Source organism: Microplitis mediator, chromosome 9 (assembly GCF_029852145.1).
Source record: "Microplitis mediator isolate UGA2020A chromosome 9, iyMicMedi2.1, whole genome shotgun sequence".
Lineage (NCBI taxonomy): Eukaryota > Metazoa > Arthropoda > Insecta > Hymenoptera > Braconidae > Microplitis > Microplitis mediator.
Genome location: NC_079977.1, coordinates 12,283,315 through 12,355,403, shown reverse-complemented (window position 1 = coordinate 12,355,403; position 72,089 = coordinate 12,283,315). Strand labels below are relative to the sequence as shown.

Below are 72,089 nucleotides of genomic sequence, written 5' to 3'. Positions count from 1 at the left end.
TTTTTTCATAATTCTGAAGAATTTTACCATCTTAAGCTTTTATAAAATTAACTAAATTAGATAATTACAGATAAAATTTCGCTCGGAAATTCCTAAAATAGCTAAATTTATAATAAATAAAATACATTTGTGCCCAAATATTTGTTAAGCTTACAAATAATTATAGGAGCATTTATGAAATAATTGATATTATTTTTTTTTTAATTCCATTTCTATCGATTAATGACATTAAAAATTCAAATTTTGCTTTTGAAATTGGATTAATGATAGATATACCGTATCAGATCACTATCAAAGTAGAGTGAAATCATGGAGAAAACACTAATAATTTGCTGTGAAAGTATCATAGAGTCACAGTGCTAATACTACTAGGTTGTCATGGGATCACGGTAAATTCATGGTTAAACCACTATGAACTGACTGTGAAACTATTGTAAAGTCACAGAGTTAACACTATCAAATTACTATGGAATCACAGTGAATTCGTAGTGAAATCACGATAAACTGACTGTGAACCCATGATAAAGTCTCAGTGTTACCATTGTTGGGTTACCATAAATCGATAGCTGATCGACAGTAAAATTATCATGAAAGTATGGTAATTTAATTCTAAACCTACAAAAGAATCACAAGTGAAATTACTATGGAACTACCATAAAATTACTGTAAAATTACTATATAACCAGAGTGACGAAATGGCACAAAACGACTGTGAATTCACTATGAAATTACCATCAATACACAGTAAACTTACGGTAAAATTGATTTCACTGTGATTTCACAGTAACCCCGAATCCGCGAGGGTAAACACATTAAACATATCGATATCGAAGAAATTAATTTTTTTATCTTAGTATAACTTCAGTATAATTTGTTCAAAAAAATACCTAAAATATTATTATGGATAAGTATAATTTGAGTATACTTTTAGAATTCTACGGAAAACATACCAAAATAGTACTCAAATACCAGGTATGTTTTAGATATTTTTTCAGTGTAACCAAACTCGCTAGGGATTAAAAAGAATTAGTTAGAATTAAACTTTTTCGAATCCTCTTTTATCCTATTGGATCCTCGGCAATAACGGAAATTGAATATTATTTTAGAATTAAGAAGAATTAGTTAGAATTAAACTTTTTTGAATCCTCTTTTATTCTCTTGAATCCTCCACGGGAACAGAAATTAAATATTATTTTAGAATTAAAAAGAATTAGTTAGAATTAAACGTTTTCGAATCCTCTTTTATTTTCTTGAATCCTCCACGCGATCAGAAATTGCAATATTATTTTAGAATTAAAAAGGATAAGTTAGGATTAAAAATATTTAATCCTATTTTATTCTTTTTAATCCTAAAACGATAATAATTTTTTCGCTGGATGAAGGAGAATTAAAAAGGATTCATTTTATGTTCGATCTGAATTCTCCGGAGAATTAAGAGTATTGAAGAGTATTAAGTTGTATTAAATATGTGTGCTTTTTTAATCCTTTTTAATTTACTTTTTTAACCAGGGCGACATCTAATAATTTTTGAACTTTGTTTGAAACGATAAATATTAAAAAAAAAATATTTGAAAAATTGACTTATAGTTTTCTAAATTTTCTACGTGCGCATATTTTTAGATTTTTTTTTTTGTAATTTACTTGTTGCAAAAAAAATACGAATATTTTAAATTGTCGGCTAACTTCAGGATCATATATTATGTATTTTTAATAAATTTTTTTCTATTAAAAATATATTTTTTTTATATTTTAACTTAATTTTTTTTCGTGGGGAAATACTCAACATTATGAATAAATAATTGATGAAAAGACGACAATAAAGATTTTATAAGCATGAAAGTTTGCTCACAAAAACTCAAATAGCTCACATTACACTGCCTCTGTCTTATTTTCACACGTTTAATCGTCACTCACTCATTTGCTTTCCCTCTCTCTTACTCCCTTGTTCTCTTCATACACTTACAATCAGCGGCGGGTATTCATACCGTACCCAGTTACAAGCGTGCCTTTTACTTCTCTACTTTTAGTACTCTACCAACATACAACTCTCTTAAATAGATTTCTATGCAAAAATATCAATACTAAATATATTTATGTTGCAAATTAATTCAATGTAAAATTATCTCTATGTAAACTTATTCTATTAAGTATAAATATATGCGAAAATAATTAATGTCCAAAATATCTATATATTGTATATCTCTATGAAAATTAACTCTCTACAAAATTTACTATAATATGACAGAATTAGATGTTTACATATTTATATTATGGAATTTCTCCATAACTATACAACTCTCCTTAATATTTCTCTATTCTGCATATCTCCATGACACAACAATTCTATGAAAAAATTTTTCTATTTAAAAATTGTTCTATGTTGACCAAAGTCAGTTTCAACATTTCTCTCATAAAAAGAAATCTAAGTTTTACGAATGATTTTGTGTCTTACCACCAGCAATCGCATGGCGCTACCATAAAATTCCAACACCAATACAATAATAATGATAATGATTTAAGCAATTATAATTTTTTCTTTTTAAATGACACTAAATTTGAATCCTGACTTTGTCAGTATTTTATATTAATTCTAAATTTAATGATATTTAAAAATAAAGAATTACAATTACTTGAATAAATGCAAAGAAAACCTTTGGTGTTTGGCCGGCCCTGTGCAACCACTGTAGTGCTCGTTGACGCCATTTTCTAGTCATTGTTGTCTTTAATATCATTATCATTATTATTGTATTGTTGTTGGAATTTGATGGTAGCGCCACGCGATTGCTGGTGGTAAGACACGAAATCATTCGTAAAACTTAGTTTTTTATTTTATGGGAGAAATGTTGAAACTGACTTTGGTCAACATAGAAAAATTTTTAAATAGAAAAATTTTTTCATAGAATTGTTGTGTCATAGAGATATGCAGAATAGAGAAATATTTAGGAGAGATGTTTAGTTATGGAGAAATTCCATAATATAAATATGTTAACACCTAATTCTGTCATATTATAGTAAATTTTGTAGAGAGTTGATTTTCACAGAGATATATAATATAGAGATATTTTGGACATGAATTATTTTCGCATATATTTATACTTAATAGAATAAGTTTACATAGAGATAATTTTATATTGAATTAATTTGCAACATAAATATATCTAGTGTTGATATTTTCGCATAGAAATCTATTTAAGAGAGTTGTATGCTGGTAGAGTACTAAAAGTAGAGAAGTAAAAGGCACGCTTGTAACCGGGTACGGTATGAATACCCGCCGCTGATTGTAAGATGCTTAGAGAGATACAGGAAAATACTCACAACGTAGGACAGACACCGCTGTTCTTTCCGCTCTTTTAGCGTTAGAGGTCAGCCGTGCCATATTAAACATTTCATTCCAGTTTTGACTGTCGTGCAGAATGCTTGTCCATCGATATAATTTATTTGCGAACTACAAGTGATTTATTTTTGTGCATATTCCATTACTATTAAAAGTTTTTATGTTTGCCCACATTAAGCTTGTGAAGAGTGGAAAGTATAAAACAGTTGATTTAAGTGAACTTATTAATTACAAACCTAATTCTCTAACCATAATTTTCAAAATTGACGAAGACGGGGTAATTCATGAAGCAGTTGTTGTTGTGCATGGTGAGTTAATTTTAAAAATATTACATTGCCCATGCTTTTCGTATAATACCAATACGGTAATAAACCGTACATATTATATATCATTCAGATTTCTCCTACTAATCTATCGATTAATTAGATTATAACATCATTTTCAATATTTGTTCATAATCCATAAAAATACCGTTAGTAGTCATAAAAAATAATACTGATTGCAGCCATCAAATGCTTTGAAATTTATTTCATTATAATATGTGATAAAAATAATTATAAGTTTTAATTTAATGTTGATCTTTGTTCGTTTTTTTTAACAATTAATTTTTAATAATTAATTTTAAACAATTAATTTCTGAATGCGTTTATTTCTATGAGATTTTACGGGTTAATCGAATTTCGAAAATGTTAAGTTATAGATGGTTTTATAAATATTTATGAGATCTTATCAATTTGTTTGAGTATCTATAAGACTTGAGTTTCTATAAGATATTTGTTGACTTGAATTTTTTAAAATATGTCTAGATTTTATAAGACTTAATAACTATTTATAACATTTTTATTGTCTGTCCGAGTATTTACAATATTATTAACTTCCCGCTAAGAAAATTGAAAATTTTCAAAAATTCGGGAAATTATTGGTTTCGGCCCGATTTGCAAAAACTGAATTTCTATCAGATTTTGACGTTTTGAGGTTCTAGGAAGCTATCCTGACTAATTTCACGATGATGATCGATTGTATGTATGTGTGTATGGACGTACGTACGTACGTATGTATGTGTGTAAATATTCATAACTCTTGAACGGATGAACCGATATTGATATTTGAGGTGTTATTCGACGCGGCTTGTTAATATCTTAAAGCTGTAACTATTTGAGCTTAATCGGTAAAATGCGTTCGGAGATATTTCAAAAATAAAATTTTTTCAAAAATGTTTTATTTGGATAACTTTTATTTTGCTCGATGGATTGATTCCAAAATCTAATCAGCTCTGAAACTTTATAAGCGGCGTCGAATGCCACCTCAACCATCAAAATCGGTTCATTCGTTCAAGAGAAACCGTTGACGAAAGAATTCAAAATAAATTTTTTTTTGTTTTTTTTTTAAATTTCCCAAAAACGACTCAATAAATTAATGACAAAATTCGATCAGCTTTAGAACTTGATAAAACACGTCGATTGCCGCCTCGACCGTCAAAATCGGTTCATTCGTTCGCGAGATATCGTAGGAGAAAGAAATTCTAAAAAATGTTTTTTTTATAAGACAATGGCATACAAAAGTATTATCGAGCTCGATGAGCTCGAAAATGTATTTACAATGATGTTTTCGAGCTCAACGAGCTTCACAGCACCGGAAAGTTTTGGGGCTGGCCCGCAGGGTTAACCGATAGACCGATTTTTTTTTCTTGATTTCGTTGAAATTTTACTACTGTATTTTAATTTTCACAATATCCATGTGACGGGTGAGCTGACGCCCATCCGTCTGATACTAATCAACAAAGAATAGATAGATATATTTTAGTTCAGAAAGCAATTCATTTTATTGTACTTTCATTAGGCGCTATACAGCTGCACATAAATATCGCATTACATTAGTTGTATTAAGTCTTACTTTTATAAAGACTATGCGACAAGCAGACGTTTCGCGTGGTCAGCAGTTTTGACTGTGGGAAGAAAAGAGTTTCGTTGGAAACTGCGAAGGGATATTCTCTTATGCAGCATGAAAAGAGTTCTCATGGAAACGGCGGAGTGATATTTTCGAAGCAGAGGATGCAATTGCAGAAGAAGAGTTAGTTACCGTAGTTAAGCTGATTCGAATAGTCGTCTGCTCGCGCATAAATATTACATCTCCTTTAATTTACCGCTTTTATTACAGATCACTATAAGAATACGTTTAATGTCGCAATTGTTGAATGACGACATTGTATTAGTATCCGATTCATTTATGCTATCTTAGATTTGTAAAAAAGACTCTCAGAGTCTTTTCTGGGTACTTTGGCGCCCAACGTGGTTTTCGCCCAGCAAAGTGAGGTGAGTGAAGTGAATTTTCGGGAATTTTAGTGGTGAGTGCCCAGTCAACGCGACAGGAAACTGTGAGACTGAGATTCTAAATCTTTTCCCGATAAATAAATTAGTGAACGGTATCGTGAGATAGCAAGGAAAGTGCACACATTGAAGAAAAGTGAATCGAATTGAAAAATATTGAAGAATGATTGAATTAATCCGTGAAATATTGAAGATTTATAGATAAATATTGAATTGAAATGAAAATATGGAAAAATAAGTGAATTAAATTGTGAGATACTGAAGAAAAGAGAATTGAATTGAGAACTATTGACGAATTATTGAATTATACTGTGGAATATTGAAGAGTCATGGATAAATATTTAATTGAAATGAAAATATGGAAAAATAAGTGATTTGAATTGTGAAATATTGAAGAAAAGTGAATTGAATTGAGAAATATTGAAGAATTATGAATGAATATTGAATTGAAATGGAAATATAGAAAAATAAGTTAATTGAATTGTGAATTATTGAAGAATACTGAAGATTATGGAATTGTGAATTACTGAAGAATATTGAATTGAATTGTGAATTATCGAAGAAATCCTGAAGATTATTGAATTGAATTGTAAATTATTGAAGAATATTGAATAGAATTGTGAAGTACTGAAGAATATTGAATTGAATTGTGAATCATTGAAGAATATTGAATTGAATTGTGATTTACTGAAGAATATTGAATTGAATTGTGGATTATTGAATAATATTGAATTGAATTGTGAATTATTGAAGAATATTGAATGTTATGGAATTGAATTGTGAATTATTGAAGAATACTGAAGAATATTGAATTGAATTGTGAATTATTGAAGAATATTGAATTGATTTATTAGTTGGTTATTTTAATATATATGAATGCTATTGCATTCATATATCCTTTGATTGGCGTATCTAATTTAGTTTATGAATGATCCAATGGCAAACCAATCCAATTCAATTATTTTATTGTTATATTTCGCTAGCCCCTCGGTGCTAGCATCTTCAGACTCACTGTTAATTTTACATATTTTATTACAATTTATACTTAAAAATTAACTAATATATTTTATTTGAAACTTACAATATTGTGTTATGTCAGATTGACATAAATTTAATGATTTAGTGGGTATTTGGTCCAAGCCGAAGCCTATAGACCGGGAACCCCAGAGATCTTTTATTGAGGAGGATAGGTTTATTTTTTTATTAATGAAACAATATTTAATTTTAATTTTTAACTATATTAACAATTCGATTACAAAAATGTCGAGGTTTAGAGATGATGCTTCTAATTACAATGTTGGAATTACCTCCTGATTCAAATAAATTTCAATTATAATCCAAAGCCAGGTGGCTAGTCAGCCGACTCTGATTTACAAGATTCAAAATTATATTAACTATTATAATTTTTAATTACATATGCTCGAATTTTAATTTTGTCATTCTGATATAACTAACTGAACATTTCAAACTTTCAAATAACATTTTAATTTCAAACTACACGTGTTCAAATTTTTATTTTGTAATTCTGATATAATTAATTGAACATTTTAAACTTTTATTTAATATTTCAATTTTAAACTACACGTGTTCGAATTTTTATTCTATAATTCTGATATAATTAATAGAACATTTTAAACTTTTATTTGATATTTCAATTTTAAATTACACGTATTCGAATTTTTATTCTATAATTCTGATATAATTAATAGAACATTTTAAACTTTTATTTAATATTTCAATTTTAAATTACACGTGTTCGAATTTTTATTCTATAATTCTGATATAATTAATAGAACATTTTAAACTTTTATTTGATGTTTCAATTTTAAATTACACGTGTTCGAATTTTTATTCTATAATTCTGATATAATTAATTGAACATTTCAAACTTCCATTTAATATTTTAATTTTAAAACTGAATATTTTCAATTTATTTAATATTTTAATTGTACCTGCTTTCTCTGTGCGAATCCATGATGTAGTACTTATACACGTTTAACAAACTCTTTTCCTTTTCTTTTTCTTCATTGTAAAAAAAAACTTGTGCACACTCCGATGATCGCAGCCAGAAGAGAGAGAGTCTCTTTTTTGTTTCTGGGCCCTAAATTTCTTATCGGCCCCTCCATATTTTCCATTTTGGTCGGCGCACGCATTATTCTCCCCACTGAGGTCTCCCTTAGCAGGTATTTTGCTGTTCGCGTGGCTCATTGTATGTTAAAAAATTTTATGAATAAAAGTAAATTATTGTGAAAATTATAAAAATCAATCGGACGTAACAATTGAATGTGGAAAATTATTTTTTATGAAATTATAATTTTAATTTATAACAATTTTATTAATTTCAAATCTGGAACCAATATATATTATTTCCCTCGCAGATTTGAATCACGGTGGAAACACCGTGGGAGTGTAAACACCGTGGATCCACCGTGGTTACACGGTGGGTTTGTTCCATTTCACCACCAGGTATACACAGTGTATCCACTGTGATTACGCGGTGTATCCACCGTGATTCCACGGTGGCTTTGTGCTATTTCACCACCGTGGTTCATCGGTGTATTCACCGCGTAGCCACAGTGGAAACACCGTGTATACACAGTGGTCGAGCCACCGTGGAATCACGGTGGATACACCGCGTAATCACAGTGGTAAAATGGAACAAACCTACCGTGTTTCCACCGTGATTCAAATCTGCGAGGGTTAGAAAAAGCACGTGGCATATAGAGGTTATTTTATTATTTTATTTTATATTAATTTATTTTATTTTAATATCACATACAATAAGGTATAAAATGAAATAATAAAATAACCTCTACATGTCACGTGCTTTTTCTAAATAATATATATTGGTTCCAGATTTGAAATTAATAAAATTGTTATAAATTAAAATTATAATTTCATAAAAAAAATTTTCCACATTCAATATTGTAAGTTTCAAATAGAATATATTATTTAATTTTCAAGTATAAATTGTAATAAAATATGTAAAATTAACAGTGAGTCTGAAGATGCTAGCACCGAGGGGCTAGCGAAATATCACAATAAAATAATTGAATTGGATTGGTTTGCCATCGAATCATTGATAAACTAAATATTGAATTGAATTGTGAATTATCGAAGAAATACTGAAGAATATTGAATTGAATTGTAAAATGCTAAGAAATATTAAAGATTTGCAAAGAGTTATTTAATTAAGTGCCAAATATTAGAGATTACTGAGGAATTGCCGAATGAACTGTAAAATCCTCTGAATTAGTGAAGCCGGTTTGAGTGTGAAATTATATATCAAGGTTGCCCCGCTCGTGATAAGTGAGAAAATAGACAAGTGAGTGAAAAGAAAAAAAGAGAAATAAAAAGTGAAATAAGTAATAATATTAAAGTGAACGAAAAATGAAAAAAAGAGAAGAGGAAAATAGTGATCTGTAGTGCCGCTAAGAGAAGAAGCCGTTGCAAGGTATCGGATACGGCAGCAGTCTGAGAGGAAATCAAAGTCAACAGACAGGGATGCTGATGGCAGTAGCATTATTCATCGTGGTGTCTGTGTAAGTAGTAAAAATTGAGTCCCTTAACGATAGTAGTAATTCGGATCGACGGCAGTATTAGACTAACTGAAGGTTAGACAATCCAATTGACTCCCCGTCGGGCTCTATAAGTTCGAAAGAATCGGTCGAAGATTGTTCGTACGAGACCGACATAAAAAATATCGGGGAATTAGTAGGCATTTTTGAAAAAATCGGGAGAAAACTAACGGTAATTCGAATTGCCCTGGTGCGTCTTCAAGCGCAAAAACGGTAAAAACTATGGCGGAGACTGAAGAGGTTCAATTGAAAAGAATAATATCGTTAATGCGGCATATACCGGTTTTTACGAGAGAGGGTGACGTGGAATCATTCATTGATGCTATCGAGTACAGTGCGACAAGGTCAAAGGCTGGTGATGATCCAGTATTCATTTTTGAATTATCGACGCGATTCGGGGGACTGGCTTTAAGCATTATGCGTACATTTTTGAGAACGGCAGAGTCTGTCAACCAAGTAATAGAGAAACTCCGTCAAAATTTTGGTCGAACGGAAACATTCCATGCGGTAATACATCGGCTGGTGGGAATGATTCAAGAGGATAATGAAAGTGTAACAAAATTTGGTGCGCGTCTGGAGGGTATAAAAAGGGAAGCGGAGAATAAAATAAGCAGAAGTGGATTAACAGCAGAACAGAAGGATTATCGAACTAAGGATTTGGAGGCGACAGTGCTGGAAACCTTTATTAATGGACTATACGAGAAATTATCGTTCGCGGTCTCAATTAAAGAACCCAGAAATTTAGCAGACGCGATAAAGATCGCAATGGAGGCGGAAATACAATATGAGAGGACGAAAGCAGCGGAAAGAGCGAGAGATGGAAAACTTAGATTCTAGGAGCGGGAGCATGCAAGGATAAGACAGCTAACGCTTGAAGAAGAGGTGAAGGAAGAAGGTAAACAAAAAGGCACAGAATATATTCATAAACCGAAACCCAGTGCGGAATTTACGTATACAATTACTTATGAGAAGATTGCGGACAATGGAGACAAGCGAAGTTGTTTCACATGCGGGCAAGTTGGGCATTTGGCACGGAATTTCCCAATTCCAATACAAAGCAAACGAAATTCTTGGGCACCAATGAATCAACAGGAATTCCGGGGAAGAGTTCCACAGCAACAGGAGCGGTACTATGTGCAAAACGATAGATACAGAGGAAATGGGAGATATAATTATGGAGGAAGCGGTAATAATTGGCAGAATAATGGTTATTATGTATATGGACAAAATGGCAACAATTATAATGGGTATCGAAATGGAAATAATTATGGAAATCAATGGGGAAATTATGGAAATAATGGTAACTACGGCAGAGGCAGAGGTCAAGAATTACAAGGCAATCTTAATAGGCGGTACAATAATTATGGTCACTCAGGTGCAATGGTGACGAACGCGCTCAAAACGCAGCAGCTTATGAACAGCTTGCCTGGTAATTACGACAATAGATGGGACGGATCACGTGGAGCAAATCAGCAGACGCGGGGAAATCAGATGTCCAACAGAGGTCCAAACACACGGCCTTTAAACTAGATAGGGCCGGTGCAATTACACGCTCCGTCGAAACGGCCAACTCACAAGAAACGAATAAGGAGCGGATAAATGAAGAAAAAGAAGTATAATTTGTTAAATTAGTGGGTGCTACACATATATATGTAAAATTGAGAGCTGATAAAGTACTTGGAGGTACGGGTATCTTCCTCATTGACACGGGCGCAGAAATAAATTTAATTTGACGAGACTCACTGGAATTAAGAACAAAAATTGACAGTACAAAAAGAACGCTGGTAAAAGATATAACATCCGATACTATAATTACGATAGGTCAAGTTGAACTAGAGATAGGAGGTAAATGGGTACTGTTTGATATCATGGGAGAGGAATTTAACATAAAAGAAGATGGTATATTGAGCCAGCCGTTCTTTTTAGCACAAAATTCTCCAAATTGATTTTGGTAATAAAACTGTTTCAATTAATAATAAGAAATATTACTTTTTGGAGGATATTATAAAAATTCCGAGAAGGTGTGTAAAAATGATAGAGGTAAGAGTTATAAATAGCGTTTCGGAAGGATATATTCCACGGTGTGATATTGCACCAGGAATATATTTGGGAGAAGCCATAGTATCAGTCCACCAGGGCGCAGCGAAAATGTACGCATTTGACACTACAGAAAAAGAACATGATTTTGCGATACCGTACATTGAAGTTGAATATTTTGAAGAAATACCAGCAGAGGCAAAGGTGCGGTTCACTGAAAAAACGGAGCAAGTGAATACAGCACAACGAACAGAGCAAGTACTAAATTTAATATCAGTAACACATCTGCACGAAGAAGAACTAAATACGGTGTGGCAGAACATCGAAATCGAGCCAAGAGTTTACATATTACCAGGTGAACGACTCAATGTAGCGAATGTTCCACCTCATCGGATAAGAACAAAAGATGATAACCCAATTAATATCAAACAGTATCGCATGCCACATCATTTGAAAGACGTATTAAAAGAACGAATACAAGGAATGATTGATGCTGATATAATTGAACCATCGGATTCTGCGTACAGTTCACCCGTATAGATCGTTCCCAAGAAACCAAAAGCTGATGGAACTAAAGATTAGAGATGGGTAATTGATTTTCGAAGGTTAAACGATAAAACAATATTAAACTCGTATCCGTTACCAGATATCCGGGATATTTTAGATCAAATTGGTGATGCTATATATTTTTCTGTGTTTGATCTTGATTCGGGATTTTATCAGATACCATTGGCAGAACAAGATCGACATAAACCGGCATTTTCAGTCCCGATGGGACATTATCAGTTCAAGAGGATGGCCATGGGTTCAAAAGGTGGTCCACCGACGTTTCAAAGTACGATGGAAAACGTATCGTCCGGATTGCAAGGTGTAATATTATTTATTTATGTCGATGACGCAGTAATATATGCAATAACATTAGAAGAACATTGTCAAAAATATTTGCAATTCGTTGATAGACTTCAAAAAGTGGGATTAAAATTAAAACCGGCAAAGTGCGAATTGTTACGGCGGGAAGTTGCGTATTTGGGACACATAATCAGTGCGGAGGGAGTAAAACTGAATCCGGCGAAAGTGAAAGCGGTCGAAATGTTTAAGAGACCAACGGACAAAAAGAAAGGGCGAGAATTTCTTGGGCTTGCAGGATATTATAGAAGATTCATCCGGAATTTTGCAGGTAAAGCGAAGCCTTTGACTGATTTATTGAAAAAAGACGCTATTTTTACATGGGGTGAATCTCAAGAAAAGTCATTTAAAATATTGAAAGAAGAATTATGTGGAGATGTAATGTTGCAGTATCCGAACTTTGAATTACCGTTCGCTACAGATGCGTCAGACTTTGCATTGGGTGCAGTATTAAGCCAAGGAAAACTTGGAGAAGATAGAGCGATAAATTATGCTTCTCGAGCTTTGTCAAAGACAGAAAGAAATTACACAGTGACCAAGAAAGAATTATTGGCTATTATGTATGCTGTTGACACGTTCAGACCATATATTTTTGGTAAGAAATTTACATTAGTTACCGGCCATCAACCGTTGCAGTGGCTCAAGTCTACAAAAAACCCCGGAGAGCACATTCGGCGATGGGTAAATCAATTAGAAGAATATGAATATGAAGTTATCCATCGACCAGGCAAGAATAACATAAATGCGGATGCTTTATCACGAAACCCGGTGAGAAACGAAAACGGTGAATTATTGGCAATGGTGGAAGTAAATGTTGGTAAAAGAGCAAGAGAAGAAACATCAGCAGCACACTCTTCAGCTGATGGAAGAGGGCAGAGAGAAAAGGTTAAAAATTTAAAGAAGAACGGACGACCATCAATAAAATACATCATCGAGAGAATCTGATATCGAAATGAGGACTGATAATGATACGAGAGGAAATGATAAGCCGAATCCAGCTGTGATTACTCCAAATCCGGGCCCGTCGGGTATACAACAACAAAAAAAAAGTGCGACGAAGGGGACGTCCAAGGGGAAGTAAGTCGCGACCCAAGAAGGTGGTACGGATTCCCCTCAGTGACAGCGAGTCAGCACGAGGAATTGCAAGTGATGGAAGTGGGGAGTATTACGTGCCGTCCGGATCAGCGTCAGATCCTGGAGCGGAACCACAAATTGCCAGTAGTCGTCCGCAACGGAGTAAAAATAAAGCAAAAATGGAAGGGAAGATGCAACAAGCGGAAAAAGATGGAAAAGCGGGGCAGGAAGCGGAGAGACAACAACCGTCAGAAGAAGGCAGGGTAACGGCAAAAGGAAAAATCAAGGAATCATCAGCTGCTTAAGGAAAAGGGAGAAAGAAAAAGAGAGATGAAATAATTGAAGTGCAGAAGCCTGAGTTGACACAAAGTGAGTTGGAGCGATATGCGGAAGTGCCAATGGAGCACGAAGATTTGGGACATGAGTATCAACAAAACTTCGATGGAAAAGATGGCAAGAATGGTAACGAACCATGGCGATTCCTGTTATCGGAAGATTTTAAAGGAAGAAGCACTTGTGTTAACGACTCCACGGATTTAGAGTCAGATTTGGGTGACTCATTAATGGAATGGGATATGCCGGATGATTATTGTACGAACCCGGAAGAAAAATCAAGGCTAAATATGGCAAATTTTCAAGGAACTCAGCTGGAAAAAGGTGATATTTTGATAATAAAAAAACGGAAAAGACACGGATTGGGGTTGGTCTACACAGTGGATGCTAGTGGTCGTACATCAGAAAAAATAATAGACATGATTATGGAGTCATTGGGTACTTATAAAACGACAAGAGTATAAAACCTTAGGAGTTCCAACGGGAAGTGACCATTTAAATAAGGCGTTGCAAGACTATTACATTGAGAAGTTACGAGTGATTGTAAGGGAACAGGATATAGAAATCACAGTGTGTGGTGGAAAATTGGAAGTACCTAAAGCTATTAACCGAAGATCACTGATGAGAGAGTACCATACGTCCGCGGTTGGAGGACACAAAGGAATGACAAAGACATATCGCCAGATAAGAACTCGATTTTACTGGAGAACGATGCAACAAGATGCGAGAAATTTCGTAAATAATTGTTTCATTTGTCAGCAACGGAAGTTGGTACGCGTAAAGCCTAAGAAGCGAATGATGATTACTGATACACCGGAGACGGCATTTGAAAAAATTTCCATGGATATTTATGGGCCACGAGAGGAAACACGGCGGGGTTACAAGTATATCCTGACTGTACAGGATTTGTTAACAAAATTCGGGATAGCAATTCCACTCAGGCAACAGGAAGCTAAAGATGTAGCAAAGGCATTGGCAGGAAAAGTAATTTGCTTGTTCGGGGCACCAAGAGCAATTTCGACTGATCAAGGAACAAATTTTATGAGTGATACGATACGGCGTCTATGTAATCTGTTCCAAATAAGGCATTTAAATACAACAGCGTATCATCCGCAGTCTAATGGGTCAATTGAGAGGAGTCACCACTCTCTTACGAAGTATTTAAAAACTTTCATAGACAAATATCGAGAATGGGATGAATGGCTTGACTTTGTGATGTTTTCATATAACACGGGGGTGCATGAAGCGACAAATTATACTCCGCATGAGCTCGTTTTCGGGAGACCCGCGCTGGTACCATCCGAATTTTCACGAGAAGGAGCGGCGGGCGGAAGATCGTACCATGATTACTTGGATGAGTTGGTTGACACGCCGGAGACAACTCGTAGACTAGCGAAAGAAAACTTGGAAAAAGCGAAAGAAAGATCAAAAAAATATTATGACAGAAATGCAAAAGAAAGAGTTTTTGAGGTCGGTAACTGGGTGTGGCTACTAAAAGAACCAAGGACGGATAAGATGAAGGATCATTGTGACGGCCCGTATAAGGTAGTCAGAGTATTTGACAACAAGAATGTCGAATTAACTGTAAAAGGAAAAAAATCGTGTGGTTCATCATGACAAGATAAGATTAGCGCATATTGCTTCAGGGTCTGATTCAGCAAATCCACAATTGGAGATATAATAAGACGATAGACAATATTATTATAAAAAAAAAAGTGCAAAAATCACGATAGCAATGATAGATTAAAATTACTTTGTTGGCAGATAAATAAAGAAGAGAGAAGATGAAGCAAGAGAAGGCGAAACGACTGATGAATGAAGCAATAGATATGAATGGAAGCGACGAGGTGACGACAATAATAAGACGATACGGGTTGTCAGACGTATCAGAAAGGAGGGAAGGATATGCGCTAATTATAAGGGCACTGCTACGAGAAAAGGAAGAGGCGGTGGAGGCTCTCATTATGCAAAATGCAACTATAAATGGACCAGATCACGCAAACTCTATAGTTTCATTATGCAGAATTTTGAAATATTCAAACACGGAATTAGCATGGTTACTCATAGCTCGAGGTGCAAATATCAATGCAGATAACGATGACAGTGGAAATCGACCGATACATCAACTCATGATCGCTGTTGGACAGGAGGCAGGAGCGAATAGGACAAGGCTGGCAGAGATAATGGAATATATGCTACAGAATGGAGTCGAAATAGAGGCAAGAAATCGTGAAGGAGTAGCAGCTGCGCATCTAGACGTACAACAAAAGTACATGGGAATATTTGAAATGTTTATTGAACACGATGTGAATATGGACATTGAGGACGAAAAAAGAAGAACACCATTATTCTACGCGGTGGAATATGAACAATCGGAAAAAGTAAATGCATTATTAAAGCAAGGGGCTAGAGTGAATCAGAGATTGCCGTCGAATGACACCGCTGTTCATGATATTTAAGAAAATTTTGACTCACCGGTATGAAGGAAACAATTTGTATAGTCCAGATCACATAAGAGAGATGGAAATAACGGGAATGTTAATAAAATTTGGAGCCAATGTCAATCAGCAGACGACTAATGGGGGTGTCACACCATTGCACCTAGCAGGGGCAAGAGGATATGATGAGATTGTAACGGTGCTGCTAGAAAATGGGGCGAATGTTAATTTAAAAGATAAAAAGGGAAGACACGTGGTACAGTATTGTAAATATGCGCGGAAAGATGATGATTTGCCTGCAGGATACGAAAAAGAGCTGGATGAAATGTGGTCAGTCACTGAGGGACATGTCAGTTGGACGCATTTGATAATCAGACAGTTCCTCATAAAGAAAAGAGTTATGGGAGATATGATAAACCAGGATTTGGAGCTGGAATCGTTGTACTTGAAGCAAAATGAAGAGAAGTATGAAGTAAAATGTAGAGGATAGTGGAGGAAATGGAAAAAATTGTGATAATACGTCAAGGGGGAAGAGAAGTGACACCTATCGACGTATGGAAAGCATCAACGGAATGTATGAGGCGATTTATAAGGCATAAGGATTTTGTCCGAAATTTTCAACGAGGAAAGATCGGCCACTATGGGAATGAAATGTTGGAAAAAATTTTAGCGGCAAGATACGGGGAGAATCTTATCAAACGGGCATTCGGGTGTTACATAACGTGACAAGAAACAGCAAGATACCATTAGAAGATTCGCCAAAGTATGTATTGGATGAAATCGTTAGTAATATTAATAATGAAGAGCTCATCAAGATGACACGCATGGACCAGTAATTCTAAGTGTGGAAATGAAGTAAAACTAAAAGTAATAGTCGTAAATACGTGAATTAAAAAAAAAATGACAAATTAAAATATATAATAATGGAATATGATTATTGGATGTATCAATCATTGCGTACGAAATTAATAAAGAATATAATTAACTCGAATTTCACCCTCTGATTTTTTTTTGTTGTAGTAATAACAGAGTAAAGTTAGAATAAGAGAGTGGGAGGAAGAATTTATATATTTATATATTTCTTTGCATGAAAACCCAAACCCGGTACCGGCTTCAGATCATACACTTGAAACTTCGATAAATTCTTTCTCCGGCTCGAGAAATTAATCAATAAGTGATAATAATAAATCTATAATTAAAATTTGTAGTATTTTTTAAGTTAAGAATATAAATTACGAATGACTGTGCATAATTCAACGGGATATTTAATAAAATTAAGTGGGGAATAAATAAGAGAAGGAGTGTAAGTATAAAGAAAAGATTCATTTTATGCTAAGAAACGCTGGGGTAAGGGAAGTAAAGAATTATATTATTATAAAGATAAAATTATTATGAAGATAGATGTAAATGGTAATGGTAAGAAGTGATGATAATTAATTAACTAGTATACGACTATTTGTGGATAGAGTAACGTTGCAGTCTGGTTATCTTCGGCACACACGGTTCCAGAGTTGACGAGTGACGACAGTTTAATTCATCTGAATAAAATATTTTTTTATTAGTATGATTAAGTTAGTCTGGAAAAGAGAAGAGGAAAATTAAATAACTTACCGATCTTGCGAAATTTTACCTCCCTAACGTTTTCCTTCGCCGCACAGGCTTAAATTTCATCTCCTTTCTCCCCTGTGATTTTCTTTTCATTAGGTTGGTTGTTCTTTGATGTCTCTCTTATTTTTCTCGATCATGAACCTATATTTTTCTCCCTTTTATTTGGACTCAATGCTTGCCAGAAATAAAATATGGTGTTCTTCGCATCTATAACGTGGGCATATTAATAAATTAAGGTAGTGATTATATAGTTGAGTAAAAAGAAAAAATGATATTGTAGTATAGGTTGTATATTACTCACATTATATTGAAAAAAAAAAATCAACCTTACAAATGAATGAGAAATCTTCTGATTAGAGTAAATTTAGGGAAGGCTGAAATTCTCAAAGAATTTTTTTATGTACACAGTAGAGTTGAATTATTTAAACTACAATTTTAGTTGCTGTTGCCTATTAAACGCCTACCGCAATTATCTGATAATCGTCAATAACGAATTCAATAAATCGAGTCAGAGAAAACTATGTTTTTGAGATTGGCGAGTAAAACCAAATCTTATTGTTTATCTATCCAGGGAATTAGGAAATACTACACATCATTATATTTATTCTGAATTCTTGAAAAAAGTTTCAGGCTCTAATTGCATCATAGGAAAAAGGAAACGGGCGTTTGAAAAAAATGGTTGATGCGGTATTTCTCTGGATAGAATTTTTCTTCCCTTGTTAAACTCGCTATCTTTTTTTCTTGCAGCATGCGAATGGGTGTGATTGGCACGGTTATAGTAAGTAAAATGTTAATTAAGCAAAACGAGAAAAGTATAAACTATAAATCTTTCGAAAAAAAAAGGGAACAAGAAAAAATATTATTCTAAAAAAATTAAATTTTATTAATAATAGTAGGTAACGAGCTATGGATAATTTGTATCGTTATAAATAGACTTATTACAAAGATCACTTTAAAAGCACATCAACATTTTTTTTTTGTTTTGATTGTTATGTGTTTAATATAAGGAAATATTGGTTACATATAAGGAAATTCATCTGCTTTACAAAAATATTAAAAATCCTTTTCTTTCAATACCCAAATTAGTCAAAAAAAAATTTTATTTTTCATGATTTAACGTCTACACTCACTAATATTCTAATAATGGGAAAAGTAAAAAGAAGTTACAGAAAAAGGGGGTGCGAAAAAAAGAAAGAGGGAGAGAGAAAGGAAAAACTAGGTGGTTCTATCCAGTAGGTCCTGGATGCTGTTTAGAAGATTTCAAAGTGGGCTCAGGTCACCTAAGTAGTGGTAGGGGTGGTGGCATTCCTCCAGGGCAATCTCGGCCCGAATCCACCGCCTTCTCCGCACCGCAACTACGCGATTGAGGGTGGTGAATAGGTCCTTGGGAATGACTGGAAGCTGTAACCCGGTGAGGCAGGATACGTCATCCAGGAAGGTTAAACCCACAATCGTCGGGTAGCGGGCACGGTACAGGTACCACAGGGTATCCCTAAGCTGTTCAAGGATCTGAAAAAGAAAGGAAATATTTAAGGACATGTTCCAGAACTATATAGGAGGTAAACACAAATACACACATTCCGTGGAAGATGAAGCACACGATGGTTAAAGCTCGCATCGAAACAAAATCCGACATATTTCGGTAGTTGATAATCTGGGAAAAAATAGATAGAGAATGGATAAAATTTTTTTTTAAGAGGAATAAATGGGCGATGAAAGATTCAAGTTTATGAAGTAGATGTAAGCGTAAATTATATCTAAGCAGTTACAGTTTTCCTGCTCGAATGGAAGTGATAGCAATTAAAATTTTGAAGGAAATTCTTAGATTATTAGAGAAATTCTACATTCTAGAAGTGGCTAATTAACAGCCTGTAAAATTTTGTATAGAAAATTATTAGAGTAAAGTAAAGATATAAAATTTTTTTTTATCGTGATAAAAAAATAATGTTTTGGTAAATGAGGAATGAAAAGTCGAAATTTTTGCAGGAAACTGAAAGTATATTTTTTTTTCTCTCTCTTTCTCCAGCACGTTGAGAAAAAGGTATGACTTTTTCTGGTTCGAAATACAATTAAAAGAATTGGAAATTATTGAAATTGTGGGGAAAGGGTTGACAGGAAGTATTTAAAAAAAAAAAACGAAAAAAAAGAGAAAATTTTTGTTTTTGTGGGGAAGAACGAATAGTTAAAGACATTTTAATCTCGCATTTCTCAGAGACTTTTAAGTTATTATAGAATTTAAAACAGAGGATGATAATTATTGCCTTATAAGATGCACAGATTTCAAAATATCGTGCTTGTAGAAACACAAGTTGTAAAGCAAATCGCTGAAATGATCTTAACAGTTAAATACGACACTAGCACTGAACACAAATTTTTTTTTAAAACAATAGAAAAAAAATCTGGTCGCACCAATTGGTATCACTGTAGCACTGAACAAAAAACGTTGAGTTTTTTTTATTATTTCACTCGGCAGGAAAGATTAATATTCTTTAAATATACATGCGTTTCAAATTATGATTGCGATTGATGCAGCAGTCAAGACTTGTTGCGAACAGCGTTGCGAGTTGGATCTGAATAAAGTCAAAGGAATTTGGAAATAGGATATGGATACAATAGATAAGGGGATCTCTCATCGAGAGACGTTATTAAAATGCCTACTCTCCAACGGAAAAATATTGAGTAATTGGTAGTTGCTATTATTATAATGTTTTGTGGGCTCCGAGGAGAAAATTTTTTTTTCCTGAAAGTATGATACGTAAAAAAATTTTTTTTTTCCTTTCTCTTTCCTTTCATCTTTTTATGTAAAACCGTTGTACACTCGAAAAATCTGGCAAAATTTGATTAAGAGCATAATAAATGGCAAAGAGAAAAGAAGAAAACAGGAATCAAATTTATGGTTCTGGCAAATGTATTTTTTTTGTTTGACATAGGTTGAAATATTAATTCGCGAAAAAAAAAGAGGAAAAGATGACTTGCTTTCTTCTCGTAGTGCACATACTTTTTATCATGCCAGGACTGGAAGTTCGTTGATTTCAAGAAACAAAAAAAAAATGTATGGTTATAATAAAGACAAAAATTATGAAATCAATTTTTGCCCCAATAAAAGAAAAAACATGAATAATAATTTCATTAAGCGGCGCATATGTCAAAATTTTTTTCTCCTCTTTATAATAAAATAATAAATACATGTGGGATGTTGCATAGTAACGATCTATCGCAATCTGGACATTTATTATTCAGCTAGAGAATTTTTTGCAATTTCAAAAAATAATTTCTTTAATCTGATAAAAAATAATCGGTCTGTCAGTTGACCCCGCGGGCCAGCCCCAGAACTTACCGCTGTTTTCGAGCTCAAGAACCTTGAAAACATTATTGTGAATACATTTTCGAGCTCGAAAGTACGTTTGTATGCTGTTCTTTTCGAAAAAAAACGTTTTTCACCATTTTTTCTCCAACGATATCTCTCAAACGAATAAACCAATTGAGACGGTTGAGGTGGCAATCGACGCGCTTTATCAAGTTCTAAAGCTGATCAAATTTTGAATTCGATTCATCGAGTCGTTTTTGAGATATTTCAGAAAAAATAAAAATTTTTTTTTTTTTAATTCTTTCGACAATGGTTTCTCTTGAACGAATGAACCGATTTTGATGGTTGAGGTGGCATTCGACGCGACTTATAAAGCTCTAGAGCCCAGTTTATTTAAGAATCGATCCATCGAGCACATTAAAAGTTATCCAAAAAACATTTTTGAAAAAATTTTATTTTTGGAATATCTCTGAACAAGGCCTACCGATCAAGCTCAATTTCCTCACGGCTTTAAGATATTGACAATCCGCTTTGAATGACACGTTAAAGTTCGAAATCGGTTCATCCGTTCAAAAGATACAGGTATTTACATAGGTACGTACGTACATACATACATACATACACTCGGACATCATCTTGAAATTAGTCAGAATAGCTTCCTAGGACCTCAAAACGTCGACATCTGATGGAAATTCGATTTTCGTAAATCGGACCGAAACCAATAACTTTCCGATTTTTTGAAAATTTACAATTTTCTTAGCGGGAAGTTAAAAAAATATATAATAAATTAAATAAAAATAAATAGTAATACAGCTCGATAATGAAGATGTAATACCGGATGCAATAAAATCAATGATTTCGAGTGACCTTGCAAAATTCGAAAAATGTAAAATCATCAATTTTACAGCTAATAACTATTATTATGTAGAAAAAGAGGATGAGGAGGAATAGGATTATCATGAACTTGGTATGGTTGCCATTTTTTTTTTAAATTAGTGTATCTTTCTCCGAATTACTCCAAAAATTTACATGCAATAAATAGATAAATCTAATAGATCCGCATTGACAGACAAAAAAAATTCAATTAATTGAAATATAACTTAAAATAAAAATAATGATTGACAAACAAAATTACTATAAAATTTATTTATTTAATCTTTCATTGATTTTAATAATCGAACGTTAGTTTATGAATATTGGACTATAAAGACGGTAACATCATTATATTTCAAGTATAAATGCAATTAATAAATCATATTTAAAAATTAATAATATTTAGATATATAGCATATTGTTTGCGGGAAAATGTATCCTTTATTTTCTTTATTTTATTTTGTATTTAAAAATCTGAATTTACCTGTAAATTAAATTAAGTAAATGATTTAATTTAAATTTAGTGATTATAAGGATGGGTGGGAGAAATAGGTATTATTCAATGAAAGTCGTGGTTTGGGTACATCAAAAATGAAGAGTACATTTTGACCCAAAAAAGTTAGGGAAAGCACTACGGCATAAAACCCTTTGAAGAAGTTACAATGAGAACGATTAAGAAGATTGAGAATTGTTAATGCTAGTAACTCGTTGAACAATTGACACAAGAATGAGATGTAGAGATGTGTGTGTGTGTGTGTGTGTGTGTGTGTGTGTGTGTGTGTGTGTGTATACACAGTATGTATATACAGTTGAAGTTTACGCGATGCTGGATCGTCGTAATTCGATTATAAGATTGTACTAGAATATACACGTCTGTATATGAAGTGAAAGAGAGTCTAATTGTCCGCTGCGGGACAATTAGATAGTACGTGGTACTAGAAAGCGAATGATTGGATGAAAGCTTTCGGTGCGCTGAGGCGATAGTACCGATTAATCGGATCGGTTATATGACTTAAATTTTTCAAAGTAATGAGATCGCAAATTGCGCTCGAGATGTTGAAATTTCAATAAATTGTCTAGAGACAATATGACGTGACTAGTCGTTGATTTGAATGAGATTTATTTTAATCTGATCGATTGTTGATGCTAGATTGTTACTTGCGACAGAAGATATTGTTTGACTGCAGTTAAATATGAATCTAATCAATTTGAATTGATAGATGATGTTAGTGACGAGGCTATTGCATGAGTGAAGTTAGATTTGATGTATACGATCACGGCAAGGCGCGTTGATAGTAATAAAGCGCGGACAAGTATCAAACCTTTAGTTTTATTTAGATTATGATTATTATATATGAATGATAATTATTAATATTTAATCACTGAACAAGTAAACTAATATTCAAGACGAAAACGAATAAACCCGGTAACTTGACTCGAATCAGTACAAAGGAATAATTATTAAATATTCAATATTACTGAAGTTATTATTATTCAATATTAATACGGATATTAATTTATTATTATTAATAACGATTATTAATATTAAATCTCAAACACGATTCAATTGAATAATTAACGCTACGAGTTCCGACTTGTTCGTATTGCGACGCAATAAACTCGCGGTCTTATTATTGCGAAAGAAAGTTTAAATTTGATAAAATAAATCCAAATAATAAATGAATATTATTGCGAAATACTTTTCCTTCACTGATGGGTTGAAATTGAATCCGATGATCAATTAATGAAGCAGTTATTAATGATTTAATTATTGGATTGGTAATTATAGACAGAATGTTCACAGCGAGTGCGTACGATATGAAGACTTGTGGTCAACTGACGAAAAGACGCGGTGACTCCGGGTTGTGGTTTCGACGGAACGGAAACGTTAGACACCCGAGTGACAGAGATACGCTGAAGGCGTGAGTGCAACGAAGATGCACAGAGAAACCGACGCCATGTTTAACGCGCGCGTTCGTGCTGCGACCCGAGTTGGCGACGAAATGAATTTGAGCGCCGCTAGATGGGGACTCATTTAATTATTTAAATTCTTTACATTACAATGATGACAATTATTTTAGGACTTCCGTTTTCAACGGAACACATATTATAAATAACATAAATGATTGAAAGATAAGGCCCTAGGGGTATAAGCATGGTGAATTTGCCCCCGAAAGGTATCGGCTTGATACTGCGGGGATTTTTAGGTACTAATGAGATATTAAGATCCTGAGAGTTTCAGCTTTTGAAACCAATCGGTCTTCGAGAAAAAGCCAAATATGTAAAAATCAGATAAAATGAATATTCTCAGAGACTATTTTATCGATTGATTTATACTCGGGATATGTTTTGGGGGTCGATAGTAGCTCCTCGGAAAAAAATTGGGAGCTTGATCGGTCAACAACAACCTCGAAAAAAATGACTTTTTAGTTTTAATTTCGACTTTTCACGATGTTACGGTTCTGGTACAGTTATGAAATAATTTTTTTTGGATTCCTTATTCAATTTCCCATAGACTTAAGTGCTTTTAAAATTTTTAAAAAAGGTACGCCATATAGAAAAAAAAATAAAAACCACTTTTTAAGCAAATATTTACTTTATTTACATGTGTAAAGTGTGAATCATTATTTTTCTAGTTTGTATATGTTCTTGTATGTTATTTGCAAAAATAATATCTGCATCAGCAGTTAAATTTTGTCATATCATATAATATCAACTAAAATATTATAAACATTATACACATATAAAACAGGAAATAGATTTTAGTTTGTAAATTATAAATACATAACAACAAATGAAAGATATACTTGAGGAAAAAAATGTATGATCATATTTTATCAGTCTTCATCACTATCCTCTTCAATCACAGGTGAAATACTGTCTCTATCAAATAATTTGCTAAGTATTTCAGTAGGCCTTAAAATCTTTGTTAAATATCTCCCGTGTGATAAATAGTAAACAACAGCAGCAACATGAGAGCAACATCCAATTGTTCTCAGACCATTTGCACACTCACAACTATGCCTCAATATGCTTTTTGGACCAATAGCATTTTTTTTATACTCAATAAAACATCTATAAACCTTTCTATTAATGTGTCTGGATTGAACTTGAATTTTGAGTATATTTGACTGTTCTTTCACATATTGAATAGTGAGATTACCTGTTTCATCAAGCATTTCTGCTAAATAGGAAACAGCCTGTTTCAATTGATAGGAACCAGTGAAAAAAATACGCAGATCATTTTCTGTCATTTCTGGAAAGTCTTCAAGAGTTTCAGATGAAATTGTTTGAAACGGCAATTTTTAACGCTGCCAGCCATTTTTTTGAACGTCTTCAGCTAACGTGTTTACTACATTATTTTGCCATTTCATTGTTTCGATGACTTCATCCAAAAACTCTGAGTCGGAAGTAAGACGCTTACTATACATATTCATCATCATAGCAAATTTTAATATGGGTTAAACAGGGCAAAACTAACACACACATACGTACTAGTACACAAAAATATATGTTTTCAATTCCTACGCAGCCGCGTCTGGAAGGGCGGGCGGTGTTTCCAACGAAAGTCTGGAAATGAAAAAAAATTTTAAGAATTAAAAATATGTGATGGGAAGAGGAGGAAAGATAGGGGAAATTAAAGCGGATACTTACTGTTCGGCGATAATTCTACCGATGGCGATCTTTTCCAGCTCGGGCCATACAGTCATAACAAGTGATTCATACCGTCCATGGTTACAAGCGTACCAACAGAAAACTCTATGCAAGAAATTTCTATGCTCGGATATCTCTCTGTAATCAATTTCTGAGTCAGCATCATTATAATTAAGAACAATTATACACTGGTCACAGAAATTAAGGGATAGAAAAAAAATTCGAAATTTTTAGGTGATTTTCAACATGCTGTAACTCGGTGAAAAATTGTCGTATAAAAAAAATAAAAAAAGCAAATTGTAGCCTCAAGTTTCTAGTTTTAAGATCTGGACCTTAAAATTTTTTATCATGTACGGTTCCGGAGTAATCATAAGAAAACCAACGGAAAAAAAATTTTCAAAATTTTTGCTGGTCTTTCAATACCTCTATGGGCGACAATAAATTTTTTTGAATAATCCGACTGTCTGACTTTTCTCGGAAATTTTATGCCCTTTAATTTGGTGGCCTTAAAAAGTCTCTACGACGATTTGGCGCCGAGTTATCATTGATCAAAGCAAAAAAGTCCATTTTTGCTTTGATAATCAATAACTCCAGATGTATTGGTCGTACAGGGAATGGAAGCAGGGTTTTGAAAACTGGAAAACATTCTCTATAAGGCAAAATTAGTGGCATTTGATAAAAAAATTTTTTTTAAAGCGATATTGTTTGGTAAAAAACAGGTCAAAATTCACAAATTTAAGGATATTCGGAAATCTTGCTATAACTTTGGATATAACGGATGAACAAAGGATATCTTCGACTTTTTTTCAACCTCAAAGTGTCCTGAAAAAACCCTGAAAATTTCAAATCGCTGCGATTTTTCTTTCTTAGTGCCCCGAAGCTTTAAATTTATCGATTTTGTCAAAAATCACCATAATTGGTAGTTTCTCGGTTTTTGTTCATTTTTTCGATTTGAAAATGGTTATTTTACCGATAATCTTCATTTCTTTAATCAAAAAGATCGATTATCGAAAAAAATTGGAAAAAAAAAAATTTTGATTGAAAATTTTTTTTTTTCAAAATTTTTTTTTTCTTCAAAATTTTTTTTTTTGTTGTATCTGCAATGATTTATCATTGTCAAAAAAAATTACTAAAATTTTTTTTATCGCCGGCATTAGAGTTACCCTAAGGGTATGTTTGTTAAGTTGACATTTGAGGAAGATGCAGTTACAGCGGTAAAAAAAATTTTAGGAATTTTTTTTGACGATGATAAATCATGGCAGATACAAAAAAAAAAAAAAAAGGCCATTCGGCAGCCGAAATGGAAGTAGATTTCTCATTGTTTAATTTTTTTCACTGTTAAAATAAAAGTTGATAATAAAATCAAATTTTTTTTTACATTTTCTTAAAAATTCTTAAAACAAAAGAAATCCAAAAATTATAAGTTATAACCGAGACCCCCAGTCCAGGGTGTGACCCCCTGTCCAGGAAGCCAAGATTAGATTCAGTTGATAAAATCAACTGTTTTGTGACTAGCTCTTCTACAGGGCGGGGAATACCCGATCCTGGTCACAAGGAATAATTAAAGATGTTGAGAGTATAGGTAGCTTGTAAAATAAAAGATTTGTATAGATGATATATGTGTATAAACTAGATGGCAATTTTATTTAACCAATTTACCCAGACAACAGACCCCACTTTACAATAATCAAATGAAATAAATCCGCGACAATATTTGACGGCACAAGTTGGTGAGAATGACGATTTGACTTTGACAATTTACAGACGCCAAAATGGCAGGCACGACACTGACTCGACTTTATAAATTTTACTTTAATTGCTTAGACAATTTATAATTATGATATTAATTAATTTTCATGCTCAACACTGACAGAAAGTCAAATTTAATTTTAACTCTCTAACTGAGAGAAATTATTTACAATAAAAACCAATTTATATAATTTAAAAGGTAAGATTATTCTTACCCGAGCAATAATTTATTTTATATAAAACTTTAATATTTAGAAGACACCTACGTCACGAGACTCCGCCATCTTAGCCCTCTTGGCATCGAGATCGGCCCAGGACCACATCCTCAGATTCCTTGGCGGTTTTATCAATGGGAAAAGAAAACCAACTTCTTCCAATTAACTCCAATAACCGCTGACTCCTGACAGATAAAACTCAGGCTTCCTGGTAATCCAGATGACGTAGAAATAGCTCAGTTATAACAAAAACGTTTGGTGTAGAAAAGAAACGTGGATGCAGTTGCGAAAGAAAAGCTGTGAACTGTACTATGGTTTGCCGAGAATTGTCCGTCCTGCCCCTCAGCGAGTCGGTTACTACCTCGTACCCCAGGCCCGCGCATGCGCCCTGTAACTTTGCCTCAGCAAATCCAGTTGGTATAAGAAAGAGTTATTTTATCCCCCGTTGTCCAGTTACCGTAGGCAGCCACCAGGTTCTAGTTATCCCTCGAGCATGACGTTGAAGAACTATTACCGAATCCCGGTTACATCCCCCCCCACCAAAGTCGTGCCTCGGATTCATAACTTTAACTAGTGGGCCTGTTGTCTGCCTATGGTATCTGCACAGAGGTTGAAGGTGTACTGGAAACAAATTAAACAATTAAACAGCATAACTAGTATTTAAGTTTTAATTGAAATGAATACAAAATTAAATTGTTGACAAAATAATAGAAAAATTATAAAATGGAAAATGAAAACAAAGTAATGGCTGGCCCACTGGCCTTCACGATTTAAAAATCGAGCGCGGGTGGAACGCTAGCTCGGCCTTGATTTATGCGGCGGGTAGGGCGGTAGGTAAGCCCTCCCTTCTGTGCCTGCGGAGCACGCCGAACAATTAAGGCCCGCAACGGCTGAAGGCCGGGACTGTTGACTACAGTAGAAATAGTTGACAAGCGGAGATCCCCAGGGCGTCGGGCCGCAGGAGAGAACATGGGGTGTACCACCCAATAATAGGGGGAACGCGCAGTCTTCTCGACTGAATGGAAAGTTTAAAATTCATGAGCACCCGGGACGGGAACCTCCAACATTTCCCGCAGCGAGGCTTCTAGTTCTTCCATCTCCTCGTTTTCCCCGGCAGGTTCCTTTGACGGAGGTCCTGAGCATTCCACCTCCATAGGTGGCTCTACTAATTCCACATCAGGCAGTGCTGGAAGTACTGGCTCTTCAGGTTCAGGATTTCCTGGCTCTGCCACAGGCGCTGGGGCCTGAACAGCGCGACGGCGTGATGCATGCCGTGAGACCTTTTTCTCGCGGTACGCGGCAAAGACGGCTTGCATATGCCGCCATGTTTCGTTTCTCGGGACAAAACGTCGGTGTTGAAGCCATTGCCGAAACTAAATAAAGGAAAAAACACAATTAGATTTTAAATTTCTTTAGCTCTCAAACGTTTACTAGAGCGACATAATTTTAGGTCAGGGACATAATGTTTTCCCAGGCTTTTTCCTGCTTCATTACTTAATTCCACAACAAGTGGACTAACTATCCGTTTAATTAAAGCAGGGCCTAAATATTTATGCGCAAGACTAGCATTGTATTTCTTTGACTTATTACTTAGTTTTCGGTTGGGATATAACACCCGATCCCCGACAGTAACTTCCGGTGTTTCCCGAGCATGCTTATCGTGATATTTCGCTTGTTTCTCACTCGCTTCTCGCATTTTATTTTCGACTCGGTGACGCAATTTATCCATTCTTTTCATTCTACTCACCCACTCTGGATTCTCGCATTCAATCTCATCTAAATCTAATTCAGGTATTTCACCTGTTAATCGAGGTTCACGTCCGTAGACCAAAAAATACGGAGACAGTCCTAAAGATGAATGTAACGAAGTATTATACGCAAGCTGAAATTCAGACAAGTGATCATCCCACTTAGTTTGGTCTTTATCTATAAACGCGCGGATCATAGGCTTCAGTGTACGGTTAATTCGTTCTACCGGATTAGCTTGTGGATGAGCTATAGCAAGAGTAGATAATTTAACCCCAACATATTTTAAATATTCAGTAACTTCTTGGTTAACAAACTCGCGACCGTTGTCAGTAACGAGTACCATCGGTTTCGACCAACGACCTATTACATTACGAAGTGCTTGAACAACACTTTTACCAGTCTGTCGTCGAAGTGGGAAAACCTCGATAAATCGCGAATAAAGATCTTGAATAATTAAAATATATTGATGACCCGCTTTTGACCTCGGAAATGGTCCTGTAACATCAGCTGCAATTACAGCCCACGGTCTAATTGGCTGTCTAGTCTGCATTGGAGCCTGACTTGAAGTATTTTTAGATTTTATTTTCTTACAGAGTTCACAGTTATCGACGTAATCACATACGTCCCGATACATGCCGGGCCAATAATATTTAATAGCAATACGATAATACATTCGATCACGACCCAAGTGTGCTGCATCAGGATCCTCGTGATTACGACGCAGAATCTCCTGTACTTCAGACTTCCTAACTACTGACTTCCACGCGTCTTCATCTCCAATTAAATTTTTCACAGGATCAGGACGGTAGTATTGTAAACGATCATCCACAATACGCCATCCTGGGAAATTTCCTGGTCTATTTAGAACGTTAGCCTTCCTAACCTCATACCAATCTCGAGATTGAATATTTATACACTTAGAATTATTAGAATTAAGATTATCGATAACATCTGTCCAAGGAATAGGATCATTATCCTCGTACATCCGTGACAATGCGTCTGGACCATCATGTTCTGTTCCTTTACGATGGACAATAGTAATTTGATGGGAAAGCAGTTCCATTGCCCAACGAGCCAACCGACCATTCGGATCTTTTAAAGAATGAAGCCACCTTACTGATGAATGATCCGTTATAACAGTAAACGTGGCACCCTCGAGATAACAGCGGAGTTTTCGAACAGCCCAAACAACGGCAAGACACTCCTTTTCCGTTGTCGTATACCGCGTTTCTGCACCTCGTAATGGCCGACTCAGACAGGTAATCAGGTACTCAATACCTGAAAACGGATCTTGTTGAACCAGGAACGCTCCGAGACCTGAATCACTAGCATCTGTGTATAAAAAATATGGTAAATCAATTCGAGGAATGGCAAGAGTTTTAGCGCTGACCAGAGCTTGTTTTATTTGACAAAAGGCATCCTCTTCCTCTTGACCCCATTTCCACTCAGCTGTTGGACTGCATAATTTATTAAGAGGACCTTGAACACGAGCAACATTCTTGAGATGTCTATGGTACCAGTTCGCCATACCACAGAATCGACGGACTTGTTTTCGATTTACCGGACGCGGATACTGAACAATTGGCGCGATCTTTTCAGGATCAGGCCTCAACCCTTCCTGGTCTACAATAAAGCCCAATAACTTTACTTCCGACCGAGCGAACTTACATTTTACAGGATTGATTGTGAGACCTGCTTCCCGGAATATCTCAAAGACTAGCGACAAGATCTCCTTGTGTTCTTGATAATTTTCACTAATTATCACCCAATCATCCAAGTAAGCAAAAACTTTATCTGACCAGATCCTAGGTAATTTTCGTTCAACAAGTCGCTGAGTAAAACGTTCCTTTAATTTATCCATTGCCTTCTGGAATGTCCCAGGGGCTCCAGACAGACCATACGGCATCCTCACCCATTCGAAATGTCCAAGACCTTCAACCGAAAAAGCTGTTAGTGGGATAGACGACTCTTCCATAAGAATTTGGTGAAATGCCTCCTTCAGGTCCATAGTACTAATGTACACAGCACCATGAAGAGCACTTAAAATTCTTAACATGTTTGGAAGAGGATGGGCTGGAACAATAGACAATCGATTTATTGGTCTGTAATCAACACAAAATCTCAGTTCCCCATTAGCTTTTGGTACCATAACTGGTGAACATGACCACGGGCTGTTACTTTCCCGGACATATCCCTTTTCCAGCAGGTCTCTTACCTGACGAGTTAATTCAGCTGAGATAACTGGACTCCGCCGATATGGACGTATATTAACCGGCTTGACACCAGGAGGAATAACAATCGAATGTTGAACCAGGTCAGTCAAACCCTGGTTTGGTACCGCCTGAAATTTCCCTATCTCAGCTTGAATAAACTGATCTAAATCCTCTTTCTCGTCAGATATTAAACCTGCACACAAAACACGAGATTCTTTGCAGTTAACAGACTCGAATGGATGCAACTCTGTACTGGCCCCAAAACGCCACGTTCTCGTTTCACAATCGATCCGAACACCAAAAGCCAAAGCAAAATCCATCCCAAGAATAATCGAATGACTGAGACCGTCCATTACACTCAGGTACTGTTCGCCTGCCACCGATCCAATCTGAATAATGAAAGGAGCGCCTCCCTTTGTTTTACATAGAGTATGATTTGCTAATAATACCCCACGGCGTTGAGTATCATCTGACTGAAGTTCACCAGAACTTAATTCAAAAATTTTTTCATAAACCTTAGAATTTATATACGAGCGTTCACTTCCCGTATCTAAAAGACCATTTAATTGAACTCCAAATACCCAAACTGAAGTAGGAATTCTAGCGGTAATTATTGGTGGACCAGGTCCAGTACCTGTTAGAAATACTCTACGAGACGCAAGACGATTTTTTATTTGAGCTGGTAAAGGACGATTTCGCAACACAGATGGTAAAAAGGACGCTCGAGAAGATTGTTCAGCTGGAATATTGAACGAAAGAGATTTATCAGGGATTTGCCCTGTTTTCAAATCATCTGACTCAAAACCCGAATCAAATTCTTCGTCTTCGATTTCTTCTTCTAAATCAGAATCACTTTCGTGATCAGAAGGAAGAGGTTCAAGACCACAAAGATACGGAGCGTCTACAAAATCAATTTGACTTTTTTCTTCGAATTCATCAGGACCGACGGAAATTATTTCCGGACATTTACCCGGCCATTCTTGTTCTTCCAGTACATAAATAAGATGATTTAAAACAGATGTATAATTATCATCACCGGTCTTATCTAAAAGTTTTATTATTTCATTATCATTTAATATAGAATCTTTACTATCATTATCTGGTAAAATTTTGTTTAAATAATTAAAAGAATTGCCATCAACTAGATTGAAATCTATTGATAAATTTAAGTTATCTAAGGGCCCCTTCACTAATCCCAAAGTTCCCTTAGGATAATCTACGTCAAAAATCTTTAAAATATTTTCCTTATTAATAAATATATTACTATCTCTAATATCACAGACATTTTCGGTACCGTCCTCCAAATCTAAATCTAAATCTAAGTCTTCAGGAACCACGACGCCACCCGGCCCCGCGACCCTGGAATCCCCAACGTGATTATCTACGCCGGAGTCATCAGTTGCAGATTCGTCATCCGCACCGGCATCCCCAATGCAAACACTTACACCAGGAGCATCAGCAACAAACACTCCGTTTGTGCTGGCATCCCCAATGTAAATATTTACACCAGAGGCATCAGCTACAGATGACCCACCTGCACCGCCATCTCCAACGCGAACACCCACGCCAGAGGCATCAACGCCACGCGACCGCGAAACGTCGGTAATTTTTTCCCCTTCCCCTACCTTTACCCCTACTCCTACTCTATCCTCCACACTAACACAAACATCCTTCTTATCACTAACCTTCTCCTTGTTCTTATTACTTTTCTTTCTCTCTTGAAATTTATTTCCCCTGTTATCAATAAACAACTTTAACTCACTAGACTTTACTGGACGGTACTGACAAATATTATTTAAATTATTAGAACTTTTATTTCGAAAATCCATAAATTGTTGGTAATTGATTCTACGTTGTATTTGCTTAAGGCTGTATTTCCTTCTCTTTGTTTTTAAATTTCCAATTTTAATTTCTGACACCCCCGGGTTATTTATGTTCCCACCCTTATCCGACGGAGATGTTATTCGAAAGGGTGTTAATCGTTTTTTGTATTATTGTTCGAGATCTGGGACGCAGGTTGATCTACCTGAATGTATTGGACAGCAGTAGTTACCGGGTTAGATGTATTACCCGTTTCCGGTTGATATATCTTACACGCGTTTCTAGTATGTCCGGGCTGATGACAAAGATTACAGACATCAACTCTTGGGTTGACGCATACATCAAAAGTATGCCCGATTTGCCCACAATTATGACACGTACGCGGATATTGACTTTGAGGAACCGACCAAGGTAGATTATGAACGGGTGCAGGTACAGCAGCAGGTAATGGAGCCTGGGTATTACTTGCTGGAACTGGTGGTTGAGACGGAACTATTTTAGGGTCTGGTAATTGAGGAAATTGTTGAGGATTTGGATAATAAGGGTAAGGATAATAATATGAAGGAGGGATAGGGTATTGAGGTTGCTGTATACCTGAAGGCTGAGTGGGTGGCGCGGGAGGTTGTACCGGCGCTTTAGAAATTGTTCTGTCTCCTTTAATTTGAACATTGAAACGTGGACGAGGTCGGAACTCGCTATTACGCCAGGTTCTTTGATTAGAACCTGTATTAGCACAAACTGTGATATTACCTTCCTCATCCTCGATAACCTCTTCAATAAGCAAAGACTGGCCATCCTCACCAGTGTCAAGAGATAACTCAGCCCCTTGTAACGCAGCAAAACGCGTTTTTTCACGCGGTTTTATAAATTTACCTGCACTCGAATCACCAAAAACTCGACGACTTTCCTCCATTGCCTGAGTTGCTTCCCGGATAGCAGCATGTAAGCCATCATAGGTAGCCACCGACCGTGCAAATACCAGGTTTCTTAATTCGCCCTGTAGATGATTACGGATTGTAGTAACTTGCTCAAACTCGGACGGTGGTCTACTCATGAGACGATACATCTGCTGCATCCTGAAAACAAACTCAGATGAAGATTCATTGTCTTTAGGACGCATTTGGACTAGTTCCATCACTACCTGCTGGTCCGTTCTTACTGAACCATACGTATCTAAAAATTCCTCTCGAAACTGATTATAACCTACCCACCTTGGATAATTTACATCATACCAATATGACGCCTGACCCACCAACAAGTGACCCATTAATCGCAAAACCTCATCATCCGACCACCTCTGTCTCGACGCTTTAGCTTCGACTGATAAAAGGAATTGATCCGCACTGAGTTCATTTTGCGGAAATCTCAATTGCCAAACTTTGAGTTCATACATAATGTCCTTCCACCTGCGTTCCGACGTTGCCCGATTATCCATGATTGGGATAGGATTACGTGAGGCAATAGGCTGATTTGATAAATTATTGAAACCATTATTGTTGCGATTAAGACTAACAGGATCAATAAACTGACCCTGACGAGAAAATCTCTGTCCAGGAAAATTTCCTGTTGGCAGGTTATGACTTGCTGATGCTGTTTGACGAGCCTCATTATGCAAAATACGAGATGAGCCATTTTCCCCCCCACCAAGACCGAGAATTACCGGGTTCGCGGTACTGACAGCCTGACAAGGGTCTCTCGCATTTTGTATAATTGGTTCTTGATTAACCGACAATCTATTAAAGATTAATTCCAGGTTATTTAAAGCCTGCGTGTGTGTTTGGCTAACAGCATTTTGAGCAGCTATTAAATTCATCAAACGATCCATCCTCTCCTCGACGGAAGCCAATACTGGGTTAACCCCAGGAAAAGCGTTATTGTCAACCGTATCGACAGAGGAATGGCTTACATCAGCTCTCATATTCGTATTTCTATGTTGATTAAAATTACCCGGGTTTTCAGAAATGTTTCTTGAGTCCAAGTAACTTGATGGATTACTCATATTGTTATTAAAATTATTTATGGGCCTAGACAAATTATTTAATCCTAAACTCGGGTCTGGATTTGAATTGATGTTATTTGCATTATTATTAATGCTACCGAAACTTTCTAAATTATCCAAGTTAAATCCAAATGTACTTTGAGAATTATTTTGTCTTAGTGTAGTAAGATGACTCATATTATTTCTGACATCATTCTCAGACAAATTCAAATTCAAACCCGGATTTAGATTGTTTCTCAACGAGTTGTTGTTATTTAATAATACATTCTCAGGATTACTCCTGTTACCCGTATTTAAAATTCGACCATTTACTTGTGAATTATCCACCAAGCTATTTTGTGACTCAAGCGATGACAACATATTTTGTAAATTATTATTATTTAGCGGAGCTTGAAGATTATTTCTTATTTGGGGAACATCGAGGGTCGAAATATTATTAACCGAACTCTGAGACGCACTAGTACTCGGTAAACCATCATTTCTGTTATTATTATTATTATTACTCATTGCCAACGAAGTACTTGTAATCGTAGCATTACTAGTACTCGTACTAGCATGAGTAATAACCAGATTATCCGTGACAGCCGAACTACTAGTGATCGTCGCATTACTCATATTCCCGGTATTATTTGTCACTAGGGGATTATTTGATATCGCCAGATTACCTGTGTTATTGGGTCTTAAAGACGGTACGTTTAGTACAGGCATTCTCAGCGCTGGTAAAATTCCCGTTTGTCGAGAAGCTGATTGTTGCTCTGTTACTACCGTGCTTGGTAACGACGCCACGGTTGACGTATTTGTTGACGTGTTAGGGTTTGCGCGCGCAGGTGAGTGTTGAACTCTACCTGTTCGTGCCGATTGGCCTTCCGTTACCGGGCTTATAACCACAACTTCATTCTCTCTTGGCGTTTGTTCGCCTTGACTTAAACGACGCGCAAAACTATTTTGACGCGTAGCTTTTGACCTCGTGGTCGCCATTTTGTCCTCACGTCACCGATACCGATAATCCGATTAAAATTCTCCACCCAGTAAAATAAAAATTAATATTTCGAATGTTCCCTAAATATTCTACAGATTATAAAACGGTAATTCCCGTTTAATTACCCAAAACCAAATAATAAAAATTCTACAGGGAAAAGCCTGGAAAATGTTCTAATAAAATAAATTAAATAAAAATTTTTTTTTTTTTTTTTTTAAATAAAACGCAGGATATAAACCTGAGGCCGTTTCCACGTCGTTGATTTTCAACGATTATAAATTTTCCTCAAGTTGACACCCGTGTCTTAATGCTTTACTTAAATTTAATATATTAAAATTAATCTTAAATTATATAAATTATTTTTAAATTATAAATAAATATTAGTAATGATAATTCTTTTCCGCGTTATTACAGAAAATAAAATAATTTACCCGTTCTTCAAAATTAAACTGACCCAAATATACCCAAAACCAAATAAATTTTTCGGGAAATAAATTTCACAAACTCAATTATCCGACCGAGTACCGATAAAATTCTGCAGCGGAACAACTCACAACTTTTTTTTTTTTTTCACGTTTCTACCCAAAAAAATAATTTTAATAATTGATAAAAAAATATTTTTATATCACCAAAAATCAATTATTAAACTCACCACTACACTCTCAAAACCTCTAGGTATTTATTTTTTTATTGTTGGGCGCCAAATATAACCGAGACCCCCAGTCCAGGGTGTGACCCCCTGTCCAGGAAGCCAAGATTAGATTCAGTTGATAAAATCAACTGTTTTGTGACTAGCTCTTCTACAGGGCGGGGAATACCCGATCCTGGTCACAAGGAATAATTAAAGATGTTGAGAGTATAGGTAGCTTGTAAAATAAAAGATTTGTATAGATGATATATGTGTATAAACTAGATGGCAATTTTATTTAACCAATTTACCCAGACAACAGACCCCACTTTACAATAATCAAATGAAATAAATCCGCGACAATATTTGACGGCACAAGTTGGTGAGAATGACGATTTGACTTTGACAATTTACAGACGCCAAAATGGCAGGCACGACACTGACTCGACTTTATAAATTTTACTTTAATTGCTTAGACAATTTATAATTATGATATTAATTAATTTTCATGCTCAACACTGACAGAAAGTCAAATTTAATTTTAACTCTCTAACTGAGAGAAATTATTTACAATAAAAACCAATTTATATAATTTAAAAGGTAAGATTATTCTTACCCGAGCAATAATTTATTTTATATAAAACTTTAATATTTAGAAGACACCTACGTCACGAGACTCCGCCATCTTAGCCCTCTTGGCATCGAGATCGGCCCAGGACCACATCCTCAGATTCCTTGGCGGTTTTATCAATGGGAAAAGAAAACCAACTTCTTCCAATTAACTCCAATAACCGCTGACTCCTGACAGATAAAACTCAGGCTTCCTGGTAATCCAGATGACGTAGAAATAGCTCAGTTATAACAAAAACGTTTGGTGTAGAAAAGAAACGTGGATGCAGTTGCGAAAGAAAAGCTGTGAACTGTACTATGGTTTGCCGAGAATTGTCCGTCCTGCCCCTCAGCGAGTCGGTTACTACCTCGTACCCCAGGCCCGCGCATGCGCCCTGTAACTTTGCCTCAGCAAATCCAGTTGGTATAAGAAAGAGTTATTTTATCCCCCGTTGTCCAGTTACCGTAGGCAGCCACCAGGTTCTAGTTATCCCTCGAGCATGACGTTGAAGAACTATTACCGAATCCCGGTTACAAAGTATAATGCCAAAAATTTTTTTCGAGTAATATAAAACCAAAAATAGTTGTCAAGAGAAAGAAATACATTCTTAATGATGAAAACAATTTAAAAAAAAAAAAAAAGGCCATTCGGCAGCCGAAATGGAAGTAGATTTCTCATTGTTTAATTTTTTTCACTGTTAAAATAAAAGTTGATAATAAAATCAAATTTTTTTTTACATTTTCTTAAAAATTCTTAAAACAAAAGAAATCCAAAAATTATAAGTATAATGCCAAAAATTGAAGCTAACTAAATGTGCTTCAGAAGAATTTTTGATAATGCACTATATGTTTTGATTTGACGTTATTTAAAGATTCGTATGCATATATTCAAACTATTGGACCAATGGTATTCCGGACCCTATTCGAAAAATTATGAAAGATTATGGTTTTAGGGCTCGAGAATTCTACCATAAGGACAAAGCCGATAATTTGCTTTCAATGAAATCTACTAATAAAATATTCTAAGATTAAAAATTGATTGCGATACATCAAAGTGTCATACTTGAAATTAGTACTAATATTTGAAATAAAAAGCCTATTAGAATATCGAACGACGAGTAGATATAGAGAATATTATCATCATAACTAATGTTAATCTTGTTATTGATATATCATATCATTTATACACTGTCGATAAAACAAAATTATATATACCCACTGAATTGAGATGTATGGATTTTATAAGTGTCACACTGCGATTACATGAATTTAAGTAGCTCCATGAATGTACTAAGGAGTAGGAGAACTAATGCAATAGCAAAATTTCATTGAATGAATGGTAAAATAAGTAATTCCAGTGGTCTAGGCATATATATAGGCATGAAAATTAAAGCTTATTCGAAGAGCTTTCAGATGGATTTGATGTAAAGTCGATAAGTTATCACATTCAAAAGATATTGAAGGAAGAATAAATAAAAATATATGAATTTTGGACATTTTTTAAATTTAGAAATGCTATAACTTCTAAACTAATGGACCAATTGAGCTCATTTTCAAACTCGAACAAGGTAGTCACCCACAAAATACGTATACTAAGTTTCAAGGTGATCGGTGTGAAATTGTGGCTATGATCAAAGTGAAAACCTGCATAAAATTAGTTTTTATAATATTTTGTAAATGTTCAAAACCATTTATCTACTAGAAAAAATGGTCAAATTAATGAGCTGTATAGTCAAAATTGTAGGCAATCGGACGAGCTTTCACATAGAACAAACGAAAATAAGCTATATCTTACCGTTCAGAAGTTACATCCAGTTAGAGCAGCAAACAAATTTTTTTTGAAAATTTTGCAAAATTTCAATTAACTATAACTTCTAAACTTATTGGCCGAAATGGCTCATCTTCGAACTCATTCAAGGTAATCGTCCATAGAATAAGTATACTAAGTTTCATTAAGATCGGTGTAGAATTGCGGACGCTATCGTTGGAGAACGGCGCGTTATATTATATATATATATATATATATATATATATATATATATATATATATATATATATATATATATATATATATATATATATATATATAAATATATATATTATATATATATATATATATATGTATATATATATATATATATATATATATATATATATAAATACATATATAAACTTTTGAACTGAATGTATTTCCTGACTCAGCTCGTCGAGCTGAGTTTAGAGGTAGCAAAATTTTTCAAAAATTCCATCATGAGGACAAATACAATAGTTAGATTTTTATGAAATCTACTAAAAAATTGTGAAGAAAAAAAAAATTTTTGAAAAAAAAAATTTAAAAAAAAGAAAATTTTCAATCAAAATTTTTTTTTTTTCAATTTTTTCGATAATAGATCTTTTTGATCAAAGAAATGAAGATTATCGGTAAAATAACCATTTTCAAATCGAAAAAATGAACAAAAACCGAGAAACTCCCAATTATGGTGATTTTTGACAAAATCGATAAATTTAAAGCTTCGGGGCACTAAGAAAGAAAAATCGCAGCGATTTGAAATTTTCAGGGTTTTTTCAGGACACTTTGAGGTTGAAAAAAAGTCGAAGATATTCTTTGTTCATCCGTTATATCCAAAGTTATAGCAAGATTTCCGAATATCCTTAAATTTGTGAATTTTGACCTGTTTTTTACCAAACAATATCGCTTTAAAAAAAATTTTTCTATCAAATGCCACTAATTTTGCCTTATAGAGAATGTTTTCCAGTTTTCAAAACCCTGCTTCCATTCCCTGTACGACCAATACATCTGGAGTTATTGATTATCAAAGCAAAAATGGACTTTTTTGCTTTGATCAATGATAACTCGGCGCCAAATCGTCGTAGAGACTTTTTAAGGCCACCAAATTAAAGGGCATAAAATTTCCGAGAAAAGTCAGACAGTCGGATTATTCAAAAAAATTTATTGTCGCCCATAGAGGTATTGAAAGACCAGCAAAAATTTTGAAAATTTTTTTTTCGTTGGTTTTCTTATGATTACTCCGGAACCGTACATGATAAAAAATTTTAAGGTCCAGATCTTAAAACTAGAAACTTGAGGCTACAATTTGCTTTTTTTATTTTTTTTATACGACAATTTTTCACCGAGTTACAGCATGTTGAAAATCACCTAAAAATTTCGAATTTTTTTTCTATCCCTTAATTTCTGTGACCAGTGTATTACAAGATATTTCGATGACAAAATTATTCGACGCAGAATATTTCTATGCAGGACATCTCTGTGCAAGATATCTCTATACAAGATATCTGTGTGCAGGACATTTGTGTTACGTCCCAGCCTGCTCGTCAGATGTCTCTGATTATTTTTGAATACTAATTACTAAGAGACCGATCTGAGACCTAACTAATTAACTAAAGATGTATATTGATAATTTAGCAAGTTGCATAATTAATAAGTTACTCTATAATATAGAATAATAATATAGTATAATAATATAATAATATACATATTATAATAATATAAATTAATAGAATATAAAATAATAGAATATAAAATACTATAATATTTTTCAGAATATATAAAATATATCGATAAAGTTATTTTTCTTTTAATATTTGTTATGTACAAATAAACGCTGACGCTTCGAGTAAATTCTCGAGACGTGCAGCTGCACAAATACCTATTTTGTTCTAAGATAACTTTTGTTCATAGATAAGTGACTCATTTGTTAGTAACAAAAACGGAGAAAGCGTGAGAACGGAGCATGAATCATTCGAGAATATTCTTTACCTCGAGCCACCCCTCTATATCGAACGATGCGCGGGACTGATGCCCAAGTGCCTCGGATTGATAAGAAACTTACTCTAGTTTTTCTCGATCAAGAGAAGATAGTCTGAAATATAGAATCATCGAGAGCAGTCAGGCTCAATATTAGAAACTCAACTTCGTTCTCGCCCCTTTTGAAATTATTGTTAAGAGTACATTAACAATTTTATAAATTAATTCAACTGTATATTTTCAAATCACTCAGAACTATTCATTTATTATTGAATAAATCGGACTAATATATATTAAGAAATATATCTTTTCAAACAACCAGTTTATTACAACTACCGAATGGTGGCTGTTCAACCCACACTTAATAATTATTTATAATTATACGTAAGTTCTCATCACGTCCAATTTAAATCGACCGCTCAACTACGCCAGCGCCAAAACATCAACCAGGACGTAACAACTTATTATATAATTAAAATTGGTGGCAGCGACGGATTCCCGCATGGAAAAACTTTGTATGTGAAAACATATACGATAGAATATATGAATATTATAATGTGATATATTGAACAATATATTAAATAATATTTATATTTTTTGCCGTATCAATATATGATAATATATTGAAAAAAAATATATTGCTAGAATATATTATCAACATATTTATCAATATATGACTTTTTATGTATGTTTTACATATATATTTTAATATATCTATTTTATATTGACATATTATATTGAAAGTAGTATATTAATTAATATATAGTATTTTTTATATTTCTTATTCATGTTTTCCAATATATTGTAATATATATGGCACTTTTTTTACTTTTCTTAGGTTATTTCCAGTAAATATAAGGTCAATGAAAAGAAGGAGAAAAAAGAATAAATTTGACTTTTTTTTGTGGAATTGTGTAGAAATTGAAAAAGTATATTGAAAAAATAAAATTTTCAATACATTGCGAAAAATATAAGTTTTAATATACTGGAAAAATATAATTCCAATATACCGCGAACCATATATTTAATCATATAAATTTTTTCATATATAATCAATTATATAGAGACCATATATCACTAATTATATGAGTCAAAATATGTGGATATATATATCAAGCTTATTATATTATACTTATAAATTATATATTAGGGTGTGTCATTTCAAGGCTATATTTTTTTTTTTACTGCTATACCAGAAAATCTGGTAGTATATAGAAAATAAAAAATTATGCCGCTGGGCTAAAGGGTTTAAGTCCAATAGCGGCTTAGCTCATCAAAAAATTCGATTTCCCATTTAAATAACACGGGAAATTTTTATTTTTAACTTTGAGTATTTTTAACTCGTGAACAAATTAATAGATCGAATTGACTTATACATGTTTTTGTAGGAAATTGAACGCTCTACAAAAAAGGTCTCTTATCATTTTTCGATCAATCCATCTGTTCTAAAGTTATTGGAGCTCGAAGTCAAGTTATAGTAAATTTCGAGATCTTTCTACTTTTCCGGCAAAACTATCAGATTTATCACAAAATTTCATAGGTTCTTTTTTGTAGACAATTTCATTTCCTACAAATTATTATGAGTAAAGTTTTTTCAAATTCCGCATTGTTTTCTAGTTATTTTCATTTTAATTTTAAGCTCTTAAAAAAGTAGTGTTCTGATCGATTTCAAGAGCTCGACATTGAAATGAAAATATCTAGAAAACAATGCAGAATTTGAAAAAATTTTACTGATAATAATTTGTAGAGAGTAAAATTGTCAACAAAAAAGACCTCACAACATTTTATGATAAGTCTGATAGTTTTGCCGGAAAAGTAGAAAGATCTCGAAATTTACTATAACTTGACTTCGAGCTCCAATAACTTTAGAACAAATGGATTGATCGAAAAATGATAAGAGACCTTTTTTGTAGAGCGTTCAATTTCCTACAAAAATATGTATTAGTCAATTCGATCTATTAATTTGTTCACAAGTTAAAAATACTCAAAGTTAAAAAAAAAAATTTCCCGTGTTATTTAAATGGGAATTCGAATTTTTTGATGAGCTAAGCCGCTATTGGACTTAAACCCTTTAGCCCAGCGGCATAATTTTTTATTTTCTATATACTACCAGATTTTCTGGTATAGCAGTAAAAAAACAAAATATAGCCTTCAAATGACACACTCTATTATATATACTATCCATATATGATAAGAATATATTGAGCATTATATGAGATAATATATATAGAAAAATACAAAACATTATATACAAGTAAATATATTATGATAAATATATAATCCAATGTATGTAAAAAACATATATTTTTCAATAGGGGAGGGTGGGGCAGAGCGGCCCTCCTAAGCCAATTACACCGGCACACAAAAAAAAATAAGTTCTCTGCACTTTTGACGGGACCGATTTATTCCCATGTATTTTGACTTGCTGAATCTGAATCCGAGGTCCGTTTAACCCGTACACCCTCAGATTTTTAGAAAACTTTCAAAAACCTCAAAAAATCACAAAAATCGACCGTTTTTTAAATTTATAAATTTTTTTAACCCTAACTAAGCATAATTTTTATGTATTTCAGTCCTCCACATACTAACCTGAAGTTTATTTAAAACATTAGCCATTTAAAGTCTGAGTAAATTCCAAAAAACCCCAAAAAATTGCAAAAAAGCAAAAAAATTCTTAGTATTGTGATGAAAAAAATTTTATAGGGCTAAATAAATAATTATTTTCATGTATGTTTATCTGTCACATATAATTCTTGAACATCCATGGCTCAGACATCTCTCAAATTTCAAATAAATGGCAAAAAATCGAAAAAAATAAAATTTGGTATAATAAAAATCAATTTTGAAATCGAACTAAATAAAAGAAATCATATTGTTCGATCTGTGATATATATATAAAAAATATTTAGGCCTAAAACATAAAAAAATTTTAATATGCTTCAAAAAATCTTTATGGAAACGTTATTTCAATATTCATTCGTTCTCCGCTTATATCTAACTCTTTTGTCCTTAAATGTCCTACATAAAGGGTTTCACTTTCGTTTCTTCATTTCTTCAGGTAGATCTCTCTGTAGTGTCCAACAGTGATCTGCCATCATATTGACATCCCACTTACCTTGATAACGTTTTTCCATTACACTGATGTCCTGATGGAATCTTTCACCTTGCTCTTCACAATAGTCACCAAGATTTTCAGGAAAGTGTGAAAGGTGAAAATGTAAATAGTGCAATTTGGAATTCATTAAGCAACCCAAAGTATCATAGTTGTATATCAACTCTTCAACTAAATTTACGTAATTCTCACTTTTCGTATTTCCTAAAACAGATCGAACAATATGATTTCTTTTATTTATTTTGATTTAAAAATTGATTTTTGTTATACCAAATTTTATTTTTTTCGATTTTTTGGGAATGTTTGCCATTTATTTAAAATTTTAGAGATGTCTGAGCCATGGATGTTCGAGAATTATATGTGACAGATAAGGATACATGAAAATAATTATTTATTTAGCCCTATAAAATTTTTTTCATCACAATACTAAGAATTTTTTTGCTTTTTTGCAATTTTTTGGGGTTTTTTGGAATTTACTCAGACTTTAAATGGCTAATGTTTTAAATAAACTTCAGGTTAGTATGTGGAGGACCGAAATACATAAAAATCATGCTTAGTTAGGGTTAAAAAAATTTATAAATTTAAAAAACGGTCGATTTTTGTGTATTTTTGAGGTTTTTTAAAGTTTTCTAAAAATCTAAGGGTGTACGGGTTAAACGGACCTCGGATTTGGATTCATCGGGTCAAAGTATATGGGAAATAAATCGGTGCCGTCAAAAGTACAGAGAACTTTTTTTTTTTTGTGTGCCGGTGTTATTATTTTTTGTGGCTTTCAACCATAAGATCACTTTACTTTTGTCCTATTTCGAACAAATTTATGGAAATTTTGCCAATATTCTGAAATTTTTTTTTTTTTTGTGGGGCAGAGCGGCCCCCATTCAAAAAGTGATAAAAAAAAATTTTTTTTTCGTTTTTTAGTAGATTTCATAAAAATCTAACTATTGTATTTGTCCTCATGATGGAATTTTTGAAAAATTTTGCTACCTCTAAACTCAGCTCGACGAGCTGAGTCAGGAAATACATTCAGTTCAAAAGTTTATATATGTATTTATATATATAGATATATATATATATATATATATATATATATATATATATATATATACATATATATATATATATATATAATATAACGCGCCGTTCTCCAACGATAGCGTCCGCAATTCTACACCGATCTTAATGAAACTTAGTATACTTATTCTATGGACGATTACCTTGAATGAGTTCGAAGATGAGCCATTTCGGCCAATAAGTTTAGAAGTTATAGTTAATTGAAATTTTGCAAAATTTTCAAAAAAAATTTGTTTGCTGCTCTAACTGGATGTAACTTCTGAACGGTAAGATATAGCTTATTTTCGTTTGTTCTATGTGAAAGCTCGTCCGATTGCCTACAATTTTGACTATACAGCTCATTAATTTGACCATTTTTTCTAGTAGATAAATGGTTTTGAACATTTACAAAATATTATAAAAACTAATTTTATGCAGGTTTTCACTTTGATCATAGCCACAATTTCACACCGATCACCTTGAAACTTAGTATACGTATTTTGTGGGTGACTACCTTGTTCGAGTTTGAAAATGAGCTCAATTGGTCCATTAGTTTAGAAGTTATAGCATTTCTAAATTTAAAAAATGTCCAAAATTCATATATTTTTATTTATTCTTCCTTCAATATCTTTTGAATGTGATAACTTATCGACTTTACATCAAATCCATCTGAAAGCTCTTCGAATAAGCTTTAATTTTCATGCCTATATATATGCCTAGACCACTGGAATTACTTATTTTACCATTCATTCAATGAAATTTTGCTATTGCATTAGTTCTCCTACTCCTTAGTACATTCATGGAGCTACTTAAATTCATGTAATCGCAGTGTGACACTTATAAAATCCATACATCTCAATTCAGTGGGTATATATAATTTTGTTTTATCGACAGTGTATAAATGATATGATATATCAATAACAAGATTAACATTAGTTATGATGATAATATTCTCTATATCTACTCGTCGTTCGATATTCTAATAGGCTTTTTATTTCAAATATTAGTACTAATTTCAAGTATGACACTTTGATGTATCGCAATCAATTTTTAATCTTAGAATATTTTATTAGTAGATTTCATTGAAAGCAAATTATCGGCTTTGTCCTTATGGTAGAATTCTCGAGCCCTAAAACCATAATCTTTCATAATTTTTCGAATAGGGTCCGGAATACCATTGGTCCAATAGTTTGAATATATGCATACGAATCTTTAAATAACGTCAAATCAAAACATATAGTGCATTATCAAAAATTCTTCTGAAGCACATTTAGTTAGCTTCAATTTTTGGCATTATACTTATAATTTTTGGATTTCTTTTGTTTTAAAAATTTTTAAGAAAATGTAAAAAAAAATTTGATTTTATTATCAACTTTTATTTTAACAGTGAAAAAAATTAAACAATGAGAAATCTACTTCCATTTCGGCTGCCGAATGGCCTTTTTTTTTTTTTTAAATTGTTTTCATCATTAAGAATGTATTTCTTTCTCTTGACAACTATTTTTGGTTTTATATTACTCGAAAAAAATTTTTTAAAGCGTAAAAAATCGTTCACTCTCGATTACCTTAATTACTAATTGTTATTTAATAAAAAAAAAAAAAAATCAATTCTATAATTTTACTTTATTTCAAAAATTTATCACCAAAAGAAGAAATTTAATTTTTATAAATTTTTAGCGACCAAATTTGCCTTCTACATACAGAAACGGCAGAAAAATATGAAAGAATAATTTTTTCGGAAGTTCCGGCTGGTCCATTTTGCCCCAGGTGTTATGCGTAGGGCTAGAAATGTGGAATTATAATAATATTTTTTCAATTTGACGATAAAAATATGAACAAATCACTTTTTCAAAATTTTGGGCTTGTTCATTTTGCCCCAAATGTCACGCGTAGGGGTAAAAATGCGCAAACATATCGAATTTATAGTAATTAGTCGAAAAAAAAAAAATTTTTTTTTTGGTCAAAATTTCAGGGGGGCCGCTCTACCCCACCCTCCCCTATAGATATTTTGCCGCTATACATTTATCACATATTCACCATATATTTTTTTATATACTTTTAACAATATATAGCTTTTCCATGCGGGTTCGAACAGCCCCCGAATAGACTGGTAAAACCTCAAAAATCCGAAAATTTTTTTTTACAACAAAATCGACCACAAGTTATCAGAGTGAAATTCAATTAACAAAAAAAAAAAAAAACATTACCAAAATTTTTTTTGGTCGACATCGAAAATTTTTTTTTCCCGTATAAAACAAAAAAAAAGTATAATTGTAAAACAAAAGTGAAAAGTTAAGTGAGAATTGAAGTGAGTAAAATAAATAATAATAAAGATTCAAATAAATGAAATCAAAAATTTACAAATAATTAAAATAGAATCACAAAAATAAAAAAAGGCCATTCGGCAGCCGAAATGGAAGGTAGATTTTCGAATTGATCTATATAAAAAGTTTAATACATACATCCCTTGTGATACATGTTAGTGTATAGTCATGACATGGAATTAGGCTTATTTTTTAAGAGTGAGGGTAAAAAAAGACAACGACTATTTTCGATAGAGAACTTCAGATAGTTAATTTGACAAAATATTATATAGGTAACCTACCAAACTAACCTTCACGTAAAAAAAGTATAGAAAATTTAATTAGTATGAGATCATAATTGTAATTGCTATTACGATGGCAAGATCAGATATAATAATACGACTACAGGTACGATTGAAACATCATAAATATTAAAAGAAATACTTTTAAAATATGAAATAGCTGTGAAATTTGCGAGTTATTTTGTTCACAATAAAATACAACTGACAAAATTGTATTATAATGAAAAATACATAAGTTATGTGGAATGAAAACCATATTTTCAACATTTTTTGATTTGATTAAAACTTTCAAGGCTATCAAATTATTAAAAAAAATGGTCAAAATATAAAGTTTAAGACCATAAATTAAAGCTTATTAGTCAAGCTTTAAAATACTTTTCACAGAAATTATCTATGAGTTTTAGTTTTAAAGTTACATGAACTCTAAAAGTGAATAAAAACGGATTTTTTCGGAAAATCGTGAAAATTTTAAACAGCCATAACTTCAAAACTATTTGAACGATTTAGCTGATCTTTAAACTTGATCAAGATAATCGCCTATAGAATAAGTGTGAGAAGCTTCATTAAGATCCGATAAGAACTGTAGGTGCTATCGTAATGACAAGACTAGTGATAATCATAGGTAGTAGAGGTACATTTGATACATCATAAGTAATAAATGAAATACATTTAAAATATAAAATAGCAGTGAAATTTACAGGTTATTTTATGCACAATGAAATATGACTGGCGGAACTAGATTATAATAGGACAAGCGTAAGTTATGTGGAATGAAGCCCATATTTTCAACATTTTTTGATTCCATTAAAATTTTCAAGGCCATCAAATTATGGGAAGAAATGGCCGAAATATAAAGTTTAAGGTCATAAATTGAAGCTTATTAGATAAGCTTTCAGATACTTTTTACGGAAATTGTCTATGAGTATTAGTTTTAAAATTATATGAACATGAATGTGGAAAAAAAATTGATTTTTTTGAAAAATCATGGATATTTCGAAAAGCTATAACATCTAAACTAATTAACCGATTTTGCCCATCTTCGAACTTAACCGTGATAATTGCCCATAGAATAAGTGTGAAAAATTTCATCAAGATCTGATAAGAATTGTAGGCGTAATCGTGTCCTCAAAACTGCGTTATATCCCATATATATATATATATATATATATATATATATATATATATATATATATATATATATATATATACAGGGTGATTCAGAATTACCTTCACAGCGGGAAAATTTGAATAGAGGAGACGATTCTACGCATAAAGTTCCTTAGCCATTTTTCAAACTTCTCAATAGTTTTTGAGTTATTGAAAATCTAAATTGACCAATCACAGACCAGAGGTCAGCAAAAATAAAAATTGAATTTTTCATTTTTAATTATTCCCGATTATTTTATTTTATTCGATTACGATTATGAATTTTTGGTTTATTATCAATCATTTCAAATCAAAATTCGGATTTTCAAATAAATCAATAATACGTTAAAAATGGATTAGTAATTTTCGAAAAAATGAGTACTTTTCAATAATGGAAATTGCAATTTTTTGAAAAATTAGTAATTGACACAAAATATAATAACGATTTTCAAAAAAATCGGTAATAAGTTAAAAAATGGATTAGTAAATTTTGAAAAAATCAATAATTTTCAATAATGGAAAGTGCAATTTTTAAAAAAATCAGTAATTGACACAAAATATAACAACGATTTTTCTAAAAATCAGTAATAAGTTAAAAATGGATTAGTAATTTTCGAAAAGATGAATAATTTTCAATAATGAAATGTGCAATTCTTGAAAATTTTAATAATAAGTTCGAAATACATTAGCAGTTTTCGAAAAAATGAGTATTTTAAAATAATTAAAATTGACATTTTTAAACTACCAGTAATTTTTATGAAATATTATATCGATTTTTTTTAAAATCAGTAATTAGTTTAATTTGTATAAATGATTTTTAAAAACAATCAATATTTCTGAAAAATGGAAATTATGATTTTTTAAAAAACTATTAGTTGACATAGAAGATGATAGCAATTCTTTGAAAAATCAGTAATAGATTCAAAATCAATAAATTAATAACTTTCTCAAAAGTAAGTTTTTTTCGAAAATTGGCATTCTCCTTAAAACAACCAGAAATTGATAGTTTGAAATAAAAAGAGAATTCTCTCAAGAGTACGTGTAACTTTTTATAAGTAAAATTCCATTTTCTCAAAAGGTCAATTTTTGCTTCGTAATATACAAATGAGGAAAGCAAAAACCTACAGAAATAATCAAGATGGAGAGTTAAATGAGTCATATATCAATTCAGAGCATTAATATTAGAAATATTCGAGAAAAATGTAAAAAAAATGTAAAAAAAACCGGTAATTTTTCAAATTTTTTGTTAATACTATTATGTAAACTGACCAACCAATTGCGCTGAACCACATGCATGATCACATAAAAATGAAGAGTACTTTTATTAAACTATTAAACAATATTTGATAAAGAAATTAAAATCCCGTGATATGAGTATCGACGCTATAATTATAAAAACATTTTATTATTAGACATATACATATATAATATAAACATTTGTATATTGTAAACATTAGTTTGTATTATTTTAGGGCAATCGTTTTTTTTCAACGCATGACGAGCTTCTATACTCGCAGGAGGGTAAAATATGAATCAGGGCCCTTAATATTAATTTTAACAGGTCCCAGTGAACACATGACCCTATTTTGACGTCATACGTAGGTCATAGCAATGTCACGACATCTGATGTAAATTTGATGTCAGTCTGACGTTCTACATGACTTTAATATGATGTAAAGCTTGTGACATCATATTGATGTAAGCATGACTCTTGTACTATGTCACAGTTATGACTTATGTATTACGTACGTTTGACATAGAATCTACATTACATTGTTATGTAGTAATAAAGTCATTATCCGTATATCATAATGACGTAATTTTTAAATCATACATTTATGTCAGTAGCAAAGTCACGGTTATACGTAATGTGGATGTCACTCTTAAATCATATCTTTACATCAGTGACAAGTCAGTATTTTACGCAATGCTGATGTAATGTCCGAGTCATAGTTTTTTATCATCTATTTATTGAAATAAAACAATCATAGAATGAATTTTCAAACATGTGTACACAGAAAAAAAGGATTTCTTGGCGCAAAAAATTTTTACTTGACCCAAGTAATTTTTCTGTATTATAAAGTGAAAACAAAACTTTTCTTGGGGTAAAAAAAATTTTCTTGGAACAAGAAAAAAATTCTTTAGGCGAGAAAAAAATTCTTGAGCCAAGAAAAATTTTTGTCTTCAATTCATAATACAAAATATTTCTTGCGCCAAGAAATTCTTTTTTTCTGTGTAAATGTGTAAAAATAACAACTAAACGTCGAACATTTTTGGGGTCAAAGTAATCGATAAACTCGATAATAGATCATTCAGACGTTTTAGATTAAAACATTAGTGTGAGCATAAAAAAATTAACTTTATTTTTTTAAATGATATATCGAAAATATCATTTAGGATGACAAAGAAAATGTAACGACAGTTTGAACTCTTTTGCTATTATGATTTTAAAGTTTAGTATCACAATTTTTCAATCGATTGAATTTCATACGATTTTGTGAAATTATTTAATGTTTCGCAAAATTTTATTTAAGATTTTTTAAATTTCACATCACAACAAAAAATTTAAAAATTTGATGAAACTTAATGAAATTTTATACAATTATCATCGAGGTCGACAAATATTGCTTCTATAAAATTTCATATAAGTTCATGGAGTTTTTTAAATTTTGTAAAAATCCATCACGAAAACTTATTAACTATGTCTTTTCCGGCATTTCACTCTAAATACATCAATTAAGCACGAGATTTGAACTCTCGTGATGTGGACCAGTGAGCAACGTTCAGGACTACCAGCCAAGAGGAGCCGTGTTCGAACCCAGCAGACGCCCAGGATTTTTTCATCATTTAACGTTATCTAATCTTGTTTCAGAATTCACAATGCGTTCGCGCGGTAATAATCAAATCGAAAATTCGGTATTTCATTTTATTTTTTTCTTTTTCAAAATATTTTTTCCGAATTGATAATTTTGACATCACCCATATGTCATATTGACGTCATAGAAGGTCACACAGACATCACATTTACATCATGTATACGTCATTAGTTTTACATCATAATCTTACGTAAAAAAGTGGGAAATAATGAGTCACACCTGACTCATTCGTGACTTATACCTTACGTAAATGATGACATAGCGTAACGTCACTCTGACGTCAAATTTACGTCAATGTGTTTACTGGGGTGTCTCATAGCGATTTTCTATTTCCAATTAAAAAACATGCGAAAAAAATTTAAGTTTGGAATTGTATACCTCAGCAATGGCTCATTATACAGATAAGCTCAGAATATAATTTCGTAGGGAATTAAACGCTCTTCAAAAAAAGTCTCTTATCATTTTTTGATAAGTTAATCTGTTCAAAAGTTTTTGGAGCTTTTACTTTTCCGGCGAAACTATCAGACTTATCACAAAATAATGTAAGATCTTTTTTGTAGACAATTCTATTTACTACGAATTCTCTTCAATGAAGTTTTTTTTTAATTACGCATAACTTTCTAGCTATTTCCATTTTAATGTCTAGCTCTTAAAAAAAAGTGTTCTGATCGATTTCAAAAACTTGAAATTAAAATGAAAATAACTAGAAAATTATGCGGAATTAAAAAAAACTTCATCAAACATAATTTGTAGAAAATAAAATTGTCTACAAAAAAGATTCTATATTATTTTGTGATAAGTCTCATAGTTTCGCCGGAAAAGTAAAAATATCTCGAAATTCACTATAAATTTAACTTCAAGCTCCAATAACTTTTGAACAGATGATTTTATCAAAAAATGATAAGATACTTTTTTTTAGAGAATTTAATTCTCTACGAAATTACATCATAAGCTTATCTGTACAATGAGCCATCGCTGAGGTATAAAATTTGAAACTTAAATTTTTTTCCCATGTTATTTAAATGGGAAATAGAAAGTCGCTATGAGACACCTGTTAAAATTAAAATTAAGGACCCTAATTTTTATTTTACCTTCCTGCGAGTATAGAAGTTGGTCATGCGTTGAAAAAAAAGTCGCCCTAAAATGACGCACCCTAATAAATATATTATTTCAAGGTATTTTTATTCGCACTAGAATTGCACTTCATGAGTACCCGTAATTCAAAATTTGTATCAGTTAGTTGATTGAATTTAGGGAGCGAAAGCATTGTCGCATAACTAAATAATCTTTCAACAGCCGCTGAAGATGGAATTGGAGTATTAAATTTGATATAGATTGTCTTTATAATAGGGTATAAGTTTAATAGTTGTAAATCTGTTCGCGATTCTGAATTGAATTTCTGAAAGATCATTTCTAGGTCATTAGTTCCAAATGTATCATAAACGATACATTGGTTGTCTGCTGATGAACTGAAATCAAAATATTCATCATCGTCACAGTCATCAATGACACACGGCTGACGAGCGGTATTTGAGACAGCAAGTGCATCTTTTATTGCTGCCATAACATTTTTTTGAGCTGTCTTTTCTAAGCAATGCAACCACTTAAGTTTGAATTTCGGATGTGACGCAGCAGCGACAGCACTAATCCGACCTTGATGCTCGACGTCAAAAAAGCATTTAAAACGTTTAATCAAGCCATTTAAAAGAATAGCTGGTAATTTTTTACAATATCTCAAATTCAATTGTTGGCAATTCTTAAGTTGATTCTGTACCGTAATAAGTGTCGGGAGTAAATACCCGTAAGAGCATAACTTTTCACCTTGTAATTTGTCTATTGCATCTGCTATTGGTTTATTACAAGTAAGATATTCATCAATAAACCTATAAATATAATAATAAATTATAATACCAACATTTTATTTAAAAAACGTTTTTAGACAATTCTTTTTATCTTTTGAAAACTCTTGCAAACAAAAAAGTTATATTATTCTTACTGAATAGGTTAGATATAAAATTGTGCATAATGAATTTTTATTTTTACCTAAAATCTGCATTTCGTAATATATTGTTAAGCCCAAAATTGTTTAACTTTTCTGTATTGGTCAAAATTTTTTCTTTTAAACCAAATAGCTGACGCAACGAATCGAACAATGAATTCCAGCGGGTAATTACAGGTCTTTTTAGAGCACTGCCAATAATTGAATGCCAATACTCTTTTTTCTTGGGTGATTTTGTTATTGCCCAGAGATTATTGCATCTTTCAATCATTTTAGAATAAGCCACATTCAATTCACTACATGATTTTATCCCATCAGTAAGGTCTTTAGTTGCTATAAGACTTAATGTGTGACTGGCACACAATAAATGTTTTGGAAGAGTTTTCTTAAAACTATTACAATCTTCACTTCCATCAATCTCAGCAAAGTCATTTGTGATTTCATCTGCTGAATCGGAATCATCTGTCATTTCGTCTGTGATTATGTCTGTTGCATTAGACTCTTCAACATTTTCTTCACCTATAAAATTTTAGACGTTAACTTATGATCATCAACTTTTGTAAAAATAAGTATTCGATTATTATCTAGTTGAAATGCTTTGTCACAAACTTAGTGCTTTCCAAAAAAAAATTTTTTTTTATGATACTAGATTTTTTGTTAATTTAAAATAGTTATGAGATTATAAATTTTTTTGATACTTAGAAAAAACGAATATTTTAAAAAATTTTATTAATAAACAAAATCCACAATAAATTAATGTTCAAAATTAAGATTTTTAGAGATTTTTTAAATATTTTCATAACCCCTTTCAAGATGAAAATAATCAAATCGTGTAAGCTATTTTCCTATTAATCATTAAAAAATATATACATAGCATATAAGATTTTTTAAATTTACCATCAAAAAATGCTTTGCAATCAATCCCAGATTCCTTAAATGCTTTCCCAAAGTTGGAGGCATTGTCAGTTACTGTCGCAATAACTGTGTCGTTTACTCCAAAGTCCAAATGTATATCTTCAATTATAGCTGAAATTCGGTCATAAGTATGGTCACCGGGAAATCGGCGACAAGCAATGGCAAATGATTTTCGTTCAAAGTTAACCTCATCAATCTATGTAGTGAAAATTTGTAATTGAAAGATTAGAATTTCCACATAAAAATAGATGTTAATTATAAATAATAAGTAAGAAAAAACATTATTTTATAACTAAGTCAAAATCTTACGATTAGAATCTTATACCATGTAATTACTTTTTAACATGCATACACAACAAAATTTTCTACTACAATGAGACATCTTGAACTATAATAAGCGACTGTCTCATTAGTTTAAAAATTTTTAATATTGAAGATAAAAAAAGGCACTACCCTGATAGCACAAGTTGCTCGTCAAAAAGTTGGTATTTATTAGTTTAAGACCAATTTGACGACAAGTTGTCGACAACTCTAGCTTTTGCAACTTTTGGCTACAAGTTACCGTCAAGAAAATTCTGAAAAAGTTGATGCCAGTATGGAGCCGCAACTGGAATGCAGATTTCTGAGAAAATTGAAGGCAACTTTTCGTCAACTTATGGATTGCCAACTTCTGGCCACCAACTTTCTCAGAAAGTGACCGTCAACTTATTGGATTTTCAACTTTTGCCACCAACTTTCTCAAAAAGTGTCTATCAACTTTGGAAGTATCATTTTTTACGGCCAACTTGGTGTCTAGTTGTGGCGTGTAAGTTACACGCCAGTTTCTCGCCAACTTGGCTATCAGGGTAAAGACGTAATTACTAAAGCAAAAATTATTGTACCCAGTGGATGGTCATGCCCATGTATCGCTGACTTTTTGATGACCAAACGTCTGCTGTAGTGCATACATATGAAACTGCCTTTAGCTTATCTTTTATTGCACGCATATTTGCTGTAAATGTATCCTTAATTTTACGAGTAAGAGTTTTCGCTGACAAGTGACGTAATTTTTGACCACCTTTCTTAATATTCATATCTAAAAAACAATATTGTAAGATGAAAAAATTGAATCAGGGAAAAAGTGCACCCATGGGTACTACTGCAGGTTGAAATATATGGCCACCATAAAACGCATATTGTAGTTAATCAATTAAAGACATCAACTCATTTTTTTTCTATATAATTAATATATAACATTTTAATGATATAAGAAGATATTTCAGATAAAAAATATATATCAAAATCAATTAATAAACAATAAATAATTAATGCCGCATGCGAGTATTGTTGCGGATCGCAGAAAAATTAGTTGCAGTATTGCCCAGTATCAAAATCAATTCAATTCAAATTTTCATTGATTTTTGAATTGAAATTGGCTATAGTCTACCTACCACTATTTTTAAAATTAATATTATTACATCAATAAGTGGACAAAAGTACAGCTTATTGATGTCTATTTTTCTACGTTTTATGCATCAAATCCTTAACTTACTTTCAAAATAACACTGAATTTTAAAAAAATAAATTAATAGTTATGACACTCAATAAACTGTTTTTATTCAAATTCAGAAATTATTGAATCTTTTGTCAAATTACTCTCAAGCTAAATACAATTCCATTCCATTAAATTGTTTAATTTTAAACTTATAGTAATCGTAGTAATAGTGGCACTCGCAGTGATGTCCACTTTTACCCTATTGATAATAAAAAAAAAGATTGTTATTTAGTTCTTAACGGATAATAAATGTTTTACCATCAAAAATTTTTCTAAAAGCTTTCGTTTCGACAATGTTAAGAGGACAGAGACTTTCGAGTACGAAATTTATCACATTTTCTTCAAAAACTGCTTGAGAAAAACTACAGTATATCTTATGCTGATCAGTCGTTTGATCAAGTTTGATTTTTTTACGATGAGCCTCAAGATAACTTTGGTAATCATTAAACTTTCTTTTGTGCATTTTCTGAAATAAAAAAATAATGTTACCAAATTATTCCTCGATAAATTAATTATTTGTTAATTAAAAATAACAAAAAGATAACCTTTACGTGAGAAGTGAAGTTTGATGAAACTTTTAGTAAGCCACTAATCGTTTGATCCTTTTGGTATTCAGACTGGCATAATTGACATGTAGCTACTATTGTTCCATCAAATGTTGATTGCTCTAAATCCGGAACAAAGTATGTGCCATCAAGGTATGCACGAAGGTTACATTGTTCCAGCAGTTCTTTTTTCTTTTCCACTTTATTTTGTATGACACCAATCAGTAGTTCATCAGAAGTGCCAGTGTTGTCAATTTCCTTTAAATATAGTGATCCTGAATTGCCTTCTTGACTTGAAGATACTTGTTCTGTACTCATCGTTAATATTTTCAGTTCTCAATCTAAATCTATGTAAGAATAGATGATTCAATAAATTATTTTCAAAAATAGTCATTTGCTTTGTTTGTGAATGCATTAAATTTATTACAGTAGGCATTTACAAACAAAAGGTATTAATCAAAGTATTGAATCTTAAGATTGTCTCAAAAATTACGATAGTAGGAGTATAATTGCTCTTACTACTCACAGTGCTCTATTTTTTAAATTTTTAGATAAATAGATATAATTATTTTTTATGATTTATAAACTGTTCAAAGTAATCAAACGATTAATTGACGCCTACTACATTCCAAATCATAATAGAATCATTAACCATTTTAGTTCAATTCCATTTTAAGTTAAATATTTTCTTTTAAAAATTTAGCGAATTTGATTAAATAAATAAAATCAACCAAGACTAATACATTAAATCTTGATGATAAATGATTATAAATAATTAAATCTATTCACCTACATTCGAAATAATTAAATGTTATTTTAAACTTTGATTTATCATAAAATATAGAATAGGAGCAGGGGTCATACTTACTTGTTTAAAAATCACTCTAGAAACGGTTCGGATGTTTTCTGGTCTTCATTTAATTATAAAAATAGAATACTGAATTATTTCAATTATAATTTTACAAAAATTAAAATGTTAACAATAACTTTATAATAGTATGAAATTAATTAACTACACAAAACGTTGATTCATATAAAACTTTAGATACTCCAACTTGAGAAATATTACCAATTTTAAGGTTAGAACGGATTTGTTCATAGAATCGGTGAAACAAAGTAAACCTATATCGCTTAAGGGTCGTTTACAATATGAATACTTAGCTCTGATTTCATTGGCTCACAGCTGTACGGTCAGACATCTTTTTATTTGAAAATAAAAAAACAAAGTTGTTGATAATGACGTTGAAAATCAACAATAATTTATTATAGATTTTTAAACTGATTTAAATATAATTCTAAAGTTCATAAAATTTTATATTTTTTTTAACTTTTCATGTTGCTGCTTTTATTTTCTTTTAACAAAATTTAAAATTAAATTAATGAATAACAGACATATTTATTGATAACTAATACACAATATTTTTAAAATTTTTTAAAAGTAAATTTAATTGTATTGAAGGGAATTATCCGTTTTTGAAAAAATTGTTAATTTAATTATAGAAAATTATTAATTTCTTAAAAAATGGTTAGTTTCACTCAAAGAAATTATCCATTTTTCAAAAAATGGTTAATTTAGTTAACGAAAATTATCAATTTTTCTGAAAATTGTTAATAATATCGAAGGGAATTATCCAATTTTATAAAAATGGTTAATTTAATTAAAGAAAATTATCCATTTTTAGAAAAATTATCAATTACATGGAAGGAAATTATCCATTTTGATATAAATATTTAATTTAATTTAAGAAAATTATTCATTTTTTAAAAAATGGCTAATTGAATTGACGGTCATTACCCATTTTTATAAAAATTGGAAATGTAGTCAGAGGAAATTATTAAATTATTTAAAAATGGATATTGATATGAAGAAAAAATTGTGATTCTTGAAAAATTAATACAATTCTCTGACTAAATTTTCATTTTTATCGTAATTTAAAATTCTATTTCGGTCATTTTAAAATGTCAAAAAAATTAAAAATTAATATGAAAATTTAACGAAAAAAAATATTTTTGCCGACCTCTGTCACAGACATGCTTTGAGATTTAACAAAAATAAAAAAGAATAATAAATAAGTTTGGCAACGCCGCAACAGTAAACTTCAAGTTATACACTATTTATTTAATTTAAAAAGTTCGATTTGTCATAGAAGAGAAACAAAACACACAACATACAAGATAGAATATATTCGTATATTTTGTTTTATCTTTTCTCTTTTTATAGAAAGAATTATTAATGGAAAATAATGCTTTTATTGAAAATAAAGCTTTTGTAAATTCGACAAAAAAAAAAAATTACAGAATTTTAATTATATGATGAGCAACCCAGATTAAAAAAAAGAAATTTGAAAACTAATTGAATTATGTTTTATCAAAATAAAAGCAATTTCAAATAGATAAATATATAGATATACACATTATTTTTAAATCTTTTATTTCGCTTGCTCTGTCTCGTTCAAGACTTTGCTAAGCGCTCATTGTACGTCATACTAAACATATTAGTAAAGATCTCGCGGATTGTCTTGTTAAAAATCTTCCAAGTGATCTTTCTCGATGATTAGCTATCTGACTATCTCGCTAATGGTCTTGCTGGTGATCTTTCTTAGAATTTTGCTGGTCATCTTGCTGACCATCTGGCTGATGATCTTAATTGTGATTTTGCGGATAGTCTTGCATGTCAATTTTTACAGCATTTTGCTGGTTGCCCCGCGGGACATTTTGCTGGACGTCTGGCTTATTGGCTCAGTGAACATCTCGTTAGGCATTTGTTGGACATGCTTGCAAGTTTGTCAACCTAAAAAGAAAATTGCGAAAGAAGCAAGCAAACCTTTGCCTGACTTAGCCAGTATATTGCTTTATACGAACAGGATACAGCAAGTGGCAATTCTTGCTTAGAGTCAACTATTTTCTCGTACTGTACAGATCCGATATTTGAGCTGAACACTCCGGACGAGAAGTGTATTGAAAAAGTTTTTTTATGCCAAGAAGAACAAGATTGCATCAAACGAACGACCACTAAGAAGCTATGAATTTTTAATACACTAGTATAATTGTAGAATCGTAAATAAATATAAAAATATTTAGTATTGAGTTTTAAAAATTATTGCCAGTGATCTTGCTCAAGGTCTTGCTTGTGGTCTTGCTGGTGGTCTTGCTTGTGGTCTTGCTGGTGGTCTTGCAGGTGGTCTTGCAGGTGGTCTTGCTGAAGGTTTTGCTGGTGATCTTGCTTGTGGTCTCGCTGGTGGTCTCGCTGGTGGTCTTGCTGGTGGTCTTGCTGGCGATAAATAAATGGCTTGTTGAAAATGTTATCCACAACTTTAGCTTGCTAAGCAGTCCTTATGACCTAGGTCTAGCTAGGAACAAGGTACGCGCATATTTTGGTTGGAATTTGCAACTTTTTGCAACTTTTTCTGGGTCATTGTTGAGTAAAAACAGTCCTTCTATATCAGGGATGGGCAAAATAGGATTTAGTAAATACTGAGTATTTCATTAAAATTAGACTTGAAACTCAAATTAATTCTTGGTACGTGTCTAAAAAATACATCCTCAAAAACAGAAAAAGTACTAAATAGTTTGTAACTTAGTATTTTTGACGATTTATTTATACTAAATACATTGTACTTGGTACTTGAAAGTTGTAGTAACCCAGGTAGGAATCGCCAAGGCTGACTATAGGCCGAGCCTTGGCCCTGTTGTCACTTGACAAGCTTCGGCAGCTGACCACTGGCCTAAGCCTCAACCAGGGCTTGGCCCAATGGTTTGATTACATTAAGCCAAGTCTTGGCAGCTAACTATTGGCCCAAGTCTAGGCCGAGGCTTGGCCCAATGGTTTCATTAAATTAAGTCGAGCCTTGGGTAGTGACTATTGGCCCGAGCCTCAAGACTGGGTTAAATTTTTATTTAATATTAAAGTTAGCAACTTCACATGTATCTATACATGTATGTATATAGAGAACACCAGGGCATAACGGTCCACCGAGTATACGATTAATATCTAGAGTTGAAATTTTTTAAAACGTAACATTATTTGATATACAATAATTTTTATTTAATTAGTTATTGCTATGTACAAAACTTTATAGTAGTGCAACTTGATCTTAATCTTAATTTATTTATTTCTATCAAATCATAAAATTACAAATTAATAAATGTATGTCATTACCCATGAGACAATTTTAAGTTCATCAAATAAAACTACATTTCACCTTATCTTTACGATCTAATATTTCTGAATTAAATTGTATTTAAACAATTAACAATTAGTGATCTTGGTGGAGGTCTTGCTGAAGGTCTTAATGGTGGTCTCGCTGGTGATATTTCTGGTGGTCTTGCTGATGATCTTTCTGGTGGTTTTTTAGCTGTTTCACAGATGGTTTTTCTGGTGATCTTTCTGGTGGTCTTTCCATATGCGATATTTGAGCTGAACACTTCGGACGAGAATTTTATTGGAAAAAGTCTTTTTATGTCATGAAGAGCGGGACTGCATCGAAAAAACAACCCCTTGAAAGCTATGAAATTTTAATACCCTGGTATAAGTGTAGAATGGTAAATAAATTTAAAAGTATTTAGTCTTTAAATTAAAAAATCATGTAGGTATAAAGGACCACTGTAGCAGGTAATAGAGAGAGAGAGATCGAGACAAAGAGTAAGAGGCCCAAAATCTGACTATGTAGTGGTGTATTAGCATGTGTGTAAGTGAGACTAGGGGCATTGTGTCCAGGGGTTGAAATGAGGGATGAACGAAGGACAGTTGAAAGTAGACTTTCAGAGCTCTAACACCGTTTCTGTGATCTCTTTTTAAATTAAATAGCTTTACACCATTATCGATACTGCATAATTCTAAATGGAGTTACTTAGAGAAGAAACACTTATTATTAAAAAAAGTTTTAATCGAGTTAAAACGAAAAAACAGTTATTTATTTAAAATTTTGACATCAATGAGTTAAATTTTCGATGTAGCCACCGTTTTGCTCGACACAAGTTTGAAGTCGTCGCAAGAGGCTTCGATGACAATTACGGATCATCTCTGGAGTAACTGTAAGGATAGCTTCTTGAAACCGTCGCTGAAGTTCCATCTCACTATCAATGACATGGCGATAAATCTTGGACTTCAAGTACCCCCATAAAAAAAAGTCCAATGGATTTAAATCAGGGGATCGTGGTGGCCAGTCCAAAACTTCTCCTCGACCAATGTACCGATGAGGGAAATGGGCCCAAAGTAAGGCTTGCGCTGCTCCAGATGTATGAGCTGGTGCGCCATCTTGCTGGAACCACATTTCATTTAACTGCTGCTGGGTAATCCCAGATCGCAGACAAAGCCGATGTAAGCAACGGTCCAAAAAGTCCGTGTACATGTTTTAATCCAGGTTTCCATGAAATTGAAAAGGTCCAACCTGTTTATTCAAATTAAAAAGCAAAAAATTAGAAACGAAAGATAATTTTCGATGAAGGCCCATCAAAATAATACATGAACTTAAAACGGACATACCAAACATGGAGTCCCAATGTACAGCCCTGCCCACATGTTCATTGAAAATCGACGTTGGTGACCTTGTTCAATTACCTGATGAGGATTCTCTCGAGCGTACCAATGGAAATTTTTGGAGTTCCAGCAACCTCAACGCTGGAAAGTACACTCATCAGTCCACATAATTTTGTGCAGAATTTGTGGATCCTCAGCGTACATGGCAAGAAGCTGTCGGCAAAATTCCAACCGAACAGGGAAATCCTCTGGTAAAAGTGCATTTACCTTGGTGTAATGGTACGCATGGAGTTGTTCAGATTTTATCCTACGCTGAACTGTACCGTACGATAAGCCGCTCTGTGCCATAACACCTCGAATACCGATCTCAGGATTCGCTTCGACGAGATCGATGATTCGATCCTCATTCCGAGGATTTCGAACTCTCCTTGGCGCACCAGCTAGACGGTGGTTAGGCAAGGCGCTGCCTGTTTCGCAGAGGCGCGCAAAAGCCTCCAGAATCACATGAGCGCTTGGATGGCGAGCATTCGGATAGCGCGCACGGTACTGACGGACAGCTTCATTGGCGTTACAATTAGCCCGGCCGTAAAACAGAATCATGTTGGCATATTCTTGCGGCGTGTAATCTGCCATGATTTTCAAGAATAACAAAAAAAGGCACCAGAGTACAGAGATATATCACTGACTAAACGACAACGACGCGACAAATACGAACGAACGACTTAAATTAAACAAACAAATTAATTAAACTTATATAAACTTTGTTGAAAACGATGCTTATCAGGAATGACAGGTCAGGAAATGGATTTGACAGATCTGAAAACAGCTACTGACATGAAAAATTGAAAAAAAGAACAGAACAAAACAACAGCAGTTCTGTTGCTCTGCTATCATAAGAATATCCAGTACAGTTCTAAGTAATTTGAGCCTGTCGATAGCAATGCCAATGGAGTAAAGAATGGCGATGTATATTCAAGAAATAATCAGCAAGACTACCAACTAAATTTTAAACAGAAAGTCCAAGAAAACATATACAGAATAATTGTTATCTGTCAATAAAACCTCTATTACAACTGGTATTTCCTAACATTCGCTTTCTTTACGTCGTACCACGAGCGAACTTGAATATGTACAAAATCTACACCTTTATTTTTAATTTCATCGAGGACTTCGGACCACTCCACGGGCTTCTGGTCCTCGTATAAGCGCGATAAGGCATCCGGGCCTTCGTTCTCGGTTCCACGACGGTGTTCAATCGTGATTTGGTGGGCCAGAAGTTCCATTGCCCAGCGGGCAAGTCTACCGTTTGGGTTTTTTAAAGTATGGAGCCATTTTAACGAAGCGTGGTCAGTAACTACGACAAACGGAAATCCTTCCAGATAACATCTTAATTTTCTTACGGCCCATACAACCGCCAAACACTCTTTCTCGGTTGTAGTGTAGCGTGTTTCAGCACCTCGCAACGGTCTACTTAAACATATTATAAGGAACTCTTTCCCGGTATCTGGTTCCTTTTGAACCAAGAACGCGCCTAGACCCGTATCACTCGCATCGGTGTATAAATAATACGGAAGATTTGGCTGAGGTACAGCCAACGGTTTCGCGTTAACAAGAGCTTGTTTAAGATCTTGGAAAGCCTTTTCTTCCTCATCTCCCCACTTCCGCTCAGTATTCACGCTACATAATTTATTTAGAGGTCCTTGGACCTTCGCGACGTTTTGCAAATGCCTATGGTACCAGTTTACTAATCCGCAGAAACTGCGTACCTGTTTTCTAGTGGTTGGACGCGGGAAATTCGCGATGGGTGCGATTTTTTCAGGGTCAGGTCGTAGACCCTCTCTATCTACTATAAAACCAAGAAATTTCACCTCAGACCTCGCGAATTTACATTTACTTGGATTTATTAATAATCCAGCCTCGCAAAATATCTCAAAAACAAGAGTCAAGATAGCCTTATGTTCACTATAGGTCTCGCTTATTATTACCCAGTCATCCAGATACGCGAAAACTTTATCTATCCAAGATCTCGGTAAATTTCTTTTGTGTACTCTATCTACAAAACGTTCACGGAGCTTATCCATCGCTTTTTGAAAAGTTGATGGTGCACCCGCGAGCCCATAAGGCATACGAACCCATTCAAATTGCCCCCTACCCTCTACGGAGAAGGCAGTGTAAGGAATGGACTCCGGTGCCATTAAAACTTGATGGAACGCCTCCTTGAGGTCCATCGTAGTTCGCATCATGTAAAGCACTTAGAATACGTAGCATATTTGGAAGAGGGTGAGCGGGTAAAATAGTATATTTGTTGATTGGTCGATAATCGACGCAAAAACGCCAATCACCTGAGGCTTTGGTCACCATGACCGGAGAACACGACCAGAAACTGTTACTGGGCCTTATATAACCCTTCTCGAGCAGCTCGTCTATTTGTTTATTTAATTCCGCCGATATAACAGGACTACGCCGATATGGACGGATTTGTATGGGTTTTATTCCCGGCTGTAAAGTGATCGTATGCTGCACGAGGTCAGTTAGACCTTGGTTCGGTAACTCCGCGAATTTTGACATTTCCGATTTTAAAAATTCATCGAAATCCTTTTGTTGATCAGAAGTTAGTGATTGACAACGGGTTTTATTATCATTACAATTTATTAATTGAAAAGGATGACTTTCATCAGTGCCTTTAAATTTCCAAGTTTTAGCTGCACAATCTATCAACAACCCAAACTGAAGAGCGAAGTCCATGCCCAGGACTACTGAATAGCTCAGGTCCTCGAGGACACTCAAATATTGCTCTCCGGCTATTGTACTAATTTGAATAATGAATGGAGCCCCGCCGATAGTTTTGCATTCGGTGTGGTTCGCGAGGAGAACTCCCCGACGGTTCGTATCATCTGATTGTAATTGACCAGAGCTTAGCTCACGTATTTGGTCATAAACTCGCCGATTGATATAGGACCTTTCACTTCCCGTATCAACTATACCGTTTACTTGCACTCCGAATATCCAAATAGACACAGGTATTCGTGCTGTAATTATAGGTGGTGCTGGACCAGTACCGGAATAAAATTTGGTCCGAGATGCAATACGATTCGCGATACGTGAGGGTAACATTTTATCTTTAAATATATCTGGTAAATACGACGCGCGTGGGGATGAAGGACAAAATGGTGGAGAGTCAGTTAACGCGGGATCTTCAGGTTCAAAACCTGGATCCAATTCCTCCTCCCACGTCTCTTCGGTCTCCTCATTATTTTCAAGTGGCTCCAATCCACATAAATATGGCACCCCAGGAACATTAACGGAACCTGGTTCCTCGGATTCATCAGAACCAATTGACTCAATAAAATCACTAACTTCAAAATCTTCCAAAAGGTTTAGAGGAATTTCATGAGAATTGATTCGGTTAAAATTTTCATAAATATCTTCAATTAAATTATTAGAATCGAGTAAATTAACCGTGGGCTGTGCTTCTTCCCTCAAGCCTTCCCATCGGTTAATTTCGTCAGTATTTAAAACAAATAAATTATCTAAAATAGGGCAATCTTTATTTAAGACAGACAAATTATTAAAAACCGATAAACCGTTGACGTTATCGTATATTTTACAAAATTCCGAGAAAGTGTCTTCCTCGACACACCTATTCTCTACTCTATCACCACTACTAATATCATCCTCATTCTCGAAGCTAATTAAATCATCTACTTCTTGATTAGAATTATTTTCGACCGTAACTGGGTCGCGTAGGTCGATTAAATCGACCTCAGTCTCAAATTTATTATCTTTAAATATATCGGAGCCAATACAATTTAAATTTTGACTTTCCAATATAATATCGCCTACTTGCTCACCACTGGTTAGAACAACTGGACCGACAGTACTCAATTCTAAGACGCCGTCTGGTCTAGTTGAATTTATATTTACCTAATTTCTATCATAAACTTCATTTACCGGACCGACAGTACTCAATTCTAAGACGCCGTCTGGTCCCAAAGTTTTATTTACGACATTTTCATAACTACTAGTTTCCACCGGACCGACAGTACGCACTAAGACGCCGTCAGGTTCCGAGTGTTTATTTACTAAACCTTCATAATATAAATTTTCGACCGAACCGACAGTACTCACTAAGACGCCGTCAGGTTCAGAATTTTTATTTAAAGTATTTACAGAATTTCTTTTAAATTTATTTGGTTTGTTTAACCAGATTTGGTGCGCGCGATAATTACTAGGGCTCCGATTTCCCCTTCTTCTTCGTTTAACCGATTTTCTGGATTTCGCGCCCTTTCTCCTCGGGGAATAGGAGGGTGAGATTAGTTTTTTGACGACTGAGGGTAACTGGCATCGCCAGCACTGGTCGACTGAACTTCGACGCAATTAGAGTGGTTATTATTACGATTATTATTTATATTATTTTCTCCTTGAGAATTAGAAATTGCCCGATTATTATCATGAAACTGATTACCGCTATCATTGCGGTTATCATTTACTCTAAAATTACCCGGGATAAAATTCGGGTTTGATCTGTTAGCGTTATTAAAATTAGATTGCCCACGATTTTGATTAAAATTATTTCTATTAACATATGAATTATTATTGTAATTATTCCTATTTACATTCGAATTATTATTATAATTATTTCTATTTACATTTGAATTGTTATTATAATTGTTTCTATTATTATAATTTATTTGGGCAGGACCATTCGACCGACAGGAATTAAAATTTTGGTTAAACCCATTGTTGGGTGGACCACCGTTTGCTTTAAAGCAGTTTTGTTTAATATGACCTGCTCTAAAACAAAAATTGCAGACATCAACTCTAATGTTGTTACACTGGTCAAATGTGTGACCATTTTGTCTACAATTGTGACAGAAATCTTGGTCTAAGTTTCGACCAGCAGTAGCTTCACTATACGAGCGCGGTGTGACGTTAAAACTACCGTTGTTACTCGTGTTATTTGAGTTTCGCGCCCTATTATTTTGAGGACGATAGGATGAAAGATTTTGTTGAGGGGGTTGTACCGTTGCTGCCGACGCACAAACGATAAATTGACCGTCCTCACCCTCACGAATTTCTTCAATAATCAGTGGTTGTTTTCCGTTCATCATATCAACCAAAATAGAGTTACGCGGTGACGTATGTACTGCTGAGAAACGCGATTTTTCTTTCGTTTTGGAGCTCGACTTCTCGGACGACTCGAACGTGCGTTTATTATCCTCTAATAATACGGCAGCTTCGTGTAATACCGATAACAGGTCATCATAATTATTTACTAGCCTAGAAAATACCAACGTTGATAAGCTTCTAGGTAGATGGTTACGTATACACGTCACCTGTTCTGATTCGGGAGGAGGGTTACGCATTTCACCGTATTTTTGTTGTACTCGGAATACAAAGTCGGTTGAAGATTCACTGGCTTCTGGTCTTAACTGACCAATTTCCATTAAGAGTTGCGTATCTGTTTTATGAGAGCCAAATGCTCGTAAAAATTCCCGCTTAAAATGGCCATAATCTGTCCAATGCCTACTGTAAGTATCGTACCATTTTGTGACTTTTCCCACGAAAAGATAACCAAGAATTTCAATTAAATCTGTTATTAACCAACCCTCGCGAAACGCTATGGCTTCAAATGAAGCCAGAAAACTATTGGCTGATAAATCGCCTTGCGGGTATCGTACAGGCCAAGCTCTCACGATTTCTCTTATATCCCGCCATTTACGTAACGAGACCGCCGCGACATCTGGTAATGTTAAATTATTCGCTCTGGGTTGCTCGAAAAACCCTTGGCATCTCTCACTGCCATTATGATTCAAATATCTATTATGATAGCCACCGGTTTCTAAATTTTCCCCCAATATATCGAAATTATCATCACCGTTATTCCCGTAATTATTCATCGGGTGATAATTATTTAAATTACTATTATTTCTTACGCCTAGATAATTATTGTGGTTGGCATTATTAATTTGGGATCCAATCGGGTAATTATTGTTGTTAATATTGTTATCATCATTTATATTATTGTTTAAATTATTGTTTCCGATCGGGTAATTGTTAAAATTATCATTCGTGTCCATGTTTGAATTATTATTTATATTATTATTTACTCCTGCCAAGTTACTGTGGACATTCATGGTTCCACTGGTACCAGGTTGTTCGTATACCGGGAGGGCTGAAGACGTCATAGCCCTAGTATCTTGTGTCAAGTGTCCTGTACCACACTCCCCGTCGCCAAAACTGTGAGTTACGGTGCGAACAGTTTGTGTGTTAGGTTGTACAGGCACTTGTAAAGTATTCTCCCGCTGCGAGTTTAAAGTAAGGGACAAATTTTGAATGCAACTCATTATTTGAGCTAATGCAGCAAGAGTTGCTCCTTGTTCAGTCTGTGCGGGAACTGGAGCAGTGCCAGGGTAAGAAGCGGATCCCGCATTAGGCTGAATCGATGGAAATTGTACCGATGGGGTGTTTTCTAAAATTACCCCGTCCACAGACGCTTGCGAAGTAATATTATTTATTCTTTGGTTTAATTGCGGATTCGAGCTAATCGCCGGTGAATTATTCGTTCTGACCAACCCCGATGTGGTGGTAATTGTTATCGGTGTATTTGTTACTGTAACCGGTGTAGTTATTACGGTTGATGTGGTCATCGTGGTGACCATTGACGTGGTACTAGGTACCGTCGCTACATTATTTCCTAGACTACGCCTAACTGGTGGTCTGTTCTGTAATGGCGTACCTGCAGTGACCACCAGGCTTGGTATATTGGGTACCGAGGGAGGGGGAACCGACATTGTCGAGTTCGCGGACGAAACGGTAGTACTGGACGTTATCATACTCGTTGTCGCATGTGGTGAGTGTACTACCCTGGATCGGTTACTCTGGTTCGATGAACCAACCCCGTCAAATATTACCTCCCCGCTATCCTGCCTATTCTGTTGCTTAGAATTTTGGCGCGTCAATGGTCGCGTGTTACTCATTATTCAAAACAAAATTAATTCCGAATTTCTTATTTTACTCGATAGCTATTATCAGCTTACGAGCCCAAATAGACTTAAATTAAAATAAATATTGCCGAAGCACAATTATAAAATATAAATATAACACGAATAATCCTTATTTCCGGATTTAAATTTTATTTTATAATGACCGATGACTAATATTTTAATCCCTAACGGCAGTTTTATTTTTGTTTGTTCCCAAAAAAAAAAAAATATAATTTTATTATTTTACCGGAATTAACTTCCGGAAGACGTTCATCGGATTGCTTGGATAATTACTAGCATTACAACAGTGACAGTATTGTTTAATTATCTATTTTATATTAAATCTAATTATTCTTCTAGAATAAACTTCCGTAAACAAATATCCTAACGAATGTTCTTGACCGGTAATTACCGACTTTAATTTATTATGATAGAGTACTTTATTTATGGTGACTCATCTACTAAATAAATACAAATTACCGGCTACTCGAAGAATGGTTTATTCTAAACCAGAATAAACTAGATAAATACTAATTTATTTATTTCAGATTTTATTTTGAAAAATATTTCCAGCAAAATTTTATTTATTCTTAAGATTTTATTTTGAAAGACACTGTCACCAAAGAAATTTTATATCTTTATTTTTCTACAAAAGAATTTCTTTATTTTATTTTATTTTACTTTATTTTATTTTCTCCACCAGTGTTTACTATTTGTTTACTGATGACGCGTGCGACCGATGCGTAAGCCGGTGAGTATCGCTTTTCTAACCGGCGCTACAGGAATTTATCGATTTTTTTCTCGCACACGTAATACTTAAATTTTTATTTTTCCCATTTATTATTTTAATATTTTAATTAAAATTTTAATTTATAACACATTCAAATTTTTTTGGGCAACCAATGCAGTTCGAACACAATTTTTGGTTGTACAAATTTCTCTCTTCAACGGTAATAGGGTGGTAAAAGAAAGATTCAAAATTTATTTGTAATTTTTATAATTATAAATTGGTATAATTATAAATTATCTACTATCACCAGGTCTAAAAATTTCAGGACGAGGAACACGAGTTGGGCGCCAAATATAACGGTGGGCCCTGGCTACTTCGTGTCCAGTAGCTACGAACCACAGTTAATAAATAATTCCCGAGCTTAATTAGTAATTAATTAAATTATCGATTTAAGTCGATTATCGCGGGTTCTGGAATCGGGAACTTGAAATTCTCGGGGGTGAGTCGGCTCGTCCTGAGCCGGACACGCGGCTGAAAATAAACTTAAATCTAAGGGACTCTGGTGATAGTTTATAATTAATACTCAAATAATATAAATTATGTATTTTATTTAACCAAACCCTTTATATACAAATTTTCCTCTTAGTTTTATATATATGTGTAATCATTACAATTTAATTTAAAGAATGTATCGGGCGATATGTGCGGGAATAAACATCGTGGAAAATGAGAAAAATTGGCGGGAAATTACCGCGTTGAAGAGAGAGGCATTATACAAAATTATCATAGATTATCTATATATATATATAGGCGAGCAAATATCTGGACTTACTGCCGGAATCGGACGACGTTCCATTTTCCTGGTCTCCAGTGAATAATGTTCCTTGAGTGGATAGGATCTGGACACGATGACAAACTGCTACTTGAATCGGTATCCCAACAGAACTACTGTAGCACTTATGGTTTAATTAACCACACCAACACACGACTCAAAACCACTAGATAAAATTCAAATGTATTCAAAGAACAGAAGGTGGAAAAAGAGCGACTGATCAGTAAGCGTACTGGAGCTCAAGTGTCGTCTTATTATTTACTGTCTTTGGTCAGCACCTCATATTGACCCCTTCCAATTATGCGCAATGACCAATTTTCGAATCTCTGCTGCGCTAAGACTACCACCAAGACTCAGCCGAACTCGCAAACGAGAAATTTATACGAGAGAGAGAGAGAGAGAGAGAGAGAACAAATAGAAGCGAGAGAGCCGTACTTTCACGTCTTAAAACTACTGCTGCACGGTTACAAAACATAAATATCCATGTATAAATCGATATCGATTTATACTTTTAAATTGCTGCCGAAACCTTTGATTATTTTTTAAGTATTGGGGATTTAAGTTTGATTGATAGTTGACAAAATAAAAATTTAATAACATTGATATTAAAAAATTGTCATATTATGTGATATATATATATATATATGTAGCGTTGCTACTAGGTAACGCGATCGATAAAATTCGACAGTTTCCGTCGAACATCGATTATTTCATTTTATCCATCTCTACCACATTGGTGGGAACCATTAGTAATAGACCGTGGGATTGTACACATGCATCCAGGCTTCTTACTTTACTGTATACTTACAATCACTGCGTTATTTTCCGTTTATTTAAATAAAACATTTGTTTAAATTAATTAGTTGGTTTTAATAATTTATATTATCACCTCAACCACTAAATTGGTGACCCCGACGTGATCTCTTTTTAAGGGAAGCGTCGAACACGTGTATTACACAGTGTGCAAAATTTTCGCGAGTTCTCGTGTTGTTTTCCCGCGAATATTTTGTCGCGTTGCCGTTTAATCGGCGAGACCGTGATTTTGTACTCACAGTTATTTTTGTGTGAATTTATTTTTGAATT

General features: G+C 33.5%; 3 protein-coding genes across 3 annotated transcripts; 1 reads left to right on the top strand and 2 right to left on the bottom strand.

Annotated features, from left to right (window-relative positions):
* The first annotated feature begins 15,373 nt into the window (after positions 1–15,373).
* LOC130674165 (alpha-latrocrustotoxin-Lt1a-like) lies at positions 15,374–16,048 on the top strand. The gene has a single exon (XM_057479434.1). The coding sequence runs from the start codon at positions 15,374–15,376 to the stop codon at positions 16,046–16,048; it is 675 nt and encodes a 224-aa protein (XP_057335417.1).
* Positions 16,049–27,024: 10,976 nt separating this feature from the next.
* On the bottom strand, positions 27,025–36,193 carry LOC130674164 (putative uncharacterized protein DDB_G0286901). The gene is made up of 3 exons (XM_057479433.1): positions 34,428–36,193; positions 34,090–34,292; positions 27,025–28,806 (listed from the first exon to the last, which is right to left on the bottom strand). The coding sequence occupies exons 1-3, from the start codon at positions 36,191–36,193 to the stop codon at positions 28,643–28,645; spliced, it is 2,133 nt and encodes a 710-aa protein (XP_057335416.1). The 3' UTR covers positions 27,025–28,642.
* A 16,876-nt stretch (positions 36,194–53,069) lies between these two features.
* LOC130674635 (uncharacterized) lies at positions 53,070–57,889 on the bottom strand. The gene is made up of 7 exons (XM_057480026.1): positions 57,848–57,889; positions 56,980–57,326; positions 56,693–56,900; positions 55,782–55,975; positions 54,883–55,096; positions 54,030–54,504; positions 53,070–53,869 (listed from the first exon to the last, which is right to left on the bottom strand). Exons 2-7 carry the CDS (start codon positions 57,295–57,297, stop codon positions 53,152–53,154), a joined length of 2,127 nt encoding a protein of 708 aa, XP_057336009.1. The 5' UTR covers positions 57,298–57,326; positions 57,848–57,889; the 3' UTR covers positions 53,070–53,151.
* Positions 57,890–72,089: the final 14,200 nt, after the last annotated feature.

Excerpts from the sequence above, each read along its gene's own strand:
- LOC130674164 (XM_057479433.1), bottom strand. The coding sequence starts at position 36,193 with ATGGCGACCACGAGGTCAAAAGCTACGCGTCAAAATAGTTTTGCGCGT. Across the intron at positions 34,293-34,427 it reads TATGATGTAAATTATCCAAG|GATGCAGCAGATGTATCGTC; the intron begins GTGGGTAGGTTA and ends GTTTGTTTTCAG. Across the intron at positions 28,807-34,089 it reads TTTTGGTGATTCGAGTGCAG|TTTCGGCAATGGCTTCAACA; the intron begins GTAAATTTATAA and ends TCCTTTATTTAG.
- LOC130674165 (XM_057479434.1), top strand. The coding sequence starts at position 15,374 with ATGAAGCAAGAGAAGGCGAAACGACTGATGAATGAAGCAATAGATATG.
- LOC130674635 (XM_057480026.1), bottom strand. The coding sequence starts at position 57,297 with ATGAGTACAGAACAAGTATCTTCAAGTCAAGAAGGCAATTCAGGATCA. Across the intron at positions 55,976-56,692 it reads TTTTAGAAAAATTTTTGATG|ATATGAATATTAAGAAAGGT; the intron begins GTAAAACATTTA and ends ATTGTTTTTTAG. Across the intron at positions 53,870-54,029 it reads TTACGAAATGCAGATTTTAG|GTTTATTGATGAATATCTTA; the intron begins GTAAAAATAAAA and ends TTATATTTATAG.